Source organism: Pecten maximus, chromosome 2 (assembly GCF_902652985.1).
Source record: "Pecten maximus chromosome 2, xPecMax1.1, whole genome shotgun sequence".
Lineage (NCBI taxonomy): Eukaryota > Metazoa > Mollusca > Bivalvia > Pectinida > Pectinidae > Pecten > Pecten maximus.
Genome location: NC_047016.1, coordinates 33282652 through 33333978, shown reverse-complemented (window position 1 = coordinate 33333978; position 51327 = coordinate 33282652). Strand labels below are relative to the sequence as shown.

General features: G+C 35.2%; 3 protein-coding genes across 4 annotated transcripts; 2 read left to right on the top strand and 1 right to left on the bottom strand.

Annotated features, from left to right (window-relative positions):
* Positions 1–5726: 5726 nt before the first annotated feature.
* On the top strand, positions 5727–14631 carry LOC117321845 (L-proline trans-4-hydroxylase-like). The gene is made up of 9 exons (XM_033876436.1): positions 5727–6385; positions 6521–6599; positions 9001–9082; positions 9268–9378; positions 9653–9744; positions 10106–10196; positions 10778–10907; positions 11149–11300; positions 14373–14631. Exons 1-9 carry the CDS (start codon positions 6370–6372, stop codon positions 14469–14471), a joined length of 852 nt encoding a protein of 283 aa, XP_033732327.1. The 5' UTR covers positions 5727–6369; the 3' UTR covers positions 14472–14631.
* Positions 14632–16218: 1587 nt separating this feature from the next.
* Positions 16219–24958, top strand: LOC117321844 (L-proline trans-4-hydroxylase-like). The gene is made up of 9 exons (XM_033876435.1): positions 16219–16272; positions 16426–16504; positions 18367–18448; positions 19801–19911; positions 21044–21135; positions 22346–22436; positions 22730–22859; positions 23309–23460; positions 24767–24958. Exons 1-9 carry the CDS (start codon positions 16257–16259, stop codon positions 24884–24886), a joined length of 873 nt encoding a protein of 290 aa, XP_033732326.1. The 5' UTR covers positions 16219–16256; the 3' UTR covers positions 24887–24958.
* A 2181-nt stretch (positions 24959–27139) lies between these two features.
* Positions 27140–50024, bottom strand: LOC117321843 (nuclear receptor subfamily 5 group A member 2-like). Of its 2 annotated transcripts, none has more exons than XM_033876433.1 (7): positions 49772–50024; positions 38928–39056; positions 35418–35558; positions 33616–34391; positions 33263–33367; positions 32874–33027; positions 27140–32238 (listed from the first exon to the last, which is right to left on the bottom strand). In XM_033876433.1, exons 1-7 carry the CDS (start codon positions 49875–49877, stop codon positions 31991–31993), a joined length of 1659 nt encoding a protein of 552 aa, XP_033732324.1. In that variant the 5' UTR covers positions 49878–50024; the 3' UTR covers positions 27140–31990. The 2 variants fall into 2 exon arrangements, with proteins under 2 accessions (XP_033732324.1, XP_033732325.1); XM_033876434.1 differs by lacking the exon at positions 49772–50024 and adding an exon at positions 41406–41553 and having other exon boundaries at positions 31991–32238.
* Between the last annotated feature and the right edge of the window lie 1303 nt (positions 50025–51327).

Here is a 51327-nt window from a genome sequence, read left to right as displayed (position 1 = left end):
AATCAAAATATATAATACTCATTGTCTGCTTCAGGTGAACTGTGGATTAATTTTCACTGACCACTTCCAATATATGCGGATGAAAACTTATGACTTTTAAGTAGAACAAACCACGCAATATTTAATTGACAAAGGGCTAATTGAACCATTGATTAGATTCTGTCTCACCTCTCGCACGGACAGGCAATGATATAGCACAACGCCTTGACGCATCACAAAGTCGTATTTTAACACAACCGACAAGAATTGCGCCAGTTAGGTATTGAATGGTCTGCAGTACTGAACAGTGACATGTTTTGTAGTGCTAGTATGAAGGTTGATAAAACGCGTATATATTACAAAGTTCTCTACATATAATTAAAAAAATGAGAACGGATACATGACGTACAGAGTGTTAAGGGAAAACAACCATTGCTGTTGTAAAAAGAATAGGTTGAAAAGGGTGGCCGTTACACTGTCCGGTTAGAAGTATAATGGACATACCTGTATGCCCTAAGTATGGTACGCTATTGTAAGCCCAGAGAACTTTCGGATTTGCTAACCCAAACGCGCATAAACGTAATACGTAAAATTTTACGAAAAAATTAATGTTAAAATGAAGGTCAATAGTGATTGCCAAACGTTTAAAGGACGCAAAGAAATTTTTAGAAAGTCATTTTCACAATTCTGGTAGCTCAGTAATTTAGATATCACACAGGGAAGGAGAAACTATCAACGATTTATGAAGAAATTCCATTACTTAAAATTCCCAGAAAATATACATGAAAAAGCGTCCAGGATAAGAACTGAATAGCGTACAGCTTATATTATTCACGACAATGCTTCATCTTACAAAAGGTAGATAAAGCACAGTTTTTTTTTTTATTTAAACAAGAGAAATTAGTACATATTAACTACCTACTCTATCCACCAAATCAAAAACCACCCAATTCATCCCTGTGACGTTTGTTCTCTGTGAAAAAAAGTTAGCGCACTTGATGCTTTTTCATTTCCGTTGTCCAAACGGTTTGCTTATGTTTACCGCAGTTGTTCATAAGAAACAAGGGAGGACCTGGCGATTAAATTTTACTTTCTAGTGAGCATAGAAAAAAAAGACTTCCAAATCCTACTTTGATAATATTTGAAGGTCTTTCAGTAGAAAAAAATGTAGCGGTCTACTACACAGCTTTTACGTCATGAATCATGATAAGCGCGATTGCTATTGTGCGTTTCTGTAACAAGCAATTAAAAAAAAAAAAAAAAAAAAAGGGGGGGGGGGGGGGGGGGGGGGGGTGTGTGTGTACTTTGAGGGATTGTGAGTGTTAAAAATCAACAACATAAATAATACATTTAATTTATGACAATAATGACAGGATTTATTTATAATGACCCCCTATCCGGGCGCTATCGGAGTTGGTGTCTGTGCAGTGTAATTTGTACAGACATGACAATTTGCTCGCCTAGCCTTTTTAGACTAGTACGCTGTAGTTCACTATTGACTTGTCCAATGTGTCGAAGTAACAGACGACCTGACATGATTATCACGTGTCCTTGCCCGGGCCGTGTTATTCATGTACACGCAGTCCCGGAGACTCCATTTCTTCATGGTCGGGCACGATTTCTCAACGAAATTCGCAGTAAGAGTCAAGTTCCGGCATCAGAAATACCGAATCCTAAAGGTAATGTAACCATGGACGGTTTTTAGGTTGATCGCGTTGAGCTGTCATGTGCTAGTGGGAGTATCTTGCACGTGCACTAATTACACTTATCTCCAGTAAAGTTATTATTTCATGTTATACTTGAAGCTTTAACAACGAATTTCTTATCATCAACAGATGTTTATATTGTAAGTATGCACACAATTACAGGTAGACAAACAAAGAGGATAAACGGATGAAGAAAGGACATGGAGGGAACTGAATGACAACGTGAGTCTCCTTGCATGAACCCAGTGCCCTACGAAACATGTACATATGTTCCTACCATGATCATTTAACAAAAGTGCTCAACATTTGATGCCACAGGTGACATTTTCCTGTAATGTCATACGGATTACTGTATATCATGATATACACGTAAAAACTCAAGACAAGCACTGCTGTCGATTATGAAATTCCTCGAGATTTGGCCAATTTCTTCATGGAGCTGGAGATAAAATTATACTGGAACATGTGCATAATTCGTAATTGTTATCTATCGGTTTCACATCTTTCCTATACTTTTATTTTCTGAAATAAAAACGCGTTTGGCCTATGAAATACAAAGAGAAGATAGCAGAAAGGTATGTATGTGTAAGTATGGTCGATTTATCTGTAATCTTCTTAGATTATTCTTCATTGTACTTATTATCTTGATTAATAAATGCATTACTATATGTGTGTATGATATTTGATTCACGCGCGATATTTTCACAAGACAAAGTGAAGACACGATGAAGATCACAGTAAGTACCTAGCATGCAACCCATTGTCCATTTCCTGTTGCAAATAACATTTCCGGTTCCTGTCACCTTTCTCTGTTATGTTTTTTTTATACTAAAATCCATCAGAAATGTGCATTTTTTAGCTCGTCTCTTCGGAGAAGAGGGAGAGCTTATGTTGTCACTCCGGCGTCGGCGTTGGTTTTTCAAATGTTAAGTTTTTGGTGCAAGTGTTGAAAGGCATAGGTATTTATGGTAATATGGTCCATGTGGGGGTTGCACCACAGGGACATGTCTAGGTTTATATTAAAAAATAGTTAGAAATACCTATATATATTGGTGCAAGTGATGGAAGGTATTAATACATCACTTTATAATTGTACTAGGGTGCTGATATTCGGCAATAGAGTCCCTCTGGAGTAAGAGCATCCCTTCCTGGAGTAAACCTAAAGAAAAATAGATTTTTTTTCTACACAAAGGACCTGTTACAGGTTACATTGAATTTTGCCCACGAGCCAATTTAATAATTACCGGGTGGTATTTGTAGTACTATATGAGACAACCCATGCAATATGTTTAAAACATTCATAAGGTCCCAGGGGCCTGTTCAATGACCATTGTAATATCACCATACATGGGAGTGTGACAGGGTTCCATTTTTAGTCAAAATAACGCACATTTAACTTTTTTTTTTTTTTTTTGCTTCAAAAGGTTATTATTTTCTTTAGATTGATATTTACTGCAAATCATAGATGCATTTATGCAACAAAAATATCTATTAAAAATATTACACAATCTTAAACCCCCAAAATACCTTTTTACGGAATTGGTACAACTACTTCCGGTTCTTGTACACCCAAAATATTTGGCAATTATTTGGACCATCATGTTAAATATCTATGGTAAACCGGTAAAGTTGTCATATATAAAACAATCTGCAGGGAGGTACTTTTCAAAATAGCCCTGCAGGTTGGGCGTAAGAATTGTACCTGTTGCCCCCATTGCATGATCGTAAGAGGTGACTAAATTTCGGATCTTATCTTTTCTCTTCTTTCTTAGCAACGTTCTTCTCCCGAATGTCTCCGTTGACAATGCCTCACTTTTGGCCTTTAGTTGAGCGTTCGCCCCTGATAGGAAGGCTTTGGGTTCTGTCCCCTGGCCGAGACATACCAGAGTTTTTAAAATGGTAGTTGCTACTCCTGCTTAGCGCTCAGCATATTAGGAGTGGGACGACTGGTTCGCCCGTTGTCAGTATAATGTGACCAGGTGGGGTGTCCTGCTGGGTGTCTTCGGCATTTGCTTCAGTGAGGTAGCACTATAAATCGGCAAAAGTTCCGGCCTATCACAAGCAGACATAACACAGACATACCGCAGCCTCCTAAAACACACATACGCACTCACCACACACATGCTCTGAACATCTCTCTTGTGCCAAAACACCTTGGTATAAATCATATAACACGCACGGAAACAATGCACCATAACACAGTGTATACAAAAACATTTTTTTTTGGCGACAAAGCGAGTGTAATCCTAGATGGAACTTACATTTACCTCAACAAAAGTTCCCAACATGCTTTTCAGAGGTCATCATATTGTGGACAGTAAAAAACAAATTACCTCAAGTTTATGTCCATTGTTTTACCAGATGGCTATGTATTGGATACTATTGGACCTTACTTCGGAAGTGTCAATGATGCGTCCATCGCCAAACTCATCATTGACAATGTTGAATTTCTGAAGGCTTGGTTGGCTTGGCAATCATGACATTGTCATAGTTGATCGTGAGTTCAGGGATGTCCTTGATGTTCTTGCTGAGATGGGGTATGATGCAAAGATGCCATCCTTTCTGCCTGCTGGAAAATCCCAAGTTGATACATTGCAGGCAAATGAAGACAGAACGTGCACTAAAAATCGTTGGGGTGTCGAGGCATACCATGGTCGTTTGAAGAAATGAACTTTCTTTAAAGAAAAACTTCCTTCAAATGTTTTCGTGCGAGCTATTGGCAAACTTGTTTGTTTTGCAACTGCATGCCTAAATGTTTTCAGAGGACCAATATATAGTCACGATCCTCTTCGAGAGCAGCGTGACACAAAAATGGCCCAACGCATGATTTCAATGTCAATAATGACAATGCATTGGCCAAGCGTGTCGCAAATGATCCAAACATGACACGTAGAGCTAAGAGTGAGTGGCAAAAGCTGGAGGCCTCACATATTTCATTTCCAAATCTGTTTGTTTGTTTGTTTTTAATTTTTGGAGCATTTTTGCGTTAAGTTTATGTTGCGAATGTTGAAAGGCATAGTAATACTTGGTATTAGGTTCCCTGTGTAATGTGGGGTTAAACTATCCCTTGCCGGAGTTTTGGGGAAAACAGACTTTTTAGTTTCTTTGTGCAAGTATTGAAAGCTATCAACACATCACTTTATAGTTGTACTAGGGTGCTAATATTTGGTAAAAGAGTCCCTCTGGAGTTAAACTATCCCTTCTTGGAGTGAAACTGAAAAAGAAAACAATGTGAAAATGCTCACATTAGACAATTTATACTGTTCCACATTTTTCAAAGGAGACAACTCTCATTAGGATAATATTTTATCAAAAAATTGAAGAAATAGGTCCAAAAGCAATTATTTAATATATTTATTCAATCTACAATAGCATAGCTTGTCTCCCAAATGTTTGTCAATATATAATTTACATATCTATATATGAATTGGTATGGTTTTGAAAATTGCATAAATACACAATACATAATCTGATCAAGTAAACAATAAAAATATAAGCAGTTTTGTTGTCCAGGAGGGTGATATGTAACATATTTATACATTGTATACTTTGAGTCTTTGCCTTACTCTTCATAAGAATCAGGTTGTCGCGTGCAGGCACATACCCCAAAATTCAGCAAACGAGGACAAATGTATATTGAATAATTTCAAAGAACAAAAAAAATATATGTGTATATTTGGAATCAAAAGATCATCCCGCTACCTGCAGTATTTTTTCGGACTAATTGGGAGCAAAAAGACGATAAATGCTGACCAAGATAATCGTTTTATATTGCAAAAAACAATTCCTTCTTTGATAAACTCCCTAACACCGGACAATTTTCGAGAAAGTATGTTTGTCCACTTGTTGCATGCAATGGATTTCGCCATGAAGCATGGGTTTCACCATAAATTAAGGTTAGGGCGCATTGTTTGGGGATTTAGGACGTATTTTCTTCTTTAGTGATGGCAGATTTTAGGGGGAAAATGATGAATTCAACTGTAGTTAAATAACCTTACTGCCTGTTAAACGTATTGTATTGCTGTAGTTTTACCAATGGTGGCGGTATTAACTGATGTGTAAAGTTGATTTATGTAGACTGGTGTTGTTGTTTTCCCTGAAACGGGGTATCAAACGTTTTCGCTGTGACTGTCGGTATTTTTATTTTCGATATCCTTGCTATGGAAGGACGGGAGAACAAGATCATCGATCGGGGAGAAATAACAACATGATGTAACATTTTGGTCAATATAGGGCCGTAAATGTTTAAGCATTGGATAGTAACTGAGGGTGACAAGCGTGATGTAGGTATTTTAACTGTCAGTTCCTCAAGCGAAAAGAAAGCGACACGAGACCAACGAAGGGAACAACTTAGGAGTAAGGAAGACTTTTGGGATCTGATCAATCTGATCTGATCAGATGTCAACTGTAGAGTCTCCAATCGCACATTTGTTTCCGGTAAGTACACAAACTGGCCCACACTCATACAGATATCGCACAAATCTGGCTGTCAAAAGTTGAAGGTCAAGTACACAGCCTATCAGTTATATCAGGTTATATCGGTGATTATATCAGTTATCATTTAGAACGTATCGCTTTTATGATAGCTGTCTTTTTCTGAATGTTGACTGTTTAGAGTGAATTGATTATATTGGCAATATAAGTGATGTGACGACCAAATAATAAGACACACTCTATTCTAACAATGTCACAAAGTTCTAGTAAGTAAAGATTTATTCCATAGCAGTCGTGTTTAAGTTTTTAACTCGAATAATATATTGATGGATTTGTTGTTAGATAGAAATACATATTGTATTACTCCTAATGCTACTACTTGTTCATATCTCAACTTTCAGAATTCTTCTTCAGTGAAACTTTTGAAGTAAACGAAGATGTCAAGCGGGTGTTTGACGAGAATGGGTTTATACTATTAAGGTGAGTTTTGTATAATACTTTGTTACCATTGAGACGATGATATTATCCATATACATTTTGTATGTGTACAACTGTACATAATGGGCCCGGTTGATCTATATGTTACATCATTCAATATTACACACATATTCAATGCTCTGTATCGTATTGGATCAAATACACATGTGTATGTTAAGTTAGAGATGTACCTTACTTATATCATAGATATGACAGTCAAAGATGAAAGACAGAAAATAGGCCAGTTGCATGAAGGCTTCCTTACGAGAACATGTTATCTTTCATAACCCTACGTGTGAAAGAGATTGGCGTGTTGATTTATTTAACTGACTAATCATGCGACTCTCAACCGATATATAAACATATGTTTCTTCATGCTAAATCATTTCTGAATGAACATTTTGACAGCGTCATTGTTCAAATGATTCACTAAAATATACTCTGTTTTTATCTGTTTGAATATATTTGCATCCTTGTCGGACTGTGATGCATTTTTCTTTCCATCTCTCTTAATATTACACGACCACGTCCCATGTCGATTCTCCTTTTTTCATTCCGTGTGTCGAGTTGTGAACGAGCAACGTTTCTTCTTTTTCTTTACTGGAAGTGAACATAATTCAAAAACAATTGTACCAACATCAGAAGCAAATCACAACATAATGTCACTTATTCTCTATTTGGCTCATTAATATTTCTGCTCTGTAATTCGATATTTATTTATTTTCTACAGCCGGTGTGTTAACTGACATACACTATATACATATGCGATATCATTAATGTTTTTGATATGTTCTTTAGACCATATAGTCGGCTGGTTGAACTACACTACTCTACATTTATGATACGAGGGATGATTGCTATGTTGTGAACCACGTATTGAAGGAGGGACTCGATGATGTCCTACTATTCTCTAACTATATAGGGCCGTGTAGCCAAGGACTGGTCTCAATTCGTTAGTTTATATCGACGAGGTAGCACTATAAAGTAAACAAGACAAGCGGTTTTTACGAAATTGACAAAATCGGTAAAAGAGCAGTGATGCAATATTTGTAGAGAAAAGGTTTAACACCTAAGGATATCCATAATGATATGGTAGCAACAATAGGGAAAGATGCCCCCTTATAAATTATGCCACAGCGAAAAGATGGGTGGCGGAATTTAAGCGCGGTCGACAGAGCCTTGAGGATGGCCCCCGTCCTGGAAGGCATGTCAATGTTGCAACGACTGAGAGACGAGTCACAGAAAGATATATAGTCAGTAGAGTTGGCATTTCACAGGAAAGAGTACATTCCATTCTGATCGAGGATCTTGCAATGAGAAAGCTTACGACCCGATCGGTACCAAGACTTCTGATAGTTGGTCAGGTAGAAGTAAACCAGCCGCACAATATCGCGTGCTAATCTCAACCTTTTTGAAGAAGATCATGCCAACTTCCTTCAGAGATTTGTCACTATTGATGAAACACGAGTTCATCATTTTACCCCAGAAGCAAAACAACAATCGAAACAATGGAAGCACCATGGCTCTCCAAAAGAGATGCAGATGGTATTCTGCTGATAGATTACTAGTATGTATCTCCAAAAGGTACAAACAATCAATGGCACATACTATGCTTCACTTCTGAGGCAATTACTGTAAAATATTAAACTTAAGCGCCGCGGAAAGCTCACTAAATGTGTGTTTTTCCATCAGGACAATACCCCTGTTCACAATCTGTCATTGCAATGGCTTTAAATTGATTGAGCATCCACCTTATTCACCTGATCTCGCTCCATCAGACTTTCAGTCAAAACAGCTATTTCAGGCACCCACTTTTAGTCTGGTGATGACACCATACATGCAGTGGATGACGTTCTGAACAGCCAGGAAAAGGAGTTCTTTAAAAGTGGCACTGAGGCCCTTAAACACCGCTGGCAAAAGTGTGAAGATACTGAAGGGGATTATGTTGAAAAATAATACAATATGTCCGGCAAAATTCAAATCCTTAAATATGAAGCTCACAACATATCAATCAGGCCTCGTAGGTGTAGCGTAGTGAAGTGCAATCAATCGTGGACATCTCAGCAATATCTTGTCACTGTTATAATGTAACAGTACCATGCCGATTGATGGTAATTAGCAGAAGATCAGCTATCTTCTTGTTTCAAACATGTTTCCATAGTGTAACAGAAACCTAAATAATACTCCAGGGGTTGCTTTAAATTTCACTCACTGCACAAGGTTTGCCGTGACATATTCCAGGGGCAGAGAGCGAATGTGAGTATCGAGGATGGTGTCCGTCTACTTTTTCCTGAAAAAACGTCCTTATCTGTTTGTCTTGATTAAATTAAAATATCGATATTGTAAAAATATATACAATGTATGTCATACGCCTTCTTAGCACTTTTTGTCTGATTTTAATTAGGGGGGTCCTGGACAAAGAGGAATTATCAAAGGTTGAGCATACATTAACTGGATCAGATGCCATCACTAAACACATATACTTGGTATGTACAGCAAGAAAATCAAAGAATACATGCTAAATTAATCTTATTGTCCACTATTATTACATTACCTTTCTTAGATAATGCTGATCGCTAGATCTTAATTCCGATTGCATGGTACAATTTATCTGATTTCACACACACTCAAATAGAGAGAGGATAAAGAAAAATCTTATTTTGTAATGAAGGATACCCACGATGGTGACAGAAGAACCGACAAGATCATGTGGTCTTTTCCTGGAAGTGACGTCACAGGAATGGTAGCACGATGTGAAAAGATTGCTGGAACAATGGAGAAGGTGATATTTAGTTAATAATGGAGAATTTAATTAACGATGGAGAAGGTGGGATTTAATTAACATTTCTTCATAATGTTCAACTCAAAATCTTTCAAATGCAAATTCTAATAAATCGGATTTCGCCAGCCAAATTGCAGTTTAAAGACGAGACTGGAAATATCATTATGTAAATTATTTTTCAAGTGATAAATTAATTAAGAGTATGACAACACACACATTCAGATGGGATGTTAAAGTGACGGTTTCCTGTATAAAATTATTTACGTTTTATCAGCTGTTAGGAGGTGAAGTATACCACTACCACACCAAACTGATGATGAAGGACGCCGGTACTGGGGCCAGATCAGTGTGGCACCAAGACTACGGGTTAGTTTGTACAAATGTTTTCCATATATTTAAATATATACAAAAAATGTATACATATTATATGATACATGTTATATTTGTTCTTCATTTGTTTAAACTATAGACTATATTTGTTGTTGTTAAAGTGCTACGCATACATACCAAATAGTGTAACCCTGAAATATTCTAGTACCATTCACATATTACCGGCAAAGGAATGATTTAAGTCATATTAATTAAACTATTCAAACACATCATTACCATTAACACTATGCATATGTCTTTGTTGTTGTTGTTGTTGATATTTTACGGTATATAATTATATCTGATATACGAGCATAATCGAAACATGATCTATGTGTGCTTATCCCCACAACAATAGGTATTGGTATCTCTATGGAAACCTCTTCCCTGACATGGGCACCGTCTTCATCCCCTTGGATCCGTGTAGAAGGGACAACAGCTGTCTACAGGTAAAACGACTAATGAATTTGTGTGTGTGTGTTTTTTTCGTTGTTGTTGTCTTTTGTTACGGTGAAATCCATTGGTATTATTTCAGCTTGTATCGCAGTCATGTTCACTTAAGATTGTATGTAAAGTACGTGTTTATAATATAGATACACCCGAGATTCCTTTGGCCCTGACAACAGACCTTCTAACAGATATATGGCTAGAGTATGACTATCCGTCAGAATGTCTAAGTTGGTGTCAAAGCCAGAGGAAACTCGGGTTAATATTAATGATGGCGTATATTTCTTGTATGTCCTGAGACTCCTGACGAGCCTAAATTATTTCTATATATTATCAAGACTACCGTTCACAAAATGCGGTAATATGTGCATTGTCACCATGTGCATGACCACAATCACTAGTGTTATGTAGGAGAAGACGAAATATATTTTTAACTAGTGTCTGAACCCCTTTGAGTTTGCAATGAAATAATCAATACGTTTTGGGTAGTCTAATGTCTGGTATAATAAAGTTTATAACTTTCTAAGAAGATTTAATAATTCTCGTCACATACTTACTTATAATGATTACAACATGATTTAAGGTCTTGAGAGGATCACATAAATGTGGACGTTTGGACCACCACAGAGTCATAGGACAAATGGGTTGTGACGAGGACAGGATGCTACAGATACAGGAACAGTGTCCTTTGGAATATATTGAAATGGAAGCAGGTTAGTAACAATGGCTATTGACCTTGACCAGTTTTCATATGCTTTGTGTAATACATATATAAAATAGTACAAAAGGTTGCTTTGAAAGAATAAAGCTATTTCGTCATTTCAGGACTTGAAAATGTTGCAAAGAGTCTACTGTGTTGATAGCTAGTAGTAGACTTAAGGAAAAACTATGTTATTTTATATGACAGTGATTATGCATTAATTCCTCATTTCTGTGCTAATTTCCATCCCTTAGGTGATGCAATTTTCTTCCATTGTAACCTGATCCATTCGAGCAGTGATAACACAAGTGACAAGAGGAGATGGGCCTTCCTGACCGCTTATAACAGGGCCAGTAACAATCCTGCTCAAGACGACCCTCACCCACAGTACACACCACTACACAAGGTAATCATTATAAATCATCCCAACCCTCACCCACAATACACACAGATACACAAGGTAATCACAATAGATCACCCTCACCCACAATACACACCACTACACAAAGTAATCACTATAGACCACCCTCACCCACAATACACACCGCTACACAAGGTAATCACTATAGACGACCCTCACCCCAGTACACACCACTACACAAGGTAATCATTATAGATCATCCCAACCCTCACCCACAATACACACCGATACACAAGGTAATCACAATAGATCACCCTCACCCACAATACACACCGCTACACAAGGTAATCACTATAGACCACCCTCACCATAGTAAACACCGCTACACAAGGTAATCACTATAGACCACCCTCACCCACAATACACACCACTACACAGGTATCAATGACCACCCACCTCACTCAATACACCCACTACACAAGTATCACATAGACCAACCCACACCACTACACAAGGTAATCACTATAGACCACCCTCACCCACAATACACACCGCTACACAAGGTAATCACTATATATCACCCTCACCCACAATACACACCGCTACACAAGGTAATCACTAAAGACCACCCTCACCCACAATATACACCGCTACACAAGGTAATCACTATAGACCACCCTCACCCACAATACACACCACTACACAAGGTAATCACTATAGACCACCCTGACCCTCAATACACACCGCTACACAAGGTAATCACTATAGACCACCCTCACCCACAATACACACCGCTAAACAAGGTAATCACTATAGACAACCCTGACCCACAATACACACCGCTACACAAGGTCATCACTATAGACCACCCTCACCCACAATACACACCACTACACAAGGTAATCATTATAGACCATCCCAACCCTCACCCACAATACACACCGCTACACAAGGTAATCACTATTGACCACCCTCACCCACAATACACACCACTACACAAGGTAATCACTCTAGACCACCCTCACCCACCATACACACCGCTACACAAGGTCATCACTATAGATAACCCTCACCCACAATACACACCACTACACAAGGTAATCAATATAGAACACCCTCACCCACAATACACACCTCTACACAAGGTAATCACTATAGACCATCCTCAACCACAATACACACCACTACACAAGGTAATCGCTATAGACCACCCTCACCCACAATACACACCGCTACCAAGGTAATCACTATAGAACACCCTCACCCACAATACACAACTCTACACAAGGTAATCACTATAGACCACCCTCAACCATAATACACACCGCTACACAAGGTATTCACTATAGACCACCCTCACCCACAATACACACCGCTACACAAGGTAATCACTATAGACCACCCTCACCCACAATACACACCACTACACAAGGTAATCACTATAGACCACTCGCACCCACAATACACACCGCTACACAAGGTATTCACTATAGACCACCCTCACTCACAATACACACCACTACACAAGGTAATCACTATAGACAACCCTCACCCACAATACACACCACTACACAAGGTAATCACTTTAGACCACCCTCACCCACAATACAATCACTACACAAGGTAATCAATATAGACCACCCTGACCCACAATACACACCGCTACACAAGGTAATCACTATAGACCACCCTGACCCACAATACACACCGCTACACAAGGTAATCACTATAGACCACCCTCACCCACAATACACACCAATACACAAGGTAATCATTATAGACCACCCTCACCCACAATACACACCACTACACAAGGTAATCACTATAGACCATCCCAACCCTCACCCACAATACACACCGCTATACAAGGTAATCACTATAGACCACCCTCACTCACAATAAATACTGCTACACAAGGTCATCACTATAGACTACCCTCACCCACAATACACACCGCTACACAAGGTAATCACTATACACCACCCTCACCCACAATACACACCACTACACAAGGTAATCAATATAGACCACCCTCACCCACAGTACACACCACTACACAAGGTAATCACTATAGACAACCCTCACCCACAGTTCACACTGCTACACAAGGTAATCACTATAGACCACCCTCATCATAGTAAACACCACTACACAAGGTAATCACTATAGACCACCCTCACCCACAATACACACCACTACACAAGGTCATCACTATAGACCACCCTCACCCTCAATACACACCGCTACACAAGGTAATCAATATAGACCACCTTCACCCACAATACACACCACTACACAAGGTAATCAATATAGACCACCTTCACCCACAATACACACCACTACACAAGGTAATCAATATAGACCACCTTCACCCACAATACACACCACTCTATAGACCACCCTCACCCACAATACACACCGCTATACAACGTAATCACTATAGACCACCCTCACCCACAATACACACCGCTACACAAGGTAATCACTATAGACCACCCTCACCCTCAATACACACCGCTACACAAGGTAATCACTATAGACCACCCTCACCCACAGTACACACCACTACACATTGTTTTCACTATAGACCACTACACAAGATAAACGGTAGAATACCAAAAACAAGTTACTATAAATAAAATGATAAAATCACCGCATGAACTGAAATGGTTTTATTAAACCTATTATCAACTATTGGGTTTCCTAAAAGAAATGATTTGGTTTCTGAAAAAGCACCTATTGGGTTTTCTAAAAACAACTACTAGGGTTTTGAAGAACAACTGTTGGTTTGAAAAAGGCTGTTTAGCTTCCTAAAACACCTATTGGATTTCCTTCAAAAACACATTGAGTTTCAGTTACAATGACTTTCACAATACATTGCAATATGGAAACAATGTGATAGGAGTAATATATAACACAACAAAATACGATATTTAAGATTGTTAGTCTAATGAAAATGACTGTGTAGTCATCGAAACGTTACACTCTTAAATATCTTATTGGTTGTGTTATATAACTCCTGTCATATTTCTCAATCCGAGAAAAATGTTCCACAATATAGAAACCGTTATAGAATAATATGTGATAATAATGAGCTTTCTCAATTGTTTATTACAGGTTCCAAACTCTGCAATTAAGTCATGTTCGAATTACACAGACATGAATGGGAAGCGTTTCATGGGACCAGCATATAAGACTATTCTGCCGAAAAGTTAAAACAGAACATGATGAATCACTGTAACGAAGATGATTAAATCAACCTTGCATTAATATTATATACGTTGATTATGCTTTCAGATACATTTATAAATTAAGAGTTTTTAAGAGTTAAAGGGAAACATTATGATTCTATGGTAATAAAAAGTTTGTGATTTGATGACTTTGTTTTTTTATAAATGGAACTAACTAAGTGTCAGTATTCGCCAACATTAAGTCACAAATGGGGGTGGGGTGGAGCTGTTGTAGACAAGGATGACTTAATTCTATGTCTCATCTTCCAAAGTCATAATCTTCAACGGAAATTCAACAATACGGGAATCCTTCACCTAATAAATGCAAAACTGAAATGACGCCAACCGTTTCCCTGTTTGTAGTTTCTTGTGTAGTATGAAGATCGATGTCACTCCCACGGTTTCCAGTTAGACTTACAATTGCTTTGATTTGACCTAGATTTACATGGCAGGTGTCATTGATATGCAAAATACACGTTTATGCTAAATCTTCAAAACAACTGTTATTACCTCCACAGAAACCATTCCATTATCCATATCTTATTTGAACTATCACCGTTAGATTTGGATGCACAAAAAACAGTTTGACTTGTGTGTCTATTGTTGTCTCTTTTGACTGCTAAGTGAATTGCTTTCAAGGTTTGCTCATGTATTCAACATTTATTACATGTATTCAAATTCCCTTATGAGTCTATAAACCATGCTTGGATTGGTTTTTATTGTTTAACGTCCTATAATTAAGTTTCCATTGTTTGTACGCACAATGCGGCTTTCTGATTGGTTGAGATTTTTTTATCATACCACTATAATTAATTTTTATTTGTTTTCATGGTAAATACTCGAATGTGATTGGTCGAAAAATTCTTTTCATTCTTCTATGAAAGAAATTCCGAGAATGGCGCGAAAAATGTGACGTTACAATACGACAATTGACGTTGCGTATTGATTTGAGAAAAAGAATCCCATTTAAAACCAGTAAAATTGTACATAAAACATGTTTTAAATTAGAAAATTATTTTCAAAAATCAATTATAAGCGTTGATGTCAATTATTTTTTAGTTTTATCGGGGTATGAAAAAAAAATTGTTTGCAAACTTTTGTAAGAATCCGAGGATTCATACTGTTTGCAAACAAATTTTTTTTCACACCCCGATGAAACTAAAAAAAAATGACATCAATGCTTGAATGAATATTGATGGCATTAAACCATGAAATTGGATCTTACGTCAATTAATAATTGACGATAAGCGTACATTTGAATCGAAACATGTGTCAGTAATAGAAACAGATTACATACCAGGAAAATGTTGAGACCTCTATTTAGGTTTTTAAGACGCAGCCTTACCTTGTTACTGTAACAGTTTATTCATGGATTCATTGTTGTGGAATATACATGTATAAGAATACATTAGAAATAATGTTTTATTTGAAAAATAATTTTGTTGACTTAAAGCAACTGATAAAACCAAAAATAGTCTAACCATAAAGACAACATTTACTTTATGTAGAAATACAAAACTGAACCTATTAAGTGCATTCAAAACATGTACATGTGATGGTGGATGTTTTATTTATTAAGCTACTGCAGTATAATATATTTATCTTCAGGCAGGAGCATATCTGTTACCCTTGTACACACATATATATATAATATATAGATCGTGTTCAGGTAAACAATTGACAGTAACCGATATCATACAAATATCTCGAGATAGCAATTACATAAGGCGATGATTATACCTGTTCCTGAACACACATCACGTAAGACAGCATGTCCTCAGTCGCGGGTAGGTATTATACACTCGACATACATGATTTATAACACTGTTGTTTTGTGTATGTCTTAAGCAGAATTTGTTCTTTCATCATATTTTTTTTATAATGATCAGCTTTGAATTGGATTCTCAGTTTATTTTTTCACCATGTCTAATTATTTTCAGAGTACACATTTTGTGAAACTTTTGAAGTCACTGCAGATGTTAAGCGTGACTTCGACGAATATGGTTACATATTGCTTAGGTAAGTTGAAATGGGTATAGTGTTTAGATGTGTAAAGGTAATGTGATAATTGTTTAGATGTGATTAGATACGTAAAGGAAATATCGGTACACAGTTTCGCCTTGTACAGGAACTGGCTACATTGTTCCGTTGTGTAAAAGTCATGGGGGTGAAATGCGGCAAAATCTTTAAATGTCTCTTTCAAAAACAAATTATTCTACAGGAGTACACCAGCCTACTATTATATCTCAGTCAAGTGTTATCAGGTTGATATCTACATAAATGACCTAGATAAACTTCAAAGTTGCATTAGAAGCAGATGAACGCAATGTAAAGGAAATGGGTACACAGTTTGGCAGTATAAAGGAAATGGCTACACTGTTTCAATGTGTTAATGAGATAGCTATATTGTTTAGATGTGTTAATGAACTGCCTACATTGTTTCGCTGTGTAAATGAATTGGATATTATTTTGCAACGAAACAAAATGGGTACGTTGTTTAGACTCGTAAAGAACACGAGTAAATTATTTACTTGTATTAAAGATGTGTGTGTTTGTTGTTTAAGTAATGATAATTTATTCACCCGAAGTTGTCCTTGCTGTGGTAACAGTCTGCATTCAGATTACAATGCATTATTAACACATACTAGTCACTGAATGAGCTTGCCACAAATAAGGATATACAAAAGTGTGTCAAATTCTGAGCTAAAAGGTTCAACATTAATTTAATAGTAGATATAATTTACATAAAACTGCATCTTTAAGTAGGCGTTAATGATGCGATCAAAATTGGGTGAATCTAAGATGTCCGAAAAATTAAGATGGGATAAAAACGAAATGGGGGTTCATTATCCCTACAATTTATCAATTTTTCATACGCTGCCTATCTTACATGAAAAACAAAATTATTTAGCAAAATTTAAAAAAAATTGAATTCATATCCATATGGTTCCTATAGTCATATGTTATACAAGAGGAGAGGAGTTATTATATCTCTCTATCTTGACCTACTTTCCAACTTATAGATTTACGTGGCGTGGTAATGATACCGTAGTACACCAGTGTATTAAAGGCACATTAAGCTTTACTGTAGGAAAGGTTCGACTTTCCGGAACGCCTGAGTCTTCCCCCTTTTAAATGTAGACTTTGATGACGTGTTGATATTGCAGTACTGATATTTTCCGATCAACAAAGATATTGTAACATTAACCTGTAAATAAAGTTTTTACAATAAGAAAGTTATACCAACTTACTGTGAGAGGAAACGCGAGTACCCGTAGAAAACCCACGTGTTCGGCCAGGTGATCACATATGTTTTAATTTCCAATCTGAGAATCAAACCGTGGCCGCCTGGGTGAAAGGCAAACGTGTGTTGCCTCTGTGCCACCCGCCCACCCGAAATGAGCCGGTTTTTCTTGCATGGCACAGTTATATCCATTTCATTGTTGGTATAACTATAGTTTAGTACAAGTGATTGATATAATTATATGCATCGTATATACCCGTAAATAACCATGTTTTACATAATAATATTTGTAATAACCATATACTTAAATCGCATATTTCGCGTGGGATTTATTTTTGCGTTGATACACAAGGAGATACAATCGCGAAATCAAATCCTTCGCGCTTATTTGAACGAAAATATCAACTTTGGATGACAAAGCTATCGGGTATTGATATAGGAGTCTTGCGGACTCCATGACTCTAATAGTTCATCATTCACAAAAATAAAACCATTTAAGATCAGCGTTCGCGAAATCATGTATTCTTGAAAATACGTTTGATGAGGTAAATTCGCGAAATAAATGATTTACAGTATCCGTTTGCTGTACACCGTTTGGTGTATGTTATTATGTAGCAACCCTTTATTGTTTAACCAGGGGAGTACTGGACAAGGAAGAACTATCCATGATAGAACAAACTATAAAGGGATCAGATGCCATCAACAAACATTTGTATTATGTAAGTACGTTCGTCTTCGTAAAATTATTATTCATTGTTCACTAAATCACGATCGGTGCAATAACGTATACACTTGCTGGTTGTCGATAGAGAATTAAAATGGCGGATTTACATTGATTTACTTTTTATTGTATGACGACCGTCGTTATATACCAAGAGAGCATATGTCTTAAATGGGTGTGTTTTCGGGAGGCTACTTGTCTCCTTGTGATAGCGGGGAACTGACTCACTGAGGTATACAGTCAATGACCCTCAGCAAGGCACCAAACACGATCATATTATACTGACAACTTGTTAAACAGTTGTTATACTCCCAAAATGATGAACGCCAAATAGAGAGTAGATGCTACCATTTTAGCTTGCCGGCAAGTAGAGCTAATGTTAACCCAATCGTCGGCGGCGGCGTCCGTAGACAGCTAGGTTATTTCTTTTCTGTTTTTGTCAATGCTAAAAAGGATAGAACAAAGGTGTTTCCAATGGCAATACTGTGGGTCTTCTAACCTTGACCGTAACCTTCTTTATTAAAAACTTTAATCTTGGCCACATTATGTTAACCGTATGAGTCAGGGTTTTCATATTTGTGTATTTGTGTTCTTTGTCCCCATATCTTTCCATTGGCAACACATTAGTGGACATCCTGACCTTTGAACTTTTATAGATTTAATTATCTTTCGAAACCCACTCGGCGAGCTTTATCGTCTTCTAAAACTCTTGGCAAAGACTCTGGTATGCCTCGGACAATGAGCAGGACCCAAAGCCTCCCAAAAGGGACGAAAGCTCAAAACAAAGGCTAAAAATGAGGGATGCGCTCATTGTTGCTCTCTTTAGAACTGGGATATGTCTTGGCAAACACGAAGGCACACGACTAGATCTCTGTATTGTGTCAGGAAAAGTCTGTCCATTCATTTCTTTATTTCTTCCAAAATATTGGAAAAGTACAATTGTAGGGTGGGGGCATTGAAAAGGTTTTAGAAAGATAAATTCCGAATTTAGTCGCCTTTATCGAATCATGCAATGTGAGCAGCTGGAACAATTTGAAGGCCCGACATGTAGGACTTTGCAAAAGAAGGCATTTCATTTAAAATCATTTTCTACAAAGAGCACATTCCAATATTGCTTACCAGCAGCATGACACCTTCTGTCTATTCTATCAGAAACAACTACTGTCCTGTGGTTAGTAATGCGATATGAATAACATCACTGATCCAACTAGGTATTTCCATTTATACCCGTGTTTAATGACAATGGCTCCAATAAAAAAAAAAGATGTTATCAATCTTTATGAACTTAACGCATTTTTAATTCATGTCATTTGCGTCAATGAGCCAATTATTATTTATTCTGATACACAGGAAAATGAATATGAAGGCAAGAAAACTGATAAAGTCATGTGGTCCCATCCCGGAACTGACGTCACTGGAATGGTGTCGAGGAGTAAGAAGATTGCAGGGATCATGGAGAAGGTTTATTTTGTTACTTAGGTTGATGGATCGAGACCATCAGACAGTTTTACGGTGGACATCATGATCGCATTTTGAAATACTTTATTATCATGTTGCCCTACGCGATATAATGCTAATTGATATAACTAGTGGTTCCGTTGATACCTACTTGGTTCTCATTTTAAGAATGTTATTTTATCCGTATTTGACCTAAATTTTCGTTGATAACTGTGATCAGGCCGTGACAGAAAAGACTTGTGCGCATGCTCTATGCGAAAACGTATTTCCGGGCTGATGTTGAAAGTTATGTTCCGGTAATTTTCAAAGGATTAACACCAAAATATAACAGACAACCCCTAAGTAGCCCAAAGGCGGTCCTACTTTCATAAATTGATTTATTCATTAGAGAATAAATCTAATTATTTAGGTGTTCTCTACTTTGTTTTTTAACTGTCACTGAAATTCTGTGCTGGAGATTTACCAGCTTATTTATTTTGTTTATTTGATTTATGTTATGCATTTACATATTGGTTTATAATACTTTTAATGCATTCATAATCTTATAATCTTTTTTGTCTTGTGTGCGTTTAACATTTTGTACTAATATTCCCCGCATATGACTTGCTTACTGAACAAATGATTAAACCGAAACATGTAGACATTCCTGACAATCAGATTATTTTATCAATAATTTGTATATATAGAAAAAAACATAAAAGAGAACAATTCATGATTTTAATATCAATGTGATAGTTTGGTAACTGTTTTATATGAAATGTGTAAGATCATGAAGTGTCACGTTTGCTCAGTGCCCTAAATGAGTTTAAATGATTCCCATACAGATACATTATATGTATATGCATTTTCCTTCATTTAGTCTATTCAATGTTCTGATGGTAGGTAACTCTAGCATACTAACCTATCTGATTTCTTAATGTTGACATTTGATAATTATGATATAATTTTGTAAGATGATTTGTCATCTCGAATGATTTAAAATGGATTTTGTCCATTTCACACTGCATTGATCTTATCGAAGTCAAAATTAATTAAATGTAAATGCTATAAATATGAAACATTCGTAAAATTTATTAAACTACTAAATAATACATTTGATCACAATACAAAGTATATATTAATTAATCACTTATAGTTGCTTGGAGGGGAGGTATACCACTACCACTCAAAACTAATGATGAAGGAGGGCGGTGTAGGAGCCAGACACGTATGGCACCAGGACTATGGGTTTGTTAACATCTCCTCTATTTTCTATTTAGTAGTTCTTATTAGTCCCCTGCCGTTTGAAAAACGGGGGGACTATAGGTTTACCCTCCGTCCGTCTGTCTGTCTGTCTGTCTGTCTGTCTGTCTGTCTGTCTGTCTGTCTGTCTGTCTGTCTGTCCGTCCGTCCGTCCGTCCGTCCGTCCGTCCGTCCGTCCGTCCGTCCGTCCGTCCGTCCGTCTGTCACGCAATAGTTGTCCGGACAACTCCTTCTAAAGCACTACTCCGATTTTAATGAAACTTGGTATACATGATCAGTATAACATGTAGTTGTGCATCCCACATTTTTTTCTTCGAAAAACCAATTTTCAAAATGGCCGCCGACTTCTCATTGGTTGAGACTTGTCCGGACAACTCCTTCTAAAGTACTACTCCGATTTTAATGAAACTTGGTATACATGATCAGTATAACATGTAGTTGTGCATCCCACATTTTTTTTTTTCGAAAAACCAATTTTCAAAATGGCCGCCGACTTCTCATTGGTTGAGACTTGTCCGGACAACTCCTCCTAAAGTACTACTCCGATTTTAACGAAACTTGATATACATTATCAGTATAACATGTAGTTGTGCATCCCACATTTTTTTTTCTCCAAAAATTCATTTTTCAAAATGGCTGCTGGCTTCTCATTGGTTCAGACTTGTCCGGACAACTCCTCCTAAGGTACTACTCCGATTTTAACGAAACTTGGTATCCATGATCAGTATAACATGTAGTTGTGCATCATACATTTTTTTTTTTCAAAAAACCAATTTTCAAAATGGCCGCCGGCTTCTCATTGGTTGAGGCGTGTCTGGACAATCCTAAAGTACTACTCCGCTTTTAACGAAACTTGGTATACGTGATCAGTATAACACGTAGTTTAAAAAATGGGAAATAAATAGTTGCACTCCTGGTTCAGGCAGGGGACTTTGTATTGCAATACTATCCATCCTTGTTTATATATAATTTTCCTCGTTTTCCGTGTGTACCTCTTGGAGGCTTAAATAAATATGACAGTGATAACGAGGCATGCTATTTACCAATTATATCTTATGTCTTTTGTTCAAGTTTTGGAATAGATTGCTTGAAGAATGTGTTATAATTATTTAATTTGGTGAATCTTGTTTTTCAATTGTTATTGCAAAAATGAAATATTGTATTAAACACTATTTAGCTTATCATCTGTATAAAGGTACTGGTATCACAATGGCTGCCTGTTCCCAGACATGGGTACTGTATTCGTGGCAATTGATCCTTGTAGGAAAGAAAACAGCTGCCTCCAGGTAAAATTGTAAACATAACAGCAATCATTTTAAACAGTAGTGTGTCTGTTTAAATTGAAGATTTACTCGATGTGTTAATAAGATATAATTATAAGTATGAAAATCCCTGATGCAAGCTGTCGATTTCATCGCATGAACCAAACATTCGAATCATTAGCTTTCACTAAAATTTCTGATTATTTTTTGTTTTGTTTTGCCAGTCCTGTCTTCTTGCATGTCATTATTCAAATACAATATATTACTCAGATTCAGATATGAAAATTGTACCTAAATATGGAATATCATTTTTGAAGATTTTACGCGGGTCACACAAATGTGGTCGAATAGAGCATCGACCAGTAAAACAACAGTATGCTGTGGATGAAGCGAGAAGGGTCGAGATAGCTAAGTTCTGCCCTCATCATTACGTAGAGATGGAAGCAGGTACGCCGGTTTTTCAGGACAGGTTAATGCAAAAATAGAGCCAGATACTAGTAGTACTTCGGATTCATTGATTGTTTTTTGTTCTCAGTTAATCAAAAACATTTCATGAATTGAAAATAAAGGGGGAGGAGGTGGATGCAATGCATTCCAAAAACGTAGTTCAACCGAGGAATGTCAGTGTATTTCTCAGCTATGTGATTTAGTACTGAAGATCATGAGTGAGTTGGAGACACCAACAGGGATAGGTCAAATATGGTCTTCCTTCATATCGGAATCACGTGCAATCGCTATAACTTTTATGGCGTCATGATGGTGTTCATGGTGTCATATTATGACGTCGGGGAACATGATAAATAAGTATGTTAACGGTGCGGTGTAAGCATTACTTTTCTACTCAATACAACGTAAACGTAAGAACAAATGAGCTGTCATTTCTCTTCAACAATCAGGTGATGTCATCTACTTCCATTGTAACCTGATCCATTCGAGCAGTGATAACACAAGTGACAAGAGGAGATGGGCCTTCCTGACCGCTTATAACAGGGCCAGTAACAACCCAACTAAAGAGCACCACCATCCACGGTATACACCACTACACCAGGTAAACGTTTTATATCTATATACATCTCATAAAGCATTCTGTGATATTGTATCCGTTAGGTTATCCTATTGGTTTACTCCCTATATATGGGGCCGCAGTGGCCGAGTGGTTTAGGTGTCCAGACACTTTAACACTAGCCCTCCACCTCTGGGTTGGTCGTAGGTCGGTGGTTTTTCTCCGGGTGCTCCGGCTTTCCTCCACCTCCAAACCTGGTACGTCCTTAAATGACCCTGGCTGTTGATAGGACGTTAAACAAAATAAACCAAACCAAACTCCCTATGTTTCCTGCATGTCTCAAAGGTTTCTTCCCCAATTTAGACGTCATTACAACTACAAGAGGCCAAAAATTAAGTTACCGGAATGCTAATCTAGTCAATTCAGCAGATGAAAGATTCGTATGTGTGCTGGGTCTTTTGTTATTTACGCTCATGGCAACACCTTAAAGTCAATGTTACTTGCAAGGATCCAACGCTGCTTCTGTAATGCAGAGAACTGGTGAAATATATATGGTCAATGTCAAGATGGGGCACTTCAATATATGTATTACGTGCATTCAGAGTTAAGGCTGTGTGTCTGCAGTGCAGATCGTATGTACAATGTACATGTATTTGCCTTTTTAGGTTACCTGAGACGAATTGACCTATTGCAATCGCCTTTTGTCCATCGCCGTCCGTCATGCATCGTGTTCACCCGTCTATAAATAATTACAGTCTACTTCTCAAAAACCATTGAACCAATTTTAATGAAATTTTGCAGAATGTTTTCATGGTCATAGGTCAACCAATATTGTGATTCATATGGCCCCATTCCCTAGAGCACAGAGAGGTGTGGCAAAAACAGTCAAACTGACTTAAATTAAAAAAAAATTACTCTTCATAGAATGAACGGTATTAAGGTGCTTTACCAAACTTGTGAATTCCATGACTCTGGGGTATCGCGTTTCTCCGGGGATGGGGTAAAAACGTGTATACGGAAATAACGTTTTTGAAATCATTTGTTGAATAACTACTAGAAATGATTTGAATATAACTATTAGTATTGGATGGCAGTTTGATCGTATTCTGATACTGGTTATGAATTACCCCCCAGGGGCTGATTGGCGGAGCTGAAATAGTCAAATTAACTTAAATTTCAACATTCTTCTTCTCAATGCCCAGATATGATACAATGTATATAATAATCAAATGAAATGTATGTATCAGAACTCGGGTGACCGTCAAGGTTCATGGGCCTCATGTTATTTATCCAGTGTCGACAGTACTCTATGTATATTCTGTTAAATATTGCCTTTGTATTCTGTTGCTAGGTACCCAACTCGGCTATTAAGGAATGCACAAACTATACAGACATGGACGGGAAAATATTCCTCGACCTCAAAAGAGATTATACCATCAAAACGAATTTCCAGAAACACGATCAAGCGTAATATCACAAAATTTTACTTCTAAGCGAAAGATTTCAAACTGTTCTCGTATTAATTAAAAGGATTATTCTTGGATTGCTGGTCTATTTTTTTCTTTTGTTCGCAACCAAGTGTGTTATTTACATTTTGACTGCCAGAAATAAGTCAAATTATTTATTTTTGTGGAATCGCCAATGATTAAGTTTTAGGTAGTCTTTGTTGGCTCAATAAAGAGACAACATCATGGATTGTGTCCGTTAACAGGACATTCCCTCCTTTATCTCTCAAATGTTTGGACAGTTATTTTGATATATTTCACATCGGAATAAAAAACTTTTTAGTAGTAGTCACCTAGAGTCTTATTTCATTATCATGTTCTTAGCTACAAGAAAATAACCTCAATTATAACTCATGTAAACAATTTAAATAATGACGAGATGGCGACAAATTATTTTAATATATAATTATACCCCCGCAACGAAGTTAGGGGGGTATACTGGAATCAGGTTGTCTGTCCGTCCGTCCGTCTGTCTGTAGACGCATTTTGTCCGGACAACTCCTCCTAAACCAATGGGCCAATTCCGATGACACTTCACACAAATATTAATGATCATGTGTAGATGTGCATGCCATTTTTTTTTTAAAATTAATGTTGCTATGGCAACTGGTCACTATAAACAGGTTTTCCGATAAGAACCATAACTTTAAGTTTGTCCGGACAACTCCTCCTAAACTAAATGGCCAATTTCAATGAAACTTCACACAAATATAGAGGACCATGTGTAGATGTGCATGCCACTTTTTTTTTTCTTTCAAAATTATGGTTGCTATGGCAACTGGTCACTTTAAACAGGTTTTCCGATAAGAACCATAATTTTAAGATTGTCCGGACAACTCCTCCTAAACCGAAGGGCCGATTTCAATGAAACTTCACACACATATAGAGGACCATGTGTAGATGTGCATGCCACTTTATTTTTCACAAAATTATGGTTGCTATGGCAACTGGTCACTATAAACAGGTTTTCCGATAAGAACCATAACATTAAGTTTGTCCGGACAACTCCTCCTAAACTTAATGGCCAATTTCAATGAAACTTCACACAAATATAGAGGACCATGTGTAGATGTGCATGCCACTTTCTTTTTTTCAAAATTAGGTTGCTATGGCAACTGGACACTATATTACTGTGTTATCTTAGTTAGCCTCTAATTAACAGTTCCAATTCACCATTGACTCGTGCAGATTGCAGGGGTATTAATGAGCCATCCTGGCGACAGTTCTAGTTTTAAACGAAATGGTTTTAGGAGAAAGTTTTATTCATAGTTATGTTAGTATGCCACTTCATGTGTACTTTTATTATAATACAACTTGATGAACACATGTGTGGGTGTTGTGTTGTGTTGTGTTAATTTCGCGATTTCGATATGCAAACTATACGCGTGAGGTTAATTTTCGTGATCGATCCACCCATTTGTAGTTCGAGATTACGCCAATCGGTATCCGAATAATGCGCGTGGGGGAAATTTTTGCGATCAAAAGGACTCGGCGTAAATATCCCCCTCGCGTAAATTTCCACGTTTACAGTATGGTCGGCGGCTCCCATTGACGAACGTCATTTAAAGAAGGCATTGCCCACTGTATTTTTTATATCTGCAGTATTTATTCGACTGTTGTTTTGACATTTATATTAAAAACAGAAACATTTGATAATAATATGAAATAAGTCGTCCAGTTTTCACTTATCAATGAAGATATCAAAACTCTATAGTTTTCTACACCATTTTTTTTTTGTTAAAACAAGTGATCCTTCAAATCCTGAAGACTTTAAACAAAACATTTAATAAGCATTTCGTGCTTATTTATCTCTTACACATTACCGTGTTATACGAGAGGCAATTTTGAGTCCATTTTTTATTGGTTCATTTTTTCCTGAATACAAGGAAACTGATCCGATTTCGAATGGAAATTTCTTTGATTTACAACCTTAGTGATCACATCGATCAGGTTTAGTTTTGTGACCTATTCGTACTACATACATATTAAAGCATGATGAGACTTCTAATTTCTCATAAGTTTCCGTTTAATGAATATTCTGAAATTGTTCTTCTCAACAAAGTTATGTATGCATATACATGTACCTAAGTACAGGTAATATTGTAACTACGGTATTTGCGAGTAATTTCCATAATTATGTATACTGCAGCTGCTATATCATATTCAAAGTACAACATACGTATCTTCATACATTTGAAAAAGAAAACTAAAGCTTAGCATAATTTTCATTTTTTATTTCATGTCTGGTGAGGCCCAGACAAAGACCAATACATATTAAAATATCTGTACTTTCGTACAACCATGTAAACGGTAACATCAACGGTACTCACAAATATTGGGAGGTGTTCATGTGTGCGGAGTAATCTGGACATAAACAGGGGCATTGTCAAAATAATCGGCAGCACTTTTAATAACATTTTCTGTGAAAAAACGATTAAAAACTAGTTAAAACGACAATTTCCAACTATCCTTCCATAAAACGACAATTTCCAACTCTCCTTCCATACTTTCTTACACCAGCACCAGTCACTTCTTCCATTCTCGCCCTCTCATCTCCCGGTGAATAGCCCGGTCTATAGTCCAATCAATCACATGATCAGCCGTCTCGTTTACATAACGTCAACTTCAGATACTAGGTAAGTCCCCAGAGTGTTATGGAGAACACATGCATAGGTCTTCTAATGATATCTCTAAAAAGTGTATTTACTAAGCTAATCCAAATATACAGTATTTCTGTACTTGGTTTAACGGATTGGTTAAAAAAGTAATTTGTCAATTCGGCAATTAGTTACATTAAATAATCTTCGGCGGATTGATTAAGAAAAAAACTGCCGAATCGACCCATAAATAATCAGTTGAAAGTCATTTAGCAATTAAGGGAATCTTAAATACAATGTTACAGTATAATTGTGCGTTTGATACTCTTAGGTTAATACAATATATACTTTTTCGATATGATTGAATTTTGCTGTGTTCATGACCTTCCCGTGGAACCCTTATTCCGATGACTTTGTAAAAGAATGAGACCATGCACATATTACTACAAACTAGGAAATTTGAAATATAATGCTTAATATTAAAACAATGTTCATGGTCAATACTTGAAAATGCATTTTCATCGTTGATATGATTTAATGGTTAAATTTGTAATTAAATAAATATTAAAAATTAAGTATACAGGTAGGTGAGAGCTATATCTACATGTTAGTGTTAAATAAAAACACCTGTTTAAAAATAGTAATGTTCTCTCCTCCATACCCAACAACTCTTATATATTTATATATACATACAGTCTGTAGGCTTCAACATCTATTCTTTTGTGACCCAACATTCAACATAAGGATATTGGCCTCCATCACACCATATCAACAACGTCATACTCTTCTTGGTAAATGAGCTTGGTTTTTGTAGGACAAACACATGATCAATACGTAACGAAACAAAATAATTTGATTGAAAGCTCAGACCCCCATGTTTCCTAAGAATTTTCTGATATTTAGTGTTACAACCTTATATTTTTACATTTCTGAAAAAATATTGCCGAGTCATTTAAATGAAATGAACAATCACATTTTTTCCCCATCTGATTAAATTTTCAGTAGCATCTCTTTCAAAATATGATCAGGAGTTAGTACAAATCACAGTTAGTGTATAAATACCAGAAGTTAGCTGCCGGATATGTTTCCACAAATAGAATGCTTAAATAATGAAATGAAATCTTATTTCTTTTTATAACGTCTTTAGATACACTTTTCAACAATCCCTTAGCAAAATTTGAAGGTCCACAATTAAAGTTTTGAAATAAAGTCTGGAACATACTATATAAAGTTTACAAAATAGGTACCAAATGATGAATGTGGGCGCTTGCTTTTGCTGGTTATAATAACCTAAAACAGCGAGACAGTGCTGAAGAGTTCACAGTAGAATGCTTAAATACTGCCAAACATGCATGAATATAAAGACAAAGGCTAAATGCTGATATACAATATCTGGTCATCCTTAAAAAACGGCACATTAACATGAACAGCTAATTGGCCAAAAATAGATCTACAACAGACCATGAAAGTACTATATTTCTTTTCCATCTCTTTTGTCTGTAAAGCAAAATTTCTTTTAAAATCAAGAAAACATGATTAACGATAAAAACACCAACAATAGACTTAAACTCTTTAGAACCAAAACGGAAACGTTTGATATCCAAGCAAGATTAATGAAACATCAAAATAAGAGCAAGATCAAGTTTACAAATGACAACAGCACTATCAAGACAACTCCATGCCTTTCTGATTCAAATAGGTTTCTAAATGAAACAAAATAGGTTAAAAACACAGAGGAAAAATATATATTATTTCAATCTAAATCTTTATATTTAATGACTCAATGGTTTTATTAAGCACTCACAAATAGTAGAAATCATGTATACTTAAAAGTTATCAATTCACCACTAAAAAATTGTCAAGGTGCATCGACTTTACATGAACATTAACAACATGCACTTATTTCGTAAAAATGGCACATTCCCTTAAAACATCAAGTAAACAATAGCACTGTAGCATAGTAAAAATACTGGGGTATATACACACGAGCATAGAATTATCACAACAAGAATACTTCCAAAGAATATCTGGTAAAATTACTTCCCCTTATCAGGCAAACTATATGCCATTTTAATAGACCAATCTTTAACCTTTTTTGCAAAACTTCTTTTTTCTAATAAAAAAGTCCATGGATTTCAATTTAAAATAGCTAATGGACATTTTAAAGAAAAACTGTATGCATCTAAAATACATCATAATTATCTCATATATAAAACCATTGTGCTAAAAAAAGTTAGTATTTTGGCATTTAACATCTCAATACTACACTTATCTGTTCAAAGAATAGATTTAAGAAGAACGCCAAAACTGCAGCTGCTAAAAACGATGATATCAGAAGTGCATAATTCTGAAAATATACATGAAACCACATTAAATATACCTGTAATTGAAATCAAGTTGCATAAACTTCTGTATAATTCTGAGAAAAGAGAAGCTTTAACAATAAATAAAGTAGTAATATTTAGAGTTAAACATATTTTTCTACCAAATTTGGAATGTTTTTGAATTAAACAATATTGAAGAGTGCAATGCAATTATCTGTACTTTTGTATCATGAATTTTAATTACAGTGCAAACGCTCCTGGCGTGGAAGAAACTGTGCAATTTGATAATACATTCACCTTCTAACAGAAATTTAGATTTTCAAAATATTAAGTACACAAAAATTCATTGATACCAACAATAGAAATATCAATAATACACACATAATTAACTTTGAATAAAGAAGCACAATTAGAACAAGCACTATTAAACAATACATATTCCATCATGCATCAGTAGACACTTAAAAATTCTCACTACCAACTCGTACACATTAAATTCACAAATAAAAAATTATTCATTTGCAATTCTTATTAAATCAGATTAAGAAAAAAAAATTAAAAAAAGAAGATTTTTGAAATTGAAACATACTTTAATATCTTCATCACAATTTGCCCTATAGCAGGTTTCAACAAATAATTGAGTACCTTTTTAATATTCTGTCGATGTATATACCATATTCAATCACACAAATAACCTGTATGAGAACAAAAAATAACCAGATGTGTATTCCCTATACTCTGATAGTCTGTATTGCTTTACCTGGGTAGCTACCTAGCCCCACAAGTCCCCTCGTCACTACACTACATATACTACCTTATAGTAGGGGTTTACAGTGGGGACAGAAAGGGGGCCAGGCATTTTTGATAACTGTCTCTCCCTGATGTGTTACATATATGCACCCTTTGGCTTGCATCCACATTGAAGACGGGATGATAAACCAGATACATGAATAGTTATTGTCTGTTGATCATTATAAATCTGTCCGACATCATTATACTGCAATTTTCAAAAATAAAAAAAAATCATCTATGTATGCAAATTTCATCTGACATATTCACATTTGAATATGTTGCCAATAAATATATAGATCTGTACCAATATTCATCAAATTAACAAAATCAAATAAATAATTAATAATGCTGACTGAAGGACTATTCAGCAATTTTAACAAAAGACAGACTGAAATTTGATGGATTTAGGGATGATTTCTGAATAACTAATAAAAATAATAATAATAATAAAAAAAAAAAAAAAATTAATAATAGTTACATAAAAAAGACTTAAGGAGAAGCAAACAGATTAACTAGATTACCACCCAACAATTAAAAATTTCTGAATAAAAATGTCAGCAGCTAAGGCATTTGAAAATATAAATGCTATTCAGCAGTTTAAATTAACAATTAGTACCATACAGTTTTTCACTACTGTAATCAAATCAAGTACTCGCTGAATATTAAGCTTCAAATTTATGAAATAAAACTGACCTTTTGATTATATATGGATGCAAACTATCAAGTTTTTTTTCTCCAAACATATTAACTCACTTTATTACCTAAAAATCAAACATTTTTTCTTAAACTTCAAAATTTTTCAAGTCAAGGCTGATTATTTAAAAGATCAAAATAATTGATGACTGCAAAGAAGTGAAAATTGAGAGAAATATGTCAGATTAAAAAAAAGAAACAAACAACAAAAAAAACAAACAAAAAACAGTGACATTTAAAAAAAATGTCAATAAATAAATAGTTATCAGTAACATATACATTTCCTCTAAACAAAGATTAGCACTCTTTATGTTGATCTTCATATTTAGATTTTGATTAAGTATTTGTCTATTTTCAAATATAACACAAGTAATCAACAATGGATTTTGTCACTAGACCTATCGCAAGCACTTTGAAAAACTGCAGTAGATCTTATCACTTGTATGAGGTTTCAACAATCTGAATACTGACCTATTTGGGAGTCTATAGGTATTCAACACTAGTTGAAATATTTGTGCCAGTATTTACAAACAAATACGTTGCTGCAGTACAAACACATATTCTGACATCACAAACAATGTTCATTATCATATGACTAAAGGTAAAAATCTTGATATACATAAACTATTCGACATACAGACATCTAGCCTAAACACAGGAGAAATCATTTTTTCTTGGAGTGTAGCATTTCTATTAAAAGTGTCTGTTCCGGAAGCTCTCCATTTAAATGTTTGAAGTACAAGAACTCTTCTGCACGAATACTGATAAGTCGCACTTCCGGTAACCGTAGCAACACCTGTCCAAATTTGTCCTTGACACTTGGATAGAAGTTTACACAGTATTCCATCAATGCTGCATTGACTCTTTCTTGGCACTGTTCCACATGGTGACGATTCTCAAGACCTGGCACATCTACAAGACAAATAATGGAGTATAAATGCCAGTAATATATTTCTTTAAGCAAATCTGACTGTAGTTTTTTCGTGATATACTTTCACTTCAAAATTGCAAATACACAACATGATCAATGTCCGAATGTGAATAATAAACATATTGAAGTCACAACGCTTTGAAGAGAAGAGTTTTGAATTGGGGAGAAAATCAAAATCAGATTGACATTACAGTGTATAACTGTGGATTATTTTTTCGCAAGAACACACATTTTGTTTGTTTGTTTTTGTTTAACGTCCTTTTAACAGCCAGGGTCATTTAAGGACGTGCCAGGTTTTGGAGGTGGAGGAAAGCCGGAGTACCCGGAGAAAAACCACCGGCCTACAGTCAGTACCTGGCAACTGCCCCACGTAGGTTTCGAACTCGCAACCCAGAGGTGGAGGGCTAGTGATAAAGTGTCGGGACACCTTAACCACCCGACCATGGCGGCCCTTAAGAACACACAACACATACTTTTCTTTTTTAGTACATTTTACACCTCTCTTGTGTCAATCTTGTATTAAGCAATACTTATACTTCTTTACTCTCAGGATATTAATCCAGTTAACTTCATTATTGAATTTCCTTTTTGTGAAACCAGAGATGAGAGGACATACCTGGATTTAAAAGGATAAGGTACTTGAGGCACAGGTATTCGTTAACATCTATTTTTAGGTCTCTCATCTTGCGAATGAGGTCTCGGATACGATCTTTTGCATCTGCTAGGCCAAGTTTATCCAGGCAATCCAATGCTAGTTTCTGTCCACTCTCCTGAAAATTGACAGTAAAGATCATTACTTTCAATATGGAAAAATTACAAAGATTATTGATTGAAATTGTTTTTCATGCATAAACCTAAAAACCTAAAATAAACCATCAAGTGATATTGCTGCTATCTGTTATTAATGTAAAAGTATTTTGAAATGTCTGATCATATATAATTTCAATTACAAACTATCAACAGATAAAAGCCATTTCATCAACTGATCATCCAAATCTAACTTACTAGAGTTACTTCCCCTGACCAGATTTCCCTGACTAGCCGATGAACTAAGTCGAGGATGAGTATCTCACTCCAGCTGTGCTGTAACATTTTCATCTGATCCTCAACCTGTAATATTGCATAAAAGATGAGAGAATAAGAATTATCTTGCTGAAAAGTGATTAAAAGTGATCAATATTTAACAGAGAAATGTAGCTAAACGAATAACTTAAAATATCAAAGCATGCCTTCATTCACACACTTAGAATCTGAATTAGCACTGAAGCAAATAGCTAATATTGGGTTATACCACTGTTAGGATAATTCCCCTATGTAGCTAATTATAAGCTTGTAGATTTAACGAAGTTAGTTCTCACCTTGAATTCCTTGAAATACACTGACGTCCTTGCCCATTCTACCATGAGGAATAACAACTGGTCAGACAATTTGCATATCATTTGCAATAGTTTAAGTGGTTGGTTGACTACGTCCTCATGGCCATACTGAGTTTGCACAAATGAGAAAAGTTTCTGACATATTTCGTTTTCGTCAGTCAAATTTGCTTTCATGTCTATAATCAATTGAGGCACGATTGGCACGATAGGTGGCGCTGCAGCCATCGGTGACATCTGGTGGTGGTGGGGTTGTTGCGAGTGGTGGTGCTGATGGTGATGGGGAGGGTGAATGGGCTGGTGATGGGAGTGGGGGTGGTGTTGAGAATGATGCTGTGATGGACTGTAGTTGTTCCTTAATGCTGTCATCATGGAAGGGTAGGTCTGCTGCGACAGGGAGGAGTAGTGCCCTGGAGGAGAGGACACTGGGGAATGCTGGGACATGCCCGACACCCGACTTAGATCTGTAGGGGGAGAGTCGGGCATTGCAGGGGAGGGCATGCCAGAGAGAGGAGAGTGGTTCATCCCGTAACCACCCATGTTTGCATTGATACTGGCAGCCATTTGCTGTAGGATTGCTGGGTCGGGTTTAATGTCCTCGGAGGAGGGAGGGAGAGGGGCCATTCCATTCATTAGGTGCATGCCACAAGATGCCATTAGATGGTGCTGCTGCCTTGCCACCTGTTGTTTCAGTGCTCTATCACGTTTGTACATTGGGCCAAACTTGTTCCTTCCTCCTCGCATTCTATCCTGCCTGACTGCTACAAGACAAATAACAAAAGAAAAATTGAAATAATCCATTAAAACCATGAAAATAATTTGAGTAATATAGCATGCTTCTGTCCTACAGTACTTTAACAGACACAGATTACTATCTGGTATCAAGAACCCAATGCATTTTCATTAATCTTGAAAATGCTTGCAACAAATCCATAACATATTTTTAATGCTATTAATAAATAAATGAAACAAACCTTAAGTGAGAGACTTTTGAAACCAAATTAGCAATCTGTGCTTTAGTAAGTACTAGGGAAAGAGCTGAATCCTTAGCAAAATGTGCTAGAAACAGCCTACATACAGCATTCTTGAAATAACTTTTAATATGCAATCGAAAGTTGTAATTTTTAAAGTTCATGTTCCTGGAAGAGTTAAACAAAATTAAACTACATCGTGAATGTTTCCCTTTAAACAAGTCATCAAATCCAGGAAAACATATGGCTTTATCATTTTGACACCAATACCTTTACAGCACCACCATTAAATTATGTAATGATCACAATTATAGGGAGCTTTCTACACCACAGTCTCCGTAATCAATTATTCATCAGCTCTGCTTCACCAAGCTGTGAGAATGCAATATCAAATTTTAATGACTGTATTGTCTCCTTTTAATTTACTTCCATCACAAGGGATGGAGCTGACAAGGGACTTCTAAATAATTCAAAACTACGGCTGCATTTATCTAGACAACGTCAAGTTTGAAGCACATATTGCGACATTTCTACAAAGTTTATTTTTTTAAGTTCCATTACAAAGGTAATTCTGATGAACAAATGAAAATAAAATGCCAGTTAAGTTTATTTAACACAATAAGTTTAGCCAATTACTTTTTTAATCCTCTTTTTATGTACAAATTACTGCTCTTGAATGTCATCAGTAGTATTTTTTTATTTTCAGGCTTTTGCAAGATCTGTTTGCTGTTGCCATATAGGTGTGCCCTACATACCAGTTTTATAATGCAAAGCCCTAGCCTATAGCATCATGATTCCACAAACAGATACACCTACCCTCTAGCTTCATCCCAACACTCAGACATTTTTGAAATCTACAGAAGGGACATCGTTTCCTCTGGCTTTTGTCGATGTGACAGCTTCTATTATCAACACATGAATACACTTTCTTGTTCTGTACTGTTCTTTTGAAAAATCCTGCAACAAAATGAAAAGATGTTACAACAATACCATATGTATCATTAATTGTGTTATATGTGGCTTTTAATATTCATCAAGCAATTCTGTGATGTTCTATGCTATCTTTGAGAGATCTATGAAAAAACACCATTCTAATTTAATTTTAAAGCAATCACCTGCAGATCTAGATGAACCTTACAATTTGCTCCCAATATACTTGGAAGTTTGGAACAGGGGTGCTGATAGCATGATTTAAAGCATTTATTAGCAAATCTTTATGGTAACATTTTACTAAGCATCAAAAGAATAAATTAACATTTGCAATAAATAATAAGGATAAACTGGACAGCACAGAATGTTACCAGGGGTTTTAATGAAATGGAATGTATCAAATAAAAGTCTGTCAAGAAGGATTTTTTTATATACATGTACCAGCAAAAAAGAAACCATTTGCATACTTTGAACTAACTCTTAATGCATAATTTTGAAAAATATTTTCAATATTGTATGCATATCTGTCATAAAATATCATGCACATTCCCATAATATAGGGATTACCAGCCCACCATGACAAAATCTCCTTTGAAGGTCTGATTAATGAGAATTTTTCTCATAAATAAGCAACATTTCTAATTACCACAATGAAGCTTTCCACACACCAGTGCAATGAGTAATTGACAGGTGTAAATAATTAAATCATATATTGTCATTCTGTGTTTACTACCACTGTACATGTACATTCATAATGTATACCAGTAAAATATATCTCACACACAGGTATTGACAACAAGTACACTGATTAACTGACAACCACATGCATACACTGTACAGCTACTTTGTATATATGTTAACTACTTCACACTCAAAAATCAACATGTGCAAACACACTATGTATTACATGTTTTCAGATGGTGGTCCAAAATTAAAGTAAAAACATAACCAATGCAATGGGCATTATATCATGACAAGACATTTACAGACTTGTAAAACGGGAAATCTGGTTTGTAAATAACAGATTACACGAACAAGCACAGCTTCAGTAGTTAAATTTCATTAATGAACAAGAGCTTATCGGAATATTTCAGTTAATGTGGGGGACAGCCAGGACAAACATGTGCTTACCATAGCTGTCATCCCATGCTGATACTGTTTACCAAGTTAGAATTAATTCCAATTGAAATCAAACAAATGATAGTCAAAAATGAGAACAAATAATGGTCAAAATGTGTTTTCCCTATAAAAAACTGTAGTAAACTTTATCCCCTCCCCAGGGGAAAATGTGAGACCCCAGGGTAATGAAATTCATGATTTTGGTAAAGCACCTAATTAAAGCTTCCTGTCAAATTTCATTGAATTTGATCCAGCAGTTTTGGAGAAGTTGATATACAGAGGGGGAAGGTCAGTGCACGGCCGTGAAACCAACACATTTTAAAACAGGTTTTGCATGCTTTGTACCTTTAATTGGGGCACACACATATCATCAAGTTAACTTTATACATAATAACACCAAGAAAGCAGATTATGATTTACATCATGTAATATCAATACAGAGGAGACAAAAGCATGCTAAATGTTCATGTGTCATATTGAAGCAAAATTATTCTTCAGAGGAGTCAAAAACCCAGGTTTTAAATAAATCAGCAGGGGTGTAAAAATATTTTTCACACCACTTGCCCTGGGCAAGTAGAGCCCAAAAATCTGCTTGCCCGATCATAATTTTACTTGCCCCAATATGCGATACAAAAAGGAATATCTTGAATCATTAGTGTTAACAGTGTTTTTCAATTACAATTTAGAAATACAATCACTATTTTATTTCTTCAAAAATGTTCATCTAAAATTAAAAGAATTATTTTTATAATTAATTGTGAACCACAAGTATTAAAATTTTACTGTTTTTCTTTATTTTTTTCAATTCCAGAACTTTTGGTCCAGATTCCGCCTTCATTATTAGTTGCCAAATTGTACTTCCAGCAAACATAAACAAAGATCGTTTTCATATGTTAAAACTTTTTGCTGCTGTCTTATAAGAGCATTTAGGCATAGATTGCAGTAAGTTAGCTCTTTTCATCCCTATTTCATACTTCAGATGCAGTTTCTATTATTTTTATCAGCATAAATGCCCTTTAAAATGTCTTTGAACTGAATGTGCCTCTGGTGACCTAGTTTCATCGTTCGACTTCAATAGCTAATTGTTACGTTTATAATATATTTCAATATATATATATATCCAATTCCACTACATTCTGGAAATCCAACATGAAAGTTAAGATAGAGACAATATTTTTTTCACTTGCCCAAGGCAAGTACACCAACATTTTTCACTTGCCCGAACTCAAAAACTACTTGTCCCGGGCGTCGGGCAAGTGGATTTTTACACCCGTGAATCAGTGAAGGTTTTCTTGGGTAGAGGATGAAAATGCTTTTGTGTAAAAATATAAACATCAGCACAACAGAGAATGCATTACATTTCAATGAAATTTAAACACACTTTGCAGATTATATCACTTTGAGGTGGAGGTAGTAGTGGGTGAGGGGAGGGATGTGTGCTGCCTTCAGAAGAGTGTTGCATTGATGTATCAAATATATAATTCTGACCAATTAAAAGTGCTGCTACATTGTCGAAAAGTTCAGTAGAATGCATCGTACAATATGGTCCTCTCGATCTTGGTCAATATGGAACTCTCTAGTGTTCTATTTATAGACTATAATCAGAAATTCCATCTTTCTTTCATGTTATAAATATTTGCCATGTTGTTGCTCTGCTCCCAGGACATGTTATAAAATGGCTTAGATATTTTGCAATAAATTTCACATAAACTTCCAATTCTTAAACAATAACCAAAATGTGGTTCACAAATATGCCCTCCCAAAACTTCATAATTAAAATTGTTCACTAGGGGATGGAGCTTATTTGAACTGTAAATATGGTATGTCAGGATGTCACATAAGTATTGACCAAATATGTTTCTGTTTCAGAAATTCTTACCGAGTTAGATCATTAGTTGTACGATCAAATAAAGTTTTTGTTTCAGAAATTCTTACTGAAATCATTAGTTGTGATCAGAAATCTGAGTAATCAAACCCATGTTAAGAGTGTCTACATTACTTTGTCCATCCATCAGTCAACAGGGCAGTGACTTCTAAACAATGCTAATTTGTTACCTGTTGTTTTGAGTAAACATGCCCTAAGGAATATTTACACGGTTTATGTGTACTTACGTTTTTACGACTCATGATCAGTAGTGGTCAGTGACACAGACCTAAGTTTTACACTAAGGGGACTGAAACCCCAAAGATGGCCGATATCCTTAGCATCCCCCCTTACATCCTCCACATCAAATCCATAGACATGCATGTGTTGATGATTAAAACTGGATTACTCACCTTTACAACTTTCACAGGTCAGAAGACCATAGTGATAGCCAGACACCTTATCTCCACATACTGGACACAGCTCATCAAAGCCAGACTTCACATCTGGAGGGTACTGCATCTCATTAACAGAGGTTGAAGCTGAAGAAAAAAAGAAAACAAAATTAGATGCCCATTATGACTTTGAAAACAAATATTAGATAAAGCCAATCTGATTGGGATGTAATATTTCATCACAAAATAGTTTGGAGAATTTTCTATCATTCATCCATTTTGACATCATACTAGTAAAATGTTTTGAAATATGATCCATTGATGGTACAACTGACAAAGCTTTAAAAACAAGGGCACACTGTGTAGATATAACCCCATAAAACAATGGGTTTGAAAACTAATGCAAGCTAAGCTTGAAACATTGTACACTCAAAATGTGCAAATGAAAGTCACAAAAATAAACGAAGAAATACATGCTACACACCTAATACAAATACAAATACCAAGTTTAGTAAAACCTTTCTGACATTGTAAAACAACACAGAATGCTTGATTCTGAAAGTTGTTTTTGACTGCCCAATTGTATTTCAAATTTATTCTGGCAGGCCTGATCCTGTTGATTATACCTATTTGTAATCAAATATTTTTAGGAATAATGATGTATTGATACATCTATGAATGCAAGAACTCTTGGTCTAGTTCATGATCAATATGGTTTAATGGAAAGCAATATTAATAGATAAATTTTTTTCATCTCATCATCTATAATCTTTATTTCATAAACCAACAAGCAGTATATATACAGAAACTGATATCAAAACCACAATTTTACAAGACAGCAGTATTACCTTTCATAAGAGAAATTGATCAAACATATATATTGATTAAGTCATTATGGGACAGTTTTACCCAGATTTATAGGACAATATTGGATAAAAAATTTACTATGCAATGATACACTACAGTTTGACATAAGGAGTAGTTGTCAGCATTGTTAGATCCCTACAGGTAATATCTTTATATTAGTTCCTTATTACTAGCTATAGTCAGCAGAGCACTTAGTACTGCGAGTCTTCTAACAATAAAATCATATTTACTTTTTGAAATATGACAAACTAATGACTCTTACAATCAATGTAAATTATTTGAAAAATATTGATAAACTCCTAACTGTTACACTGATATCCTCTCAATCAAATCTCAATTGTCTTGATTTTCCCTAATTTTTTATGAGTAGTTGCCAAATGTATCAAGATTTTCATTCATTTATTCATTCACTCACTCACTCACTTATTCAAAGATTTTATCAAAAGTCTCATATAAATGAGTCTCGGTCTTAAATTGTGACAATTTGATGAAATTAAATTGAACATTAACAATGACAATGCATGTCAGATCATGGAAATCTGTGGCAAGTGGCAGGAATATATGTCAATAATGAAAATCAATTGACAATCATGCTTGGTACAGTTTTCTAACCAGTAGGTAGGCCTATAATATTGTATGTCTTTGTTTAGAAGTCAGACTTTCTTTTATTTCAATTTCATTATATAACATTGCATTGTGTTAATTTGATCTGAAAAAAAGTTTGATCTGCAAAAAAGTCAATATAGACAGATCCACTATATGCCATATGATATATATATACCACACACAATTAAATTATTGAATTGTACATGTTTATATCAAAATTATTCTCCAGAGAAAATTTATACAGTGGACAATTTTTTTATGGTCAGCGTTATAATTCTGAAACCTTCAACTGCATTTAAAACAATAATATCTGTATTCAAATTGTTTATTTACATGACCATAACCAGCATCAAGGTACATGTAATTTGAAAAATACTCAGCAATCAAAATGGATTTTCCACACTTATTATGTTTTCTTTTATATTCTGCAACGTAACGAAAACAAACGTTTTGAATATGGCAACATTTTCTACAAGAGAATAAATCCCGTAAGTTCGGTTTTTGGAATGTCTTAATTATTAATTAATTTTAATTCAGACAAATAGTGTATATACATGAAGAACCCATGAAACATTCATAAAAATAAGTTAAGTATTATATACAAAATACGTTCAATGGAAGTAACGATCTCTGTGATGTTGAGACATTCCGTTTCAATTTGATTGATGAACCGAGATCGGCACGGCACTCCTAAATCCGAAATGTCTGACGGACAAAATGAGATACCGAAGCATCTCAACATTTACAGAAAACCCGAATATGAAGCAACGATATTGATTTCAAATATCAGACTACACCAAGTCAAAGAAATAACAAATTTCCTCTCATAAGCTTTCTTAATTTTGAAGAAACATGCCTACTACATTTGAAGAAAGCAGACGTTTTTTTCTGTCTGAATATTCCGATAAAATCACCGACGAATGTTGACACTTGGTACGAAATTGATCTACCAGTTGTAAACATAAAACGGTCATATAATCAAGTTGCTGATGTAAATATGAGAATAAGGATATCAGAACTTACGGTCTTTGTCTATTTCGTGTAGTCTTCTGTTCATTGTTATCAAGAAACAGCAGTAAATCGCAGGGCAATGAACCTAGCCAACATGGAAGTTATTCTTGATGCATAATTAGGTCACTCAACGAAGGAGAGTTACGGTGCAAGGGAAGTAACTCTTAAGAACAACATTGAAATAAATTATGTTCATAAATAAAATAAAGTAGACTTCACTATAACTATACATTTTCCAAAAAAAAAACCAAAACAAAACATCATGGAAATACTTTCGAAAGACTATATTTTGTGATTTGTTTTACATCTTGATTATATAAATATCAGAAATTTTGACACAAACTCTCCCCCCACCCCCTTCCCCCAGATATAATACATATGTAGTATAGTGGCCATGGTTTAGTACATCAATATTTTGTTTATTTCAATGGCCTAAGTTAATAATTTATTTTCTCAGAACATTTGTATGAATCATATATTTCACAGAAAATAGCCTAACATACATTTAATAACAAAATGCAAAATTTTATGACATCAGGATGGCAAAAATTAAATCAGTTCATGCAAAAATACAATGAATTTAACTGATAACCCAAAGAGAAAATTATGTTAATAAATTTATGTCAATGTACTGGCTTTCTATTTTTAATTTTTATATGACTAGCAGTATATCACAGAAGAAAATTACAGTATAATCTTATTCTGAAAATTATGATTTTAGTGAATCTGTGAATAACTGTATCAAATATCATTATCCTGATTACCAGTGTATCCAGTATATCAGTTGATAAGTTTGCGGTAGAGATGGGACCAGCTGACTGACACTATCAGCTGGTTCAAACTAGATATCATTAATATTTACATAGACATGAATACCTAATGCATGTATAGGTATACCATGTATGCAGGAATTTGCCACATGGACAACTGATCAGAATTTAACATTATTTCTTTGTGAACATGAAGTGTTTTTTTTTTAAACCAGATTTCAAAACACAAATTATTAATTCACCTGGGGTTTATATTCAGCTATGATTTGACAATAATTAATCAACATATATATAAATGTACATATGATGATCGAAATTGAAATATTTTGAAGTCTGATTAAAATACATATCATCATTATACATTACACAAAGAGAGTGGCTGATAAGGGGTCATTTTCAGTTGACCACACTGCAAACTATACAGTTTTTGTCAATTAAAATGTGTTTCTTACATGCCAGTTTGACAGTAGCTTGTGCAAATTGAACAGCTATATCAAAACAGTGAAAAAATTGAAAACGTTCATTGGCCTCCCCTAATCCCACTTTTTCTCCTTCCAGGAGAGTGTCTGTTATGCCAAATCAAATCCCACAAATAACTAGAACTAGGCATGCTTTGTCCATAAGATTCATTGTTTTGGGCATGAAGTGGCTGGTGATGGGCACAGCCATCTTAAGTTTGGTTGACATTCAGATTCGAAACACTTGGGATATCATGAATGCAATAATGACCAGCCATGATGGGTGCCGAGAGGAAACAGGCTCTGGTAAAATTTTACCAGCTGCATTTTGATTGGTTCATTGAAGGTCAACTGAACATGATCCCTTATTGAATTGGCTACTGTCAGATATTCACAACAGCGTATAATGATGATGATCTATATCAGATTGAGTATCCAGTTAACACAAATGTTGCACTAAAGAAAATTTTAAAATCCCGATATTTTTTTTTTGCATCTTCTCCTTATAAGTATTCCCGTTATCTTAAGTCAAAATCTTAAAATATGGAAAAAGAAATTTGAGGCAGACCTGGAAGACAATATTGTGACTATTCCCCATTCACATTCTAATGAATGAATTAAGAAATGCCCCCCCCCCCCCCCCCCCCCAATATTTCCATGATTTCCTTTTACAGGTACAAATATGTCTTTTTCTTGTTCTTGATAAAAATATGTTTAAATACTTTTGTGACAGAAATTCCCAAATCAAAAATGGTATGGTAGATTTTGACACCAGTATACCAGGTACTTAGAAGAAAGAACAACAATTTATTCTGATTAAAATTAGACTTGCAATTCTGATTATGTAAGAAATATATTTTTTATACACTTTATTGGAGTGCATCATAGAGAAGTGGAATTAAAAGTCAAATTTTGATTAGACTGGGTGAAACAACATCCAAAGCCAAAGAGACATACAATCTTCGAATATTGATAATAATGGATACTGAAGTTGTTTGAGCTTTCATTGTGAATAAGCTTCTTAGTTTGAAGTTAATAACTGGTAATCTGTCATTACTGTAATTACTTAATATAATGAACAGACATCCTATAACAAAATGCATAAAGGGCCATAACTCCAAAAATAAAGGATGGATAATAATGGTTATCAAAATCATCCAAACTTTCATGATTATATAAGCTTCTTAATTTTGAATTCAAAAAAATATGTAATTGATACAGGTAGTCAATCAGATTATACAGTGTAATGTCTAAAAATGGTCACACATCATACAGAAATGTCAATCCTATTTTCAGCACCAGTTCATAAATGTTCAATAAATTAACCCACAAAAAGTTAATAAGATACCCTTCAATATAAGACAAACCTAGGTTGACAAATTCCAAAAATACATTTGTAAATTTTGAATGGTTACCTCCCTTTCTCCAGAATTGATGAAACACAATTATAACTTCACTAAGCATGTTATACCTAGTTGTAGACTTCATTTGATAAAGATTTTAATTTAAGCCTTCGTCATGTAACTGAATAAAAGTTTCACTATAATTTAGTTATAAAAAGTTACAATTTTAAAATGTCAACTAACTTGACTAAGGTCAAAAAAATACTGGTACCAGTTTCCGCTAACCCTATGGTTTTGTGCCTACTCTGAAGTCTTTTTTGGCAATTATAAAGAAGGAATATTTAAGTCAAGCTTGCTTGTCTATATAACTTTAGTAAAAATGATATAGAAATAAAAAGATTTCCTTATCTATCTAAATATAGCTACTCTATTTTTTCTTGTATGTTATATCATTAGCAGAAACACATGTATAATTTTTAAGGCCTGATCACATTTGAACTCATGAGTATAAGTCTTTGTATATTTGTATTGTATATATCTTTACAAAATGGCATTATATCAGATCAGTATAGGCTATTAAGTTATCAAGAAGCAATGATGGACCAATGTCTAAACTTTTGAAGCTATACAGCTAGGACTAAAGAGTTAAATAAAATAGACTGGAAACAACAAGCCAAGAAATGAAAATCAATAGATTAATTCCATTACATTCAAACTGTAACACTATGTATGTGCTCTTGTCATTATAAGCTATTAGCATTTTTTTTTCAAACTTTAGCTTTTAAGTACCATCTGTAATGAACGAATGAATGGACAAACAATATTAGTCCGGGAAAAAGGACATATACAAATAGCAAGAAAGTAGAAGAAAGACACATTGGGAGGTGATAATTTTACATGGATGAAAATGCAGACAGCTCATACTATAAAGTAACTTGACAATTAATGGGGTAGGAACAGGTCCTATTTAACACAACAAAACAAGGCACGAGAACTGTTTTTCATGATGAGGTAGTGATGAATTACTAAAGACAACTATGTTTCAACAATAATCAATGATTATCTTACCCTGATTATACAGGGGCCTGTACCTTTTCTATTGGGAAAATAAGGCCATATTTTTTTAATGTCCGAAAAAATGTACTTTCTTCCAAGCTTAAAAAGAATAATCAAAACTATGCTTTGATATCATTTGAATATGCATACTATAGCTATGATCAATCTATTATAACATTGGCTTGTGAAAACATTATGTGAAATGTCTTATGATCATCAGTTCTTCATATTTATTAACAAACAAGGAAACTTACAACTTCTGACTGGGAAAATATGAACTAAAAATTGGGAAAATACAGCAAATTCGGCCCCAAATCCACCCAAAAAAAATCACTGATAATTTTCCATATTTTTGCATAAAATAATATGTTTATCTTCATTTGCATGAACAAAAAAATTCACATAAACTGAACATTTCAAGTTTATTCTCTTTTGTTTTTTATGTGAAACCAAGGAATTCATAGTGCTATAAACACCTTGTAACTGATCCAGGCTTAATTTCGTTACTTTTTATATAACCTGGGTAAAATATTAGCCACAATATACCAGCTACTGAGAAAGACTAGTAATCCAAGGTCCCAGGTTCGATTCCTAGCAGAGACATTGAAATGTCTAATTCATCATGCTCTTGGCCACAGGCGCTTGCATAGAAAATGTGATTTTCAAAAAAAAAAAAAAAAAATAGATATGACAGTTGTATGTGTAGCTTAACAGATTACACATACCACTGTCATATCATTTTTTTTTTTTTTTTTTTTGAAAATCGCATTTTCTATGCAAGCGCCTGTGCTCTTGGCTACACTTAAGTGCTTAAAATGAAAATGAAAATTTATTGAATGACACCTGTTCAAAAACATTACTTTTTTTAGGTAATGCATTCAAAAAGAAGAGGTAACCTCATTTTCAGCCATAAGGTGAGATTTGTATTTGCTATTGTAGTATACAAAGAAAAGAAAGTTAAGAAACCTCTTTTACAAATATGTTTTTCATGTCACAGCAGAAATTAAAATGACTGGGTACTTCAACAGTGAGTAAAAATCAACATGTTTAAAAAAAAAGGTTTGGCAGTGTATGTATTCTAATGGGTGTCAGGACGTACATTGTACAGTATACCTTACACCACTGGGCCAGCTATCACAATGCCAACGTCCCTACATAGCTCTGTATTCACAACACAAAATATCCCCTTTCCTCAAATCATCTTGTCTTAAAGAAATATGAACTGGTTTCATATATGAAGCACTTGTCGACAGATCATGGTAAGATTATACATGTATAAAGCAACTTTATACATGATTCCTTGTTTCACTAGCACAGTGTATTTACCTACAATGATAGCCATAGAAGTGGGCTAGGATTTTTTTTTTCTTTTTCAATTTTTTTTAAAGTAATTTCAAAACACAACTGAAACAAGATATATGCATTTATAATTCAGAGTGAATCTAACAATTTGTTGGCCAGAAATTAGTTGTGTAAGCTTACTTTGGTAACATATCATTAATTATCAAGTTACAATTACTGCAATACTCAGTGCCCGAAGGTAGATACTTACATAATTACTTACTAATATCCAACCCTAGAAGAACCTACACAGTGTAGAGTTTAACACCTTGTCACCATGGATGGAATTTATCATATGCAATTTCTAACAAGAGAACAAATCATGCAATAGCACATTTCTCTAATATAATGTCAAAATTATGAATATGCATATACGTGTGAAAATAAGATACATGTTCATAGTATGTTCGCATCCAGTAACGGCATATACCTCTGCTTAGTCCAAACATATACGCAGGATTTGTAAACAACAGTCTCTGAAGTCGGTTGTACATGGAGAATCCAAAGAAATTTGTCATGATTGTGAATCAAATAAAACAGGCCAGCAGATTTCCAGCAGATTGTTTTCATCACATGCCAAAACTTAAAACTCTGACCATGTTCTAAAGTCTGTAAATCTAAATTGCACCCGGCCCATAGAAGTTTACACTAAATATTCACCTAATTTGATATATTTGACAGCAAGGAAACCACTATTGGGCCTCTAGCATTCTCTAGTCGAATACATGTACAGTTGGTTAGGTGGTGACTAGTATTGGTGACACGTACACTCGCCTTTCTTATAGGATACCAGGGATGGATTCCCTGATCGGACACGAAAAGGTACAGGGGTCACCTGTTCATGACCATGAGGGATTTTCCTTGGTCTTCCGGTTTCCTCCCACCCTTGGGTGCTACAGCACCAATTTTAGTTATGTTGTGAAATAATTTTATATGAGTATTCATCAAAGATTGTTAATGCTGTCATTTTTGGCATGTGCACGCCTCCATCCCACCATCATGTCTCTAAGCTCAGATAATATGTCAAATAATGACAATATTTATAAGGTCACTCACACTCCATGCACAACAGTAAATATTTTACTGACACATCTTAATCCCCACCCCGGGGCCCGCTCCCACATTTCGTTCAAATAATCATAGTAAAAGTGGTGGTACTAGAATTAAGAATTACAAAGTATGAATAATTATGATGAAAAATATCCAAAAAGATCTATTCCATGAGGATGCCTCACTAAGTCATGCAGGTAGTCAGATAAGGCAGGTTTGACTTCATCACTTCAAATAATTTGGCCTATAACGGTTAGTAATTTTGACACCTTAGCAAAAGAAAACCTCAGATTAAGGTGCCGGAAATCATTTCTGAATGATCTTCCAAGACAGATTATAGATGATCACACCTCGGGACATGTAATTAGTTATAAACACCAATAACAAATTCTTGGCACCATCATAAGTACATTATGGATATATATATGTGGCAGCCAAAATGTTTCCATAAGTAGCGAGCGCAATCTAGTTTTAACACAGTAATATAAATACTGTTAAAAACATCTTTTAAGAATAACTCTTCTGATCATATATATGTTTCTGCACAATTAGTTACTCTTTCAGGGCATTGACCGGGATTTGTCACCTGAAGTGTGAGTGTGAACTTGTGACATCCTGTGGCTAGATTATATATGAAGATGTACTTTTCCAATCCAATACACACAGATACAAGTCTGCTTAGTCTTAACAGAAGATAGACACGTGGTGATGGAAATTTGTTTTTCAAATACACAAATTTAGCTTGTATTGATCTGGACATGAAATATTGGGATTTAATTATTTGAATTGATTTTTTAGAGTTCTCTGTATTGGATTGTGGAAGAAGAGAAACTGCAACTGTGTACAGTACAGGTAATTATCAATCATCGATTAACAGGTAGTACAGGTATACATGGTATATAATGATCAATGACATTTGGAACACCGATATTTGAGTCCTGGGCCAATGATTTTCCTGCAGGACTCATTTTCCTGTGGTATTCATTTTCAATCTATGGGATTTAATAAATTTATTGCCCACGGGTAATTTGTGAAAATGGTGCTTAGGATTTTAAAAAAAAATTAGTAAATATTTTTCCTTTATGATGTATGTAGGTCTCAATATTGTGAAAATAGCAGTAAATCATGAACCTGCAGCGAATCATATTTCACAGATAGGTGATTTAGTGCTTGAGATCAGGAATTCACAGACCCGAATAGAGCACAACTTTGAAAACTGTGAAATTGTCACCCTTTTATGTTTTAATAATATTGAGGTGAACACAATTGAAAACTAGAATTAAGATGTTAAGAAATGAGACGGATACATCATGGTATAATGAACGACGTCATCAAAAGATACTTGACGCAGAGAAAATATCTTCCGACATTTCCTGAACTGTTTCCTGAAGTTTTAATTTTGAAAGCTTTAGTTGATGAGAGTATTGTGAGGGATTAAATTTAAAGCAAATGATGTATCTCTCTTGGTGATATAAATTTATGTTGTTAGCTACAATGACAATTAAGACATAAGAAAATTACATGGCTGGTGGTAAAATATATTCTGTTTTAAGATGACTTTTAATGCATGGCTATACCTTATGTTAATTATTATCTATCACCACTTGATCATGACATTAACTCCATAATCAATGGGAGTGAATTTTGACCTTAATTTCTTATCAGTCTTGGAATCAAGTAATTTTAAAATATATATACTAATACCTTTTCATAAAGTATGAAAGAAATATAATTTGATACTGATTTAATATATTGTTTCTTCAAACATCAAGCTGAGTTTTCTTTGAAATAACAATTCTTCATTTCAACCTACTTAATCTACATTAAAATTATTATTTCATCTCACTGTATCAACAAAATGTTTGCTTGATCATGCACCCTTCGACCTATGTGTTTTACCTATCTAAGTTATGAATATTCATAATCCATATCCAAAGCAGCCAAATGATTCTAACATACATGTATTATTTATTGCATGTTACATAAATCAATATTCAAAAATCCGAACTGTGTATTATATTACTCATTAAATAACAGTCTGTATATTGTATATCTTATAATAGTCCTACGTCACATATGCCATAGGAGGGCAGCGAGTGGACAGGATTTTTTCCCTCTTTATCTCCCTCTAGGGAGCCTCATATACTAAACCACATGTCAACAAATTCGGTGCAATGCTCCACAAACCGGCATACCATAGCACAAGTTTTCGCCTAATTTTACCCGTGACAGCTCGTCATTAGTTGATTTTTGTATCCAAGCACATACGGAAAGACAAACTATTTACTTTGCACTAAAAACAACGGTTGATTATATGACCTGTGAAATATTTTGTGCACATTTCCGACTGCGTATCTCACCTTCGTCATTCCCTTCCCCCTGACTCGAGTTGCTGCCATGCTCCGAGTTGGATGTATTACTCTGTAACTGAGAGTCAAATTCTGACTTTTCCATGTGTTGTATCATACTGATACAATAACCAGCGAATAAGGTTATACTTTAAGTCTTATAAATCGCTTTCCGCTTTCACAGATTCATCCAAAATTATCTCCTTTTCCGTCCTCTCCGCGGCCTCCTGCACAGCAAACCCGTAATCAGCTAACAGGTGCTCTCTACGCATGCGTATTCGAAACGCAAAGTAGGACAGTTTATGATACTTTGTTGTAAACACGGCAAACTGGTAAGGCAAGAGAACAAACGTTAGATATACAATAAATATCCCCATTGACACATATACTACGTTAAGAAATCAGGGAAGTAATTTATATTAAATCAGACATTGTGAATGAATGTTTCATATTGATGGAAAACGGTAGGTAATTAGAGGAAAGACGACTAAAGCGTTTCCCTGTAGGGTCCTCCAGGATCAAGTGGTCAATAAAGACGTTACTGGCCAGTACTGGGCCAGGGATAACGGGCCGTGTATATTATTGTGGGCAACAACAGTTGGCTGTACATCTCTTTGAAAAGAAATTGTTTGATAAATATGTTTGATTTATGTATTAACATATATTCTCAAAGTTATGTTAAAGCTGTCAGAGGGTTGTTAACATTAAAAACGAAATAAATATATTTTCTACAAGATAATTATTTAGGTGTTCAATAATTATTAACATTAGGCATTACACTTAATCTTGGCATGATTTAGTTAGTTATGAGCACGTACGATAACGGCATTATTTATATTCTTTGAACGAGTTATCAAATGTATGTAAGGCTAACCTCACATCAGCTCTAAATAAGCTTTGTAAATTCTGCGAGTTATCTCGCTTGAAAAGCATTTTACGTTGCCACATGCGATATGATACTGTATTGCAATGAAAAATACATCTCTTCAAAATAAAACACAGGTGTAATTCGTTACATCGACCTTTCCTGTATTACATATATACGCTATGGTCACTTACCTGTATTGAACAGGTGTATAATCGATTTCTTTAAATAAGTGTTTATTGTTCCTATGTTTACTTTTAATATCACACCTTTTTTTTTTTAACTTTTGTTTGTTTTTGTTTAACGTCCTATTAACAACCAGGGTCATTTAGGACGTGCCAGGTTTTGGAGGTGGAGGAAAGCCGGAGTACCCGGAGAAAAACCACCGGCCTACGGTCAGTACTGGCAACTGCCCCACGTAGGTTTCGAACTCGCAACCCAGAGGTGGAGGGCTAGTGTTAAAGTGTCGGGACACATTAACCACTCGGCAACCGCGGCCCCTATTTTTTTAAATAATTTTTTTTAACTAAAAATCTGTTGAACAGACATTTTAAAGGATGTACCAGTTGATGTCAGCAGATTTATTCTAGATTATGATATTGATGCATTTGCATAAGAATAATAAGCTCAAAGGGAAAATCACCTGTAGAATCTAGCCAGGTAATTATAATTAACGTAATATTACAATGGACAGCTCATTAAT

Coding starts and splice junctions, on each gene's coding strand:
- LOC117321845 (XM_033876436.1), top strand. Junction 9,083..9,267: donor TCACTAAACACATATACTTG/GTATGTACAGCA, acceptor TTTGTAATGAAG/GATACCCACGATGGTGACAG. Junction 9,745..10,105: donor GTGTGGCACCAAGACTACGG/GTTAGTTTGTAC, acceptor CCACAACAATAG/GTATTGGTATCTCTATGGAA.
- LOC117321844 (XM_033876435.1), top strand. Junction 22,437..22,729: donor AAGAAAACAGCTGCCTCCAG/GTAAAATTGTAA, acceptor TCATTTTTGAAG/ATTTTACGCGGGTCACACAA. Junction 23,461..24,766: donor GGTATACACCACTACACCAG/GTAAACGTTTTA, acceptor TTCTGTTGCTAG/GTACCCAACTCGGCTATTAA.
- LOC117321843 (XM_033876433.1), bottom strand. CDS start 49,877: ATGATACAACACATGGAAAAGTCAGAATTTGACTCTCAGTTACAGAGT. Junction 35,559..38,927: donor GACCTGTGAAAGTTGTAAAG/GTGAGTAATCCA, acceptor ATTTTGTTGCAG/GATTTTTCAAAAGAACAGTA. Junction 32,239..32,873: donor CCTTATCCTTTTAAATCCAG/GTATGTCCTCTC, acceptor TTTGTCTTGTAG/ATGTGCCAGGTCTTGAGAAT.